The sequence below is a fragment of the Eschrichtius robustus genome, chromosome 17, assembly GCF_028021215.1.
Source record: "Eschrichtius robustus isolate mEscRob2 chromosome 17, mEscRob2.pri, whole genome shotgun sequence".
Classification (NCBI taxonomy): domain Eukaryota; kingdom Metazoa; phylum Chordata; class Mammalia; order Artiodactyla; family Eschrichtiidae; genus Eschrichtius; species Eschrichtius robustus.
Window position 1 is genome coordinate 60,143,436 of NC_090840.1, and position 72,089 is coordinate 60,215,524.

Here is a 72,089-nt window from a genome sequence, read left to right on the forward strand (position 1 = left end):
GTTAAGAAATATTTGGTTAATAAATATTTACTTAAAACTTAGTTGAAAAAAGACAGAGGCACTTGAATTTAGTACCTATTTTTAGTATTTACATACCTCTGTTTCTTAAAAATAAATAAGTCATTGGTAGGATCTCAGATTCCACACCTAGACATTTGCAACATCAGTCTCTTAATCTCCTCATAGCTTTTTTACTATATACTTTTCTTTCAATATCTGAATGCTACCATTTTTAATAAGACAAATATATTTGCTCTTCTCATATCATTTTAGGTTATACTTACTCTTTTATGGTTTTTTTGTTAATACTCTACTTGTGGTCCATCTTTCGTGATTCTTTCATACATATTTTTTTCATGATTACTAAGGATTGTTTTTTATTTTTATAAATAGAACTTGCAAAATCCTCAGTCATTTTAGATGATGTCTACTAATTTTATCAGTAATGATACGATTAGTTTAGTTTTTCCTATTCCTCTTCTTCTCCATTATGAAGTGCAGAGAAAATATGCAGAGACAAAAAGAAATGTGCAGAGTGTCTGTGGTGTGTGTAATAATATTTAATGGACAGTAGGTTTAATTAGACTCCCAGAGGGAGAAGCAAACCAGAACAGGGCATTAAACTACTTAATCAAAAAGTGACTAAACCCTTCTAAATATTATAAAAAATAGTAATTTAGAAATGTAGGAAGCTCAATGAACCCAAAACAGTATAAACACAAAGTGAATACTCAGGAGAATATCATGGTCAAATTGTTGATAAGCAAATATGAAGAAAAGTTCTCAAAAGCAGCTGATGCAGGGGGCATATTACATGTTGGGGTCTGAATAAAAATAACCATAGATTTCTCATCAAAAACGATGAAAGCCAAAATGAACACATTTAAGGTGGCAAAAGAAGACAAAGAAAACAACGAGAAGGAGCAAGAGGAGAAGGAGGAGGAAGTATATTATTCTGGAATACTTTACCGAAAAATATCCTTCAAAATGGAAAGAAAAATAAAGACATTTTCAGATATACAAACATTGAGAGAATTCATCAACAAAAGTTCTACAGTTCAAAAAACTTTAAAGGACATTCTTCAGGCTTAAATACAATGATGTAAGATTGAAACTCAAACTTCCAAAAAAATTTGAAAACATACGATATGTCAAATATGTGGATAAATATAATAAACAAGTTTTTTTAAATTTCTTAAATCCATTAAAATATAATTATTTTAAAGAAAAACATTTATAGAAATCAAAATTAAGAACACAATATTATTTATCACTCTAAAAAAATTAAATACTTAGTTATACACTGAACAAAATATGTATAAGACCTACATGCCGAAAGTTACAAAATGCCAATGACAGAAATAAAAAAGACAAATATGTGTAAAGAATCCCTTGTTTATGGATTGGAGAACTCAATATAGTAAAGTCAAATCTCTCCAAATTGATCTGTAAGTTTAATGCAATTTCTGTAAAAATTCCATTAAGTCTTTTTTGTTTTGTTTTTTCTTTTTTTCCAAAGATTAGTTTATTCTAAAATATTTATGGAAATGAAGAATATCAAATATAGCTAAACAATTTTGGAGAAAAAATATAATAAAGTAAGAGGAATCATCCTACCTGAATAATTGACAAGACTTAACAAGCTTACAAAGTAGCTACAGCAATCAAAATAGTATGGTGTTGATGGAAGGATAAACACATAGATCTATGGAATAGACTAGAGAACCCAGAAACAGACCACTTAACTGATTTGGGACAAAGATGCAAAAACAAGTAAATAGAGGAAGGATAATCTTTTCAACAAGTGTTTCTGGAACACTTAGGATAGGCACCAAAATAAAATAAATAAAAAGGAAAATTTAACAACCTGAACATCGTAAAAATTAAAAACTCCAAAAAAGATCCTGTGAAGAGGATGCAAAGACAAGTTGCATGCTGGGAGAAATTATTTGTAAACCACACATCTGACAGACTTGTATCTAGATCACAAAAAGAATTCTCACAACTTAACAGTAAATAACAAACTATCCAGTTAGAAAATGGGGGAAAAAATGCATGAACAGACATTTCACTGAAGAGGACATATAAATGGCAAATAAGCACATGAAAAGATATTTAATGTAATTAGTTATAAAGAAAATGAAATCATAATAAAATATCATCACACTTCTCAGTATGGCTTGAATGAATGAATGAATAAATGAATAAACAGTGATGGCACCAAAAGCTGGTGAGAATGCAGAGAAACTGGACCACTCATACATAATTGATGGGAAATTAAAATTGTGGTCACTCTAGAAAGAGCATGGAACTTAAACAAAAACAAAAAATTAACTAAATATGTGCTTACAATTGTACTCCTGGATATTTATCTCCTCAAAATGAAAGCTTATTTTTACACCAAAACCTGTACATGGATGCTGTTTTCATAATATACCAAATTTGGGAACAATCTAAATATCCTTCAGTGGGTAAAAAATTAAACAAATAATGGCCCAAACTATAATAGAATATAACTCAGAATTAAAAAGGGACTCAATCTTGATATTTGCAATAACTTGGGTGGTTCTTAAGGGTATTATGCTGAGAGGAAATGTCAATCTCAAAAGCTCACATACTGTACATGTCCGTTTATATAAAATTCATGAAATGACAAAAGTATAGAGATGAAAAACAGATTATTGGTTACCAGGTATTACACAGGTAGAGAGGGAAGGGGTAGCTGTGGTATTAAAGCAGTAGCATAAGGGATCTTTCTGATGTAATTACCCTGTATCTTGACTATGTTGGTAGTCACATGACTCTAACATGTGATAAAGTTGCATAGACCTAAATACAAACTCACAAGCACATATATACAAATAAGTATATGAAAAACGTGTGAAATATGACTGAGGTCAATGGATTTTATTAATATTGATTTCCTGGTTGTGATATAGTTATGCAAGTTGTTATCTTTGGGGAAAATGAGCTGACTTGTGTACATGATCTTTCTTTATTATTTCTTATAACCATATGGAAATTTACAGGTATCTCAAAATAAAGAGCTTAAAAGTATTCAAATGAACTAAATACTCTAAAGGCTAAACTGTCACAAAGATTTAAAAAAAAAAGCAAGACCTAACCAGGTACTGTCCACAGGAAACAAACTTTAAATAAAATAATGCTAAGAGAAAAAGATACACTTTACTAACAGAATATTAAAAAAAAAAGATATATCATGAAACAGTAATCATCAAACAGTAGCTTAAAAACAAAAGATAAAGGATTAATCTCCAAAATTTACAAGCAGCTCATGCAGCTCAATGTCAAAAAAACCAACAAACCAATCCAAAAATGGCAGAAGACCTAAATAGACATTTCTCCAAAGAAGATATACAGATAGCCAACAAACACATGAAAGAATGCTCAACATCACTAATCATTAGAGAAATGCAAATCAAAACTACAATGAGGTATCACTTCACACCAGTCAGAATGGCCATCATCAAAAAATCTACAAACAATAAATGCTGGAGAGGGTGTGGAGAAACCTCTTGCACTGTTGGTGGGAATGTAAATTGATACAGCCACTATGGAGAACAGTATGGAGGTTCCTTAAAAAACTAAAAATAGAACTACCATATGACTGAGCAATCCCACTACTGGGCGTATACCCTGAGAAAACCATAAATCAAAAAGAGTCATGTACCACAATGTTCATTGCAGCTCTATTTACAATAGCCAGGATATGGAAGCAACCTAAGTGTCCATCAACAGATGAATAGATAAAGAAGATGTGGCACATATATACAATGGACTATTACTCAGCCATAAAAAGAAACGAAATTGAGTTATTTGTAGTGAGGTGGATGGGCCTAGAGTCTGTCATACAGAGTGAAGTAAGTCAGAAAGAGAAAAACAAATACCATATGCTAACACATATATATGGAATCTAAAACAAACAAAAAAATGGTTCTGAAGAACCTAGGGGCAGGACAGGAATAAAGATGCAGATGTAGAGAATGGACTTGAGGACACAGGGAGGGGGAAGGGTAAGCTGGCACAAAGTGAGAGAGTGGCATGGACATATATACACTGCCAAACGCAAAATAGATAGCTAGTGGGAAGCAGCCACATAGCACAGGGAGATCAGCTCAGTGCTTTGTGACCACCTAGAGAGATGGGATAGGGAGGGTGGGAGGGAGACGCAAGAGGGAGGAGATATGGGGATATGTGTATATGTAAAGCTGATTCACTTTGTTATAAAGCAGAAACTAACACACCATTGTGAAGCAATTATACTCCAATGAAGATGTTAAAAAAAATAATAAATCGAATAAATCTAGCTTAATGGGAAAAAAAAGGTAAAGAGCAACATTACATAGTGATATAGGTGTCAATTCATGAATAAAACAGGAACCTAACTGTGAATGTACTTAATTAAAGATTTTCCAAAAAGATGAAATCAAAACTGACAGAAATAAAGGGGAAAATAAGACAAATCCTAATTATAGCTGGTAACTTTTAAAATCAACCTCATTGTTACACAATTTTTATATAATAAATGTACATATTTTGTGTATACAGTTAAATGAATTTCACAAATGAATGTTGTCATGCAACTACCACTCCAGTCAAAATATAATACATTTCTGTTACCCAATAAAATTCTGTTATGCCACTTTGTAGAAGATCCCTACACATCAGCTCAGAAAACAACTAATATTCTATATTTCTCTATAGATTGGTAATGACCGTTCTAAAATGTATTAGAATAGAATCATTTAGTACTTAGTCTTGTTTGACTTCTCTTGTCCAGCATATTACTTTTGAGATTCATTTTTTTATTGATGAGCGCAATTCCTCAGTATAAATATAATACAGTTTGTTTAATCTTTCACTTGTTAAGGGCAATTTGGATTGTTTGAAAAGGATTTAGAGTAGTAAAACAATATTGAAAAAGAACAAAGTTGCAAGGTTTACATTACATGTTTGAACACTTAGTAGAAAATTGCAGTCATCAAGAATGTTTATTGACATTGGGGTTTTAAAAGAAATAGATGGGTGTATAGTTCAGAAAAAGGTGCCAAAGAAATTCAATGGAGAAAAAAGTCTCCTCATAAAATATTGCTTGAAAAACAGATAGCCATAGCCATGGGAAAAATGATTTGAAATGGATTATTTTTTATACACAAATCTAAAAACATATAAAGCTTCTATAAGAAAACAAAGGAGAGTATCTTTGCAACCTTGACAAGGTTCCATAGCACAACTGAAACACTAAACATGAAAGAAAAATTAATAAATTAAACTCCATCAAAATTAGTAACTTCCACTCACTTAGAAACACTGTTGAGGAAAAGAATGTGCAGACAACAGACAGAGAAAATATTCATAATATACATGTTTGACAAAGAGCTTGTATGTGACAAAGAGTTTGTATCTGAATATACACAAAACTCTTACAACTCAATACAAAAAAATCTAACAATTCAATAGAAAATTAAGTATATAATTAAATAGACACTTTACTAAAGAAGATACATGAAAAACCAGTTAACACACAAAATAGTGCTCAAAGGACTTTCCTGGTAGTGCAGTCGTTAAGAATCCACCTGCCAATGCAGGGGATATGAGTTCGATCCCTGGTCTGGGAAGATCCCACATGCTGTGGAGCAACTAAGCCCATGCGCCACATCTACTGAGCCTGCACTGTAGAGCCTGTGTGCCACAGCTACTGAGCCCACATGCCACAACTACTGAAGCCTGCATGCCCAGAGCCAGAGCCCGTACTCCACAACAAAGAGAAGCCACCACAGTGAGAAGCCCGCACATCACAATGAAGAGTAGACCCCGCTCGCCACAACTAGAGAAAGCCTGCATGCAGCAACAAAGACCCAACGCAGCCAAAAAAATAAATAAAAATTTTTAAAAACATAGTGCTCAGTTACATTAGTTATCCAGAAAGTGCAAAGTAAAAGCATAATGACTCACCACCTCACACACACTAAAAGAGTTTTTATTAAAAATATCAAAATCATTCAATTTTGGCAAAGATGAAGAACAACATGGACTCTCCTATATTTTTGATGGAAATGTAAAACCATGTAACTGCTTTGAAGAACTGTTTGGTTTTTTCTTATAAAAGTAAGCATTCATCTCCTCTCTGGGCTAATAATTCCACTCTTAAGTACTTCCCAAGGGAAATAAAAATATAGGGCTTCCCTGGTGGCACAGTGGTTAAGAATCTGCCTACCAACGCAGGGGACACGGGTTCGAACCCTGGTCCGGGAAGATCCCACAGGCCATGGAGCAACTAAACCCGTGTGCCACAACCACTGAGTCTGCGCTCTAGAGTCCGTGTGCCACAACTACTGGAGCCCGTGCTCCACAACAAGAGAAGCCACTGTAATGAGAAGCCCGCGCACCGCAACGAGGAGCAGCCCCCGCTCACCACAACTAGAGAAAGCCCACATGCAGCAACGAAGACCAAACGCAGCCATAAATAAATACACAAAATAAAATGAATATATATATATCCACAAAAGCCTGTATAAGAATGTTCCATAACAGCTTTATTCCTATCAACAAAAAACTAGAAATAATCCAAATGACTATCTACATAGAACAGGTCTACATATTTTTATAATATAGAATACTATTGAACCATTAAAAAGGATCATTGATACATTAAAAAAGATGGATGAATCTCAAAATCATATTGAATTTTAAAAATACAAAAATAGCACATACTCTGTGATTTAATTCATGTGAAGTTATTAAATGGAAAAAACCTAGATTTACTGAGATAGTAATCAGAAGGCTTTTGAAGTAGAATGAGAAGATTTTCTATAGTGATAGAAATATCTGTATACTGATGGTGTTGGGTTGATTGGGTTACACGTGCTACGTGGATGTATGCATTTGTCAAAATTCATAAAACTTCACACTTAAGTTCTTTCTGTTTCACTGTCAGATTTAGTCAGATCTCAGTAAAAAAGAAAAAAACCAAAGTGGAATAGATGATAGAAAAGATGTGCCTACATGAGAGAGTGAGAGAGGCAAATTTCATGGAAATAGGAGGACAAAAGAATGTAAACTGGTAGGGTCTAAGAGGAAAATTAAATACAAAGTTAAAAGGGAAGACATATATATAATTGCAATATTAATTACTGAGAAAATATATGTAATTTTGGCTCTGTTTTTCTTTAGAATAGATATTAAATAGATTAGTTGGTGTGTTTGCAAGGTCAGTGTTTTGTGCATGATCACATGAGAATAAGTAAAAATTAATGCATGATTGGGAAATTGGGAATAGCACTATTAGAGTTCTGTAATCTCTCATAAGAAAACTTGTGCCTTGCAAACTGTATTGTACAATCCCAATCCACTTTAGTGCCTACAACATACTGAGATTTGGTGGAATTCGTTTTGAAACAAAATATACCATCCAATATAAAGCTGTTGATGATTGTTTTAAAGGAATACACTTTTTCTTATATTTTCACTGAAAAGCATATGCACATTTTATTTTTACTCTACCATTTTTGTTTAGTTTTGTTAATCACAACCATGGGGCTTCAGAAGTTTTCTTTCAGAGGCAAAACCAATTACTCATGAAACTGGAAAGAGAGAAGCCAAGGTAGATATTAATTCTGTGCCTGTTATTGCTCTTTAATTTTATGTTTCTTTTTAGATAAAGTCACCCTAACTAATGATGACTTTCTGCTTGTACACAGTGAGATACAATTTGCTTTTAATCTAGCAAATTTAAAATATATGAACGAAAATCTGATTGTTGCTAAATACAAAGTAAAATAAACATCCATAGACTGCAGGTGATATGATAATGTATAATGTGATTTTTATATGTTCATATTTCTTTGAATTAGTAAATACACACATGCAGGGAAAATAAGCAGTTAACAAGACTGTGTATAGTATAATATTAATTTAGTAACCATGTACTTGTAAAAGTAATTACTTAAAATACATGGATTGGTATCTTTAGATTGCCTTGAATACACCTTACTTTATTCAGGAAACATCTACAAACTTTCCACTTTGTTTTGCATTTATGGTTTGCAGTCATCTCTTGCCTTCATGGGGCAAGGAGGTTATACAGGGAGGAATGACAATCTAACAGAAAATATTAGGATTTAATCTATCAAGACTTTCACAGTTTAATACATGCTGTGCAGAACTCTTCTTCACTGATGTGAGGAAGGTCGCATTGTAAAAGAAACCCCACAATTTCAGGGAGGAAAAGACTGTGACTCCAAATAGTGCTCCCAGTAATGGAGAAGCTAAATGAGAGAGCCCATGGTACTTCTGCCAATGTTCTTCTCTCAGGAAAGGATAGAAAATGCCCCCTTAAACAGAATCCACAAGGAAGATAGAGGGAGCGTGAGATGAGGACCAGCCCACAACACTGGGTCCTAGAGCAGGGTACACAAACTCCATCAACTTGCACTGACTAGTGGTGGGAAGTTTTCATAATACTCTTGTTCATTTAGACTGTTTAGACACTTGTTTATTCTTGGATTGATGTTTGGTTCCGGACTGACCCTTTTTTTTTTTTTTTTAATTTATTTATTTAATTATTTATATATTTTTTAACATCTTTATTGGAGTATAATTGCTTTACAATGGTGTGTTAGTTTCTGCTTTATAACTAAGTGAATCAGCTATACATATACATATATCCGCATATCTCTTCCCTCTTGCATCTCCCTCCCTCCCACCCTCCCTATCCCACCCGTCTAGGTGGGCACAAAGCACCAGGCTGATCTCCCTGTGCTATGTGGCTGCTTCCCACTAGCTATCGGTTTTACATTTGGTAGTGTATATATGTACATGCCACTCTCTCACTTTGTCCCAGGTTATGCTTCCCCCTCCCTGTGTCCTCAAATCCATTCTCTAGTAGATCTGTGTCTTTATTCACGTCCTGCCCCTAGGTCCTTCATGACCATTTTTTTTTTTTTTTTTTTTTTTTTTAGATTCCATGTATATGTGTTAGCATACGGTATTTGTTTTTCTCTCTCTGACTGACTTCACTCTGTATGACAGACTCTAGGTCCATCGACCTCACTACAAGTAACTCAAATTTGTTTCTTTTTATGGCTAATATTCCATTGTATATATGTGCCACATCTTCTTTATCCATTCATCTGTCGATGGACACTTACGTTGCTTCCATGTCCTGGCTATTGTAAATAGAGCTGCAATGAACATTGTGGTACATGATTCTTTTTGCATTATGGTTTTCTCAGGGTATATGCCCAGGAGTGGGATTGCTGGGTGATATGGTAGTTCTATTTTTAGATTTTTAAGGGACCTCCATCCTGTTCTCCATAGTGGCTGTATCAATTTACATTCCCACCAACAGCGCAAGAGGGTTCCCTTTTCTCCACACCCTCTCCAGCATTTATTGTTTGTAGATTTTTCGATGATGGCCATGCTGACTGGTGTGAGGTGATATCTCATTGCAGTTTTGATTTGCATTTCTAAAATTATTAATGATGTTGAGCATTCTTTCATGTATTTGTTGGCAATCTGTTTTTCTTCTTTGGAGAAATGTCTATTTAGGTCTTGTGCCCATTTTTGGATCGGGTTGTTTGTTTTTATGATATTTAGCTGCATGAGCTCCTTGTAAATTTTGGAAATTAATCCTTTGTCAGTTGCTACATTTGCAAATATTTTCTCCCATTCTGAGGGTTGTCTTTTCGTCTTGTTTATGGTTTCCTTTGCTGTGCAAAAGCTTTTAAGTTTCATTAGGTCCCATTTGTTTATTTTTGCTTTTATTTCCATTTCTCTAGGAGGTGGGTCAAAAAGGATCCTGCTGTGATTTATGTCATAGAGTGTTCTGCCTATGTTTTCCTCTAAGAGTTTTATAGTGTCTGGCCTTACATTTAGGTCTTTAATCCATTTTGAGTTTATTTTTGTATATGGTGTTAGGGAGTGTTCTAATTTCATTCTTTCATATGTAGCTGTCCAGTTTTCCCAGCACCACTTATTGAAGAGGCTGTCTTTTCTCCACTGTATATTCTTGTCCCTTTAATCAAAAATCAGGTGACCATATGTGCGCTGGTCTATCTCTGGGCTTTCTATCCTGTTCCATTGATCTATATTTCTGTTTTTGTGCCAGTACCATACTTTCTTGATTTCTGTAGCTTTGTAGTATAGTCTGAAGTCAGGGAACCTGATTCCTCCAGTTCCGTTTTTCTTTCTCAAGATTGCTTCAGCTATTTGCGGTCTTCTGTGTTTCCATACAAATTGTGAATTTTTTTGTTCTAGTTCTGTGAAAAATGCCATTGGTAGTTTGCTAGGGATTGCAATGAATCTGTAGATCGCTTTGGGTGGTATAGTCATTTTCACAATGTTGATTCTTCCAATCCAAGAACATGGTATATCTCTCCATCTGTTTGTATCATCTTTAATTTCTTTCATCAGTGTCTTATAGTTTTCTGCATACAGGCCTTTTGTCTCCTTAGGGAGGTTTATTCCTAGGTATTTTATTCTTTTTGTTGCAATGGTAAATGGGAGTGTTTTCTTAATTTCACTTTCAGATTTTTCATCATTAGTGTATAGGAATGCAAGCGATTTCTGTGCCTTAATTTTGTATCCTGCTACTTTATCAAATTAATTGATTAGCTCTAGTAGTTTTCTGGTAGCATCTTTAGGATTCTCTCTGTGTAGTATCATGTCATCTGTAAACAGTGACAGCTTTACTTCTTCTTTTCCGATTTGGATTCCTTTTATTTCTTTTTCTTCTCTGATTGCTGTGGCTAGGACTTCCAAAACTATGTTGAATAATAGCAGTGAGAGTGGACATCCTTGTCTTGTTCCTGATCTTAGAGGAAATGCTTTCAGTTTTTCACCATTGAGAATGATGTTTGCTGTGGGTTTGTCGTATATGGCCTTTATTATGTTGAGGTAGGTTCCCTCTATGCCCACTTTCTGGCGAGTTTTTATAATAAATTAGTGTTGAATTTTGTCAAAAGCTTTTTCTGCATTTATTGAGATGATCATATGGTTTTTATTCCTCAATTTGTTAATATGGTATATCACATTGATTGATTTGCGTATATTGAAGAATCCTTGCATCCCTGGGATAAATCCCACTTGATCATGGTGTATGATCCTTTTAATGTGTTGTTGCATTCTGTTTGCTAGTATTTTGTTGGGGATTTTTGCATCTATATTCATGAGTGATATTGGTCTGTAATTTTCTATTTCTGTAGTATCTTTGTCTGGTTTTGGTATCAGGGTGATGGTGGCCTCATAGAATGAGTTTGGGAGTGTTCCTTCCTCTGCAATTTTTTGGAAGAGTTTGAGAAGGATGGGTGTTAGCTCTTCTCTAAATGTTTGATAGAATTCACCTGTGAAGCCATCTGGTCCTGGACTTTTGTTTGTTGGAAGATTTTTAATCACAGTTTCAATTTCATTACTTGTGATTGGTCATTTCATATTTGCTATTTCTTCCTGGTTTAGTCTTGGAAGGTTATACCTTTCTAAGAATTTGTCCATTTCTCCCAGGTTGTCCATTTTATTGGCATAGAGTTGCTTGTAGTAGTCTCTTAGGATGCTTTGTATTTCTGCTGTGTCTTTTGTAACTTCTCCTTTTTCAGTTCTAATTTTATTGATTTGGGTCCTTTCCCTCCTTTTCTTGATGAGTCTTGCTAATGGTTTATCAATTTTGTTTATCTTCTCAAAGAACCAGCTTATAGTTTTATTGATCTTTGCTATTGTTTTCTTTGTTTCTATTTCATTTATTTCTGCTCTGATCTTTATGATTTCTTTCCCTCTGCTAACTTTGGGTTTTGTTTGTTCTTCTTTCTCTAGTTCCTTTAGGTGTAAGGATAGGTTGTTTATTTGAGATTTTTCTTGTTTCTTGAGGTAGGCTTGTATAGCTATAAACTTCCCTCTTAGAACTGCTTTTGCTGCATCCCATAGGTTTTGGATCATCGTGTTTTCATTGTCATTTGTCTCTAGGTATTTTTTGATTTCCTCTTTGATTTCTTCAGTGATCTCTTGGTTATTTAGTAATGTACTGTTTAGCTTCCATGTATTTGTGTTTTTTTACGGGTTTTTTCCCTTAATTGATTTCTAATCTCATAGCTTTGTGGTCTGAAGAGATGCTTGATATGATTTTAATTTTCTTAAATTTACTGAGCTTGATTTGTGACCCAAGGTGTGATCTATCTTGGAGAATGTTCTGTGCGCACTTGAGAAGAAAGTGTAATCTGCTGTTTATGGATGGAATGTCCTATGAATATCAATTAAATCTATCTGGTCTATTGTGTCATTTACAGCTTGTGTTTCCTTATTTATTTTCATTTTGGATGATCTGTCCATTGGTGTAAGTGAGGTGTTAAGGTCCCGCACTATTATTTTGTTACTGTCAATTTCCTCTTTTATAGCTGTTAGCAGTTGCCTTATGTATTGAGGTGCTCCTATGCTGGGAACATATATGTTTATAATTGTTATATCTTCCTCTTGGATTTATCCTTCATCATTATGTTGTGTCCTTCCTTGTCTCTTGTAATATTCTTTATTTTAAAGTCTATTTTATCTGATATGAGTATTGCTACTCCAGCTTTCTTTTGATTTCCATTTGCATGGAATATCTTTTTCCGTCCCCTCACTTTCAGTCTGTATGTTTCCCTAGGTCTGAAGTGGGTCTCTTGTAGACAGCATATATATGGGTCTTGTTTTTGTATTCATTCACCAAGCCTGTGTCATTTGGTTGGAGCATTTAATCCATTCATGTTTAAGGTAATTATCAATAAGTATATTTCTGTTACCATTTTCTGAATTGATTTGGGTTTGTTTTTGTAGGTCTTTTTCTTCTCTTGTGTTTCCCACTTAGAGAAGTTCCTTTAGCATTTGTTGTAAAGCTGGTTTGGTGGTGCTGAATTCTCTTAGCTTTTGCTTGTCTGTAAAGGTTTTAATTTCTCCATCGAATCTAAATGAGATCCTTGCTGGGTAGAGTAATCTTGGTTGTAGTTTCTTCCCTTTCATCACTTTAAATGTCATGCCACTCCCTTCTGGCTTATAGAGTTTCTGCTGAGAAATCAGCTGTTAACCTTATGGGAGTTCCCTTGTATGTTATTTGTTGTTTGTCCCTTGCTGCTTTCAAGAATTTTTCTTTGTCTTATTTTTTGCCAGTTTGATTACTATGTGTCTCAGCATCTTTCTCCGTGGGTTTATCCTGTATGGGACTCTCTGCACTTCCTGGACTTGGGTGGCTATTTCCTTTCCCATGTTAGGGAAGTTTTCGACTATAATCTCTTCAAGTATTTTGTCGGGTCCTTTCTCTCTCTCTTCTCCTTCTGGGACCCCTATAATGCAAATGTTGTTGCATTTAATGTTGTCCCTGAGGTCTCTTAGGCTGTCTTCATTTCTTTTCATTCTTTTTTCTTTTTTCTATGCTGAAGCAGTGAATTCCACTATTCTGTCTTCCAGGTCACTTATCCGTTCTTCTGCCTCAGTTATTCTGCTATCGATTCCTTCTAGTGTAGTTTTCATTTCAGTTGTTGTATTGTTCATCTCTGTTTGTTTGTTCTTTAATTCTTCTTGGTCTTTGTTAAACATTTCTTGCATCTTCTCAATGTTTGCCTCCATTCTTTTTCCAAAGTTTTGGATCATCTTCACTCTCATTATTCTGAATTCTTTTTCTGGGAGGTTGCCTATCTCCACTTCATTTAGTTGTTTTCCTGGGGTTTTATCTTGTTCCTTCATCTGGTACATAGCCCTCTGCCTTTTCATCTTGTCTGTCTTTCTGTGAATGTGGATTTTTCCCCACAGGCTGCAGGATTGTAGTTCTTCTTGCTTCTGCTCTCTGCCCTCCAGTAGCTTCGGCTTTCACCACAGCCTTTCAATTCCTAAAGAAAAAGAAGTAAGGGGATGTTATCTCACAGGAGACCACTTTATTCTAGATCACACATTGTATCATGAAGGGCCCAAGTACCCATTATCCTCCTAGTGATGGTTGGAGTAAATCACCCTGCCTATCATCCTTTTTGTTCTCATTTTTTCCTCACACTTTGTATGCCTCTGGTTGTGTGTTCTCTCCAGAACTAATGTTGCTTGTAATTTCCCATATTTCCCCTGTCATGATGCTCTCCCACACCCCTCTGTCTTTCTAACTGTTATTATGTCATTTCTTCCATGAGTACATTGTTCACTTCCCAGCCTCAAATAAAACTCTCTCCTTAAGGATATCTCTTCCCATCCATTTGAAAGCCAGAGCTTGTTTTTTCACAAGCCACATTAAAAGATAGGCTTAATATCTTCCTTGATTGCCAAACACATTTCCAGAACATACATTTTCTCCCAGTGTCACAAGCTTTCCCAATACTCATTGTATTATTTGCCACCCTTCTTGATACTGTTCCTCATACACTTGCATTATATTGAGTTTAACTACATATGTTTTCTATTTGTTGGTATGTTGATAATCCAATCATGATACTCATCTTAAGTAGTTAATTTTTATAAATGTCTAGGGAAGTGGTGTTGGTAGACAGGGTGCAAATGGAAATGGCATAAAGAGATCAACAGTATTTTCAGATGGAGTATTTATTTTGAACGTATGGCTGTGATTTTTATGGCTTTGACCCCTTTCTGACCCTGATAGTATCTTTTCAGGCTACTGGATGCATTTGTTTGAAAAGAGTCATAGCTGATGACTGGGCATTAGGCTCGTCTGTGCCTCTGTGACACCACAGCATTCTCTTTACTCACCTACTTCTCATTGTTGAAAATTGTCTTTCTTGGTGGTTTTAAAGAGCATCTTTTTCCAAACCTCTTTTAAGTTTATTGAAGTCTATATATATTAGATAAGACTCCTGAAAGCACCTTAATTTATAAAATTGAACCTTACACTTATCTATGTAAAGGACAATTTTAACAGCATTTATACAATGCATTTATTTTAAAAAAAGGATTAAAATATGCTAGTTTAAATAAACTGGAAAACCAACATTATGATTGTGTTTACAAATCTGAGTACTATAATATGCTGTAAATATTTATAGAACTAAGAATTATATTAGAAACTTTACAAAGTAAAAGGCAAATAGGAGGTAGGTAGTGCAGGAAGTAATTAAATATTTCAATTGTTAACTTCCTTTAAAAATGGAAAACTAATGGATTCATATAAATGTAAAATTACTAAGTCCACTCAAATTATACCAACTGAACACTACTTTTTCACATACACTTCTAAATATTTTTTCAATATCCAAAATTTTTTCATCTTGAATAGGCTTCACAACTTAAAGAACCTGAAACAAACAGCTGAACAAAATCTGTGCATATAGTATGTGCTTAAAATATTTGTTGTTTTGTATATTAGAGTGTTTTCCATCCTGTGAGCAGTGACCCACTAAGTTTAGAAATCAATTTAGTGCATCATAATCAAAGGTTAAAAGTGAAATAGAAGAGAATAAAATGGGTAAAAGAATATATATCCAAGTGGTAATGGTGTTTAGTGAAACTTTTGTACAAAGATCCTGTATTAATATGTAAAGGACGGCTTTTAAGTTTTGCTCTTTTGGGGTCAACATGCATTAAAAGTATTATTTTTATATATATTTAAAAATTTTACCCACTGGAGTCTAGATACATAGAAGTAGAAATTACCACTTTAGATCTTGGTTAAGATATTTACAAGACCACTGGCAGTATACAAGTTTCTGTTTGTTGTTAAGAAACAGTATAAATGCCCGTAGTCTAGTAATTATATTTATTCATTTCTTAATTACTTTATATTAACTCATCATTTTGTAACCTATTGGTACTTATTGTGTAACCTTTTCTACATATGAAGACTTTCATAGTCTACACATAAAGTATATTCACTGACAAAAGTAAACCCCATATATACTTTATTGTGTATACCTATGCTAACTTTTCCTCTTGATTTAAATTATATACACCCAGCATAGTAAATAGAATACTTGTATAATATATATTTTTATATAAAATAATTCAACTTATTCTTCATCTTCTATGGGCGTACAATCATGAATAAGCTACAATCTTTGCTCTCAACAGGCTTACCATAGACTGACTCACTTGTGTTCTCAAGTCCCTAAAATACAAAATATGAAAAAATTAATCTTCTGATGAAAGTTCAGTCAGAATAATATGTGAATGTTGAAGAGGAATCAATTAATACTGAATATGGAAGATCCATGATCATTGTGCCATTTAGCTTGGTTCACTAGCAAACTGAATTAAACCATTTACAACCACCTAATGAACCTAAACAAATCAAAACCATTTCCTTGATTAAGGACTATTTAATAACTGTAGTGCTATTTGGAGACCTTCATTTAGCTAATACTAATAGGGCACCATTTTAATCATGATAATAGCACAAGCATGTAGTAAATAAATTCAAAGAATGGATTAGGATCCAAGCCATGCTAATACTTATCTCTCTGTCGTTGGGCAAATAAGCTTGACTTTATCCAGATTTCTTCATGAGTAAATAGGACTGTTATTAGTAAATTTTGCTTTGTTTTGTATTTATGCCTTCTAAGAAAAGTCTTTCACACTGTACAATTTTGAATTTTTAATTCTACATTGACTTTTATGATTTTTTTTTACTTAAATGTTTATTTGTAATGTCTTTTGTTCTAAGAATTAAATTTGAACTCCAGATTTGCTATTTACTAAATGGCTGCTTCATACTCCAAAACCTACAGAAAATCCACCAGTTTTTCAGGAAGTTCTTTGATGATATACTGAATGCTTTTGAATAAAATCCTGTTTTTCCATTTACATATTCTAACTTTGATCACTATAACTTAAAATAATTGATAAATTAGCAACCTTCCCTTGTCTTATATATATGTATGTATGTGTATATATATATTTTTCTGACTATTATTATATATTTATAATATATATGTCAATATTATTTGCCAAGTTTACTCTAAATAGGCTGCTGGCATTTATTATTATATCTTTAATTTTATAGAATATTCAAAGAATTAACATCTGAAAAATACTTTATCTCCTATCCATGAAAAACAAAAGAACATTATTTTATATCCTTCCCATTTTATACATTTCTTCATATTTTATACATTTGATTTTTCATTAGAATGTTATTGTTTATGTTTGTATCATAAATTGTATATTTTTTTCCTTTCTAGTTTCTAAATATTTTTGTTTTTGTATGGGGGGATGGGAATATAGTCTATTGATTGTTTTTTCTTAATATCAATAAAATAATTTCCTTTGTCTAAAGGCAGGTTGACCTAAAACAAATAGACTACCAGATATTCCTCCAGCAAACGTGGATTCATTTGGGATCAGCAGAGAATTGCAGTTCAGGGTCTGCAACCATGATGAATCATGTGCAAGTCTTCTGCACAGCAAGGGAAGGAGAACACTTTTATAGAGGGGAAAAGGAAGTTGGAAGGACTATAATAAACAGAGTCCATACCTTTTCATTGGCTGAGTCCTTATCAGGAAAAAGGAGGAGTCTTTCTTCGTCCTGTTGTTCTGCTATCTTTGCAGAGTGCCAGAGCTCCCCGTTCTTGTCTCCTGACTCTGTTTAGTCAAGGTTTCTGTTCATTAAGTTTTTTACAGGTGGCAACTAAAAAATAAAGAGTATAAATGTTTATATTATTTATGACTATAAATACTTTTGCACAGTCAGGCAGATTTTATGAGAAAAATAGTCCCACCTTCCAGGTTCCAGATGTGCCAAGAAGAAGTTAGTCCAAATGATCCTAAGTTCATGGAGGATAACTTGCTCTTTTCCTGCTGAGATTTTTTTCTCTTTAGACTTGACGTTCAGAATTTTAAATATACATTTGTCATATGTCTTTATTCATCAGTTCTTCATAGAAAGGAGTATTCCCTTCTCTTTTGAAGAATTAAGTAATTCTTCAACTCAGAAAACATTCCTTCTATTATTAGTTTATTTCTATCCTTTTGGCCTTATTTTCTCTTTCTGAAAATTTTAACATTTGCTTTTTAGATACCTTATCTTTAGCTTAGCATTTGATTTGTGTTTTAAGATATTTCTTCCTTTGGATCTTCGATAAAACAATTTAGATCACAGCAGTGACTATCATAATTTCATCTACACATATATTATTCTTTGAAAATATTGGATTTTGGTCCAGAAGAATCTTTATTGTGCTATCTTAATTATTCCTGAAGTTATTATTATTTTTGTTGATGTTTTTATTGTAATTATTATCATTTTTATCATTATTATTATTATAGTTGTAAAATAAATATTTGTACATCATAGTCATAATTCTGATTACATGTGGTATGAATGATTTCAATTACTATTTTCATGTTTTTTTCTTGTTCTCTTTGAATATTTATTTTTCCATGTAAAATTTGAATCAAAAAATTTAATTCCAGACTTAAAAACCATATTTTATAAGGATAGCATGAAATTAACAAGTAGAATTAATATTTTTTGAGGTTGATAATTTGTATCAATGTATAGAGGGTGTTTTAGTCTACTTTTGTACCTGTAAAGATTGATTCAAAGTTTTCTCCAATAGTTTTTTTTCACATTTCTTGTTAAGTTTATTTCTTAGGAGTTTATCTTTTGTTACTATTACAAATTTAATTTTATCATACATTAAATATTTTGATTCTGGTTTGCATTAATAACAGTAATTGATTTTGTATATGCTTTATAATCTGCTGTAGTATTCACTTATATTTATTATTGATCTCAAATTTTCTAGATAAACTATCATATGATATACAAATAGAAATAGTTTTACTTCTACTTTTCAAATATTATGCTTATAATAGTTTTCTCATAGAAGATTGCCTTTTTGTTTCCAATCCACATTCTAGGAGGCTACTAAGAGATCTGTCATGTAAGGTTTTTAATTGCTGTAAGTCTCTATTTGCCTAATGATAAGAATTTGAGTTACTGAAAGCTGTTCTTTCAATTCCAGAAAGATGTTTAGTTTTATGGAATTTTTGAGTCTGGGATGGGGCTTTAAAAATCACCTTTTATCTCAGTCTTTTTTCTATGCATTTTTCCGGAAATAATTTCAGAATCAATGTCACCAGTGAATTTTAACAAGATCGATTTTGCCTTTTATTCCTTCCTTTTGCTGCCCTCTTAATATCCTACCCCAAGTCCAGTGGTAATCTCTGATTCATCATAATCTTCTGAGTACCAGCCTTATCTCTTTGTATGATTTTTGAGTCATGGCCATTGTCTGAAAATGATTTGGCTCAAGTTTTGGGGGATGGTACAGTCGGTTGTGCAAATATGCATGCCATGTAAGTTCTAAAGTATCTCAAATAGTCTTCTTTCATTTAACTGCCATAAGTGACTATCATTCTACAACCATGAGCATTTAAAAAATAATGTTCATTTTTATTTATTCTAAAGTTAATACAGTGAAATATTTAACCTGAGTCTTTTCTAATTATTCAACTTTTTAATTCTACTCCATAGAATTTTCTCATACTTCCAAAATATTTCACAGTAAACATATAGAGAAAAAGATTAATATTTATATTTTATCTACATTCAAAGAATTATTTTTCTAGTTTCATGAATCATATGCATATGCATATTTTCCAATCATCAATTTAATGTGGGAGTGCAATCCAGTATTTTGTTTATGAAATTAGAGAAATAATCCTCCATTTGATGATACCTATTTGCAAAGTTTTATACAAATGTGTTAAAGAATTAAGTCCTAATAATATAGGATATTTATGTTCACAAACCAGTATCAGAGCCAGTACATTAAGCGCATGTTAATGGAGTTTAAACAACAAATGTTCAGCGTGCACTGCCACAGGGATCACACTATGAATGTGCTGTCTGCCTCATGTTGGGCTCTAAACTTCAATACCATGAATCTTTAAAAATGTAGTTTTGGGGTAGAGTTTAAAGAAAAGCATGTTTCATAATTCTTAAAAATTTATTTCATGACAATTCAATTTTCTAAAACTGCATTACAGTACTTTAAAGCCCCACTGTTGTTTTATTGAAGAAAAGTGATTAACTTGGAAATGGTTTCTCCACAGCTTCAGTCTCCTTATCTTCTTCACAGTGAATGCAGCACATAAGTGTCACAGAAACTCTGCAGGCAGGCAAATAGCCACAGCGGGAAATCTCCACCGTTAAAAACAACTGTTCCCTTATAAGAAAATTGCAAGGGCCTGTTGTTGATGTTTTTTTTCCTGAAATAATTCCACTTATTTCAAATGTAAGGATCTAATTGAAAACAATTCCTCGTGCCTGTCATTTCTCAACCTAGTTACCGCATACAGGGGAAAAAGCTACAGGTAAACATGCATTCATTGTTTAAAGACATCATTATTCAATATTTTGTTCATAGTTACTTGGAAGTATAAGAAATATGATTTTTCTCTAAGACATTAATCATGTTATTAAACATTGGTCCATAATCAATATCAGTTCCTTCTTTTCATTCAGGATAATGTTGAGTATCTATAGCTACTCGGGTAGCCCTGGCAATATAATATTGATCACTCCAGATAAGGCCACCTGCCTCATAATATCATGATAGACCAAGAAGTAAGCCATCAAACTAGTGAGTAGAAAAGTCATAAACATCATATTGTGATCTAGTACTACCATATTTAAAAACTTAAATGTATTAAAAATCTAAATTAAATTAAAAATATTTAGAATACTTTGTACAACAAAAGTTTAAGAAATATTATGCAATATAGAAATAGGGTAGGAAATAGCAGGTTTAATTTAATAACAATATGTTATTTCTTTTTTTCCAAAAAAAAAAAAAAAAAAGTGTAACAGTAGAAAAACAAATGTTAGGGTGGAAAATAAACATAACACCTATAACAGGGAAAGGGCTAATAACACTAACTGCTAATGACTAAATATAAATCATCTACAATCTGATAGGAAAAATTCAACCAAAAAAATTACATATATGCCACTACCCAGATAACTCCAGAGTGTTCCATGCCACTTCCTAATTAATGAACATACCCTCTCCAGAAATAACTATTCTTCTTAATTTTATCACCATAGATTACATGTCCACTACTGAAATTCATGTAAATGGAATCATAAGTTATGTACTCTTTTGTTTCTCACTTCTTTCATTCAGTATAATGCTCTAAAATCCATCCATGTTAGTATGTATGTCAGCAGTTCATTCTTTTTATTTATTGCTCTGAACTAATCCATTATATGAATATCACACAATTTGTTTATTGAGAGACATTCAGACTTTTTCCTGTCTTAGGCTATTATGAATAAAGCTGCCATGAACATTATTTTTTAAATCATTTTGTGGACATGTAATCAATTATCTTGAGTATACACATAGGAGTAGAATTTCTGGGTGATGTGATAGGTCTATGTTTGAAGCGTTTAGAAACTGCCTAAAGGTTTACAAAATGATTGTACTGCATTTTATATTGAGTTATTTTAATTGCATTTTAATTGAGTTACTTGCTCTATATAATTTAATTTGAACTTTGATATGTTTAGATTTTAATGTACCATCTTGCTATTTTTTCTTTTTTGCTCAAATTGGTTTATTTCCCTGTTCCACATTATTTTTATTATTTTTATTTTATAAATTGGCTTTTTCTTCCATTTTATAACCACAATTGGCTTTTTAGCTAAATTTCCTTTTAATTGCATTTTTTTGGGGGTTGAAATAGGTATTAAAGTGTTCATTCTTAGGAATTAGAATTACTTTGTTACTAGTTTACACTATTCTTCACAAGTCACACCACAAATGTAAGAGTATTACAAGAATGTAATTTCATTTTGTCTGCTATCATTTAACATTATTAACATATATTTTACTTGTCTATACTTATAAATCACATATTATAATTTTTACTTTAATCATATATTGATATTTGAGCAAATTAAGGGGAAATTCAGTCTTTTATATTTACCCACCTATTTGTAGCTTCTATAATTCTTTGTTATTTCCTTTAGAGTCAGTTTTTTATCAGAAAACATTTTCATTAGTGTTCAGCCTCAGGAATTTTTATTAGTGTTCACTTTCTATTTATCTGAAAATGGCTTTATTTTCATTCTCACTCTTGGAGGAAATTTTTCCTGGATATAGGATCCTGGGTTGGCCTTCCTTCCCTCCTTCCTTCCTTCCATCCTTCCTCTCTTTTTTCTTTTTCTTTTTTTGGATTGTCTGTTTTTGTTTCACTTTGTTGGGCCTATTTGAATTCACTGAGCTTCTGCTATCTGTATGTTGATTTTCTTCATAAGAGGGGAATTTTTCAGCAATTATGTCTTCATATATTTCTCTTCCCCTTTTTTCCATCCTCTTATTTTCAGGCAAGCACATCATATCACTCAATATATTCCTACATATCACTGAAACTGTGTTCATTAATTTTTAAAATTACATCAGAAAGATTTATTTAAATTTCTCTGACCTTTTTAAAATTCCAATCTGGATTATGTTAGGGATCTGGACTATGCTATCTTTCTTTTAATAACGTTGAATTTTTTCTTGCAAGCTTTTAATTTACAGACAGTTTTTCTTCTTTCCATGTCTTGATTTAGTTTTCTTTTTTTTTCTTTTTTTAAAAATAATATTCCTGTTCCTAAGGTGTGGTATTTCTTTTTTTTTTTTTTTTTTTTAAAGAAATTCACGTTCTTTTATTTATTTATTTATGACTGTGTTGAGTCTTCGTTTCTGTGCGAGGGCTTTCTCTAGTTGCGGCAAGTGGGGACCACTCTTCATCACGGTGCGCGGGCCTCTCACCATCGCGGCCTCTCTTGTTGCGGAGCACAGGCTCCAGACACGCAGGCTCAGTAATTGTGGCTCACGGGCCCAGTTGCTCCATGGCATGTGGGATCTTCCCAGACCAGGGCTCGAACCCGTGTCCCCTGCATTGGCAGGCAGAGTCTCAACCACTGTGCCACCAGGGAAGCCCAGGTGTGGTATTTCTGGTGTCTCTTCTGAGTGTCTTGGAAATGAATAAGTTTCTCCACTGTGGTTGGGCCAGAATTCCAGCACTATGTGATATTAAGTACGTATTTCCATGCCCATCATTTTAGAAGCCTAATGGAGTTTTACCCTGCTCATGGTGCAGTTCAAACCTCAACCAGGTAAATCATGGGAAACCTGCCCCCCAAACCGTACTCCTCTTCTGAGCTGCTCTCTCTTCTTTGGAATGCTACCCTGCAAGTTTCAGTTGCTTCAGCAAATCCATGATTGTTGCCTCCTTCACTCAGTGTTCAGATTGGGATCTACCTCCCTTTAACACTGTCAGGATATGTTTGTAGACAAAGGGTCAGTGTGAATTTAGCGTACATCTCTCTTTCATTTCTCTCAGTCACTGGGAATTTTCTTGGTTGAAGGCAACCACTTTGCCCAAGTCATGCCCCTCTAGAGACTTCCAATTATGTGTCCCTATGGGGGTACAAAGGCCCCACCCTCCCTCATCCAAAGGAGACAATTTTGAAATGCCATTACAACATTAGAGCTCTCCAGAGAAAATACTGAGCATCTCAGCTCAATCTGCCTTTACTTATTCCCACTTCCTTCCTGTCCTCCTACAGGTGTTTTTTCCCAAGAGAACTTCCTACATGCTGTTGTCCTGGGAAACACATCTGTGACAAGTAATTACCTCAAAGAATTGTAAAGAATAATGCATGTTAAGTACATATACTATCTTAGCTCATAAAACACTCTCAGTCATTACCTCTCCCAATTGTTATTGTATTTTTATTAACCAAAAAGTAACTCATAGCTTTTGTTTAAGGAATACGTTATTTTTGAGTGTAGAGAAACTGGCTGTATCTTTAGTCATTTATTATTTGATTTAGATGCCTTCCTGTTCTAAATTTAAATTTTCTGATTGAATTTTGGTATTTTCATAAGAAATGAAAGCAAGTGAATAATATGGTAGGGGTTATTCTCAAGAAAGAAAAGTAAGTAAATTGTGCTGTGAATGAAATATTGTCAACTCATTAGTAAATTAATAATTCTATCAGGAAAAAATTCTGTCTTGACATTAGAGTTTTATATTTTTATTCCAGTGAGGTAAAGAACTTTGCCAATTTTTGTATAAAATACTCACCTCTACTTTCTTAATGTTTTTATCATATTTATCCCATAGAAGGTGGTCAATAAATGTAAATTTCTTTCCCCCTAACCATCAGTCATGCTATATGACTTTGAGGCTGCTTTGAAAAATCCTCCTTGCCTCTTATTGCCAAATCTATTATTTATAGTCTTCAGGATTCCACATAAGTCTCATTTTTTCCCCAAGGGAAAATAAAATTAGACTAATCCCCATTTAGGTAGATCTTTATTTTATAATCACATCAGTGTTTTTCACTTCATTCCTTCTTTTACATACTTAATCTATTGGAGTCTCAGTTTCTTTCTCAATCAAATGAATAATCTGACTCCATGTAGTATCTTCCATCTATAAAAACTGAGAGCTCTAGTTCTCCAATAGTAAGAACTTATATTGTGAATACCTTTTGGCTGAAGTTGGTATCATCTTGTTGGCTGTGAGTTGTTTGGTGAGTGACAGTGCAGTGGTAATGAGGTTAGTTTAAAATGTGTTCAAGCTTTAGTCAAATGCTCTTTGCCATAGCCACAGACATCACCACCAACACCAGCTAAGACAATGACAGGATAAATGTTTTAGTTTATTTTTTAAAATGTGGGAGAGAGAGAGAGAACTTACCAAGCAAATCTATACTATGGAAAACAAATGCAAAGATACAGAGTGCAAATTCTTGGTGCATGAGTAAGATTGTTTATAGTTTCTTGTTTTTTTGATCAGTTTTGATTATCTTTCTTTTTTGATCACTAGCAATCTTTGTCTGTTTCTTTCTAATATAAAGCTGTTTGAAACAATAATCATATTTTTTCTTTTCTATTTAATGTGCATATATTTTATTCGGTTGAACAGTTCTATTTCAGTTAAAATCTTTGGGGGACTATAAGAATACAATGTCCTTTTCAGAGTTAAAGGAAAATTTATGTAGATTTATTCCTTCACTACTTTTAGAGAAGAATACAACAAAGTGAGCTGTTTGTATTCATAATTTGATATTTATAACATAATTCACTTGTCCCCTTTTGGGAGGATCTTGGGAAAAGCCCTTGGATGCTCCATTATCTGGAGGGGGAGAGGGTCAAAAAGATATCTTCTTGAGGAGTCAAACTGAAGAGTCCAGGGAATCAGTTCTGTATTGAAAATCTTCAACGACCTATGAGCAGGCTGAAGTTCAAGGATTCCAACAGGATTGTTTTAGTAAATGTGTATATTTATTTGTTAGTTTGAGTCAACCACGATTTTTTCCTTCATATCCTTGATAAGACCAGTATGACATTATAATGACATAACAACATTCTGCTCTCCAGGGTGTTTCCCCAAATGAGAATGTAAGTAATTATATTGCTTAAGGAAAAAAGAAAGAAATGTTACATAACCTTTCTTTTGGATAAACATTATTTTTATTGTGATAAGACTTAAAACAATAGATTTTACAAATCTTAAGTGCAAGTGGAAAATTGTTACATATGTATGTACATGTGCAACTACCACCCAGGTAAAGATATAGAGTCATTCCAGCACCAGAAGCCTACCAAACAGTAAATCCCACAAGGGTAATCATTTTCTGACTTCTACCACAGGTTACTTTAGTCTGTTTTTGAACTTAATATAATAGAAATTACATATTACAAAATCTTTTATGAATTTTTTCCTTAAAAGTTATGTCTATGAGATTTATCCAAGCAACATGTCAGGATTTCATTCTTTTCCATTGTTCTGTAATAGTCCCATGTACAAACATTTCACAATGTATTTATCTCTTCGTTTATTGATGGGTAGTTGTTTCTAAACTATGATTGTTACAAATAAAGCCATTATAAATATTCTTGAGTGTTTTTGGTGGACATAAGTACTCATTTCTGATTCAGATAAGGAAATGCTGAGTCACTGTATATACATATACTTAGTTTTAATAAGGTCAATCAATATTCCAAAGCAATTATATCATTTTAGACTTCCATCAGAAACATAAGAGAATTCCAATTGCTGTACATCATCACCAACACTTGGCTTTGAAATTCTTCTTAATTTTAGCCATTCTGGTGAGGGTTTAATTGTTTCTTATTAGATTTTAATTTGCATTTCTCTGAAGTTTTAAAAAAAATTTATTTTCCATTTGTTTATTGCTAGTATATGTAATGTACAATTGATTTTTGCATATTTACTTTTATTGCAATAAGCTTGATAAAGTCACTTATTATTTCTGATAATTTGTAAAACTTTGGTATTTTCCAGCTATATAGTCATTACATGCAAATAAGGAATATTTTATTTCTTCTCCTCCAAACTTATTCCACCTATTTCTCTTTATTATGCTATTCCTCTGTCTTGAATCAGCCAAGATGTTAAATAAATAAATGTTAAATACAGTGATAGTAGGTCTTATTTCTGTTTCTGATTTGCTGTCTTTGTGGGATTTCTTGTTGTCTCGGTGAGTAGGCAATCTTGGAGCTTTCCTATCTGTGTTTTTTTCCTCTCTGGGAGTTCACTCTCAAATTGAAGTCACTTTGTATCAAGCTCCAACCTCTGTTTTCATTACACAACCTTTTGGACCTGAATTTTTCAAATCTGAAAGATGGGATTAATAACAGTACCTACTTCACAGGTTTGTTGTTTGGATTAAATGTGTAACTATATACGAAGTACTTAGAATATAGCAAGGCATATAACAAATGCCATGCTATTAATAATAAATAACACCACCACCTCCCAAGTTGGAGAGGATTATAAAAATAATTTGGAAATGTTAGAAACATATTTTATCCCCTTCACTCAGTAGAAAATAACAGATAGGGCACTTTTTTTTTTTCAAGTTACATTAAAGTTCAAAGAGTATGAGTGTAAAAGAATTCCCATCCCTTCACACTTGATAGTTTTCAGCATAGGTCTGACTGTCTTCACTTCAACCACAGATAACAACTTGCTAAGGCATTTGTTTTAATAAATGAAGATGCCACATCTCCAGCAATATTTGCAGTCCTTTGGGGAACACCTTAATAGGGAAAAGATAGGTCTCTAATAGCGATACTTTAATAAACATTCCATGGATTGTTATGGAGTGACAAGAAGATGTGCCTAAATAACATTACCTGGAACAGAAGAAAGAAATGGTTATTGTCTGCCTTGTGCATGGAAACTCTGGGTTAGAACCATGACATATTCAATCCATTGCTTTACCAATTCATGAGATTGTTATACAACTTTATGGGAGTTGGCAGTGAGGATTTGAGTCAATAGTTACTGTTTTTTAATGAAACTGATTTATTAGAATTATTTTATATAGTCAAGTTTGAAGTTATGCATTTGGTGTATTAAAAAAGTCACAGTATAACACAGACAATCACATTTTCACTTCTCCCTCCAAAAGTGACACGTCAAAGATTCACTGTAAATTAAACATGAGGGAAGTAAACATAAATCACAGTGAAAAACTATTTGCCACAATTATGAAAGCAATAAGATTGAAACTGTCCCTATAAAAAGATAAGAAAAACAAAAGAGAAATGAGCAAAAACATAAGTGGATAATTTAAAATATATGAAAGAAGCACCATTAATAAATATATAAGAGTGGAATATATAAATATGTTCCACCTTACTAGGAATCAAAGAAAGGCAAATCAATATACTTCAATCATAGATTCTATTTTTAACCTATCAAGTTATTAGGCCATGTTAAGGTAATATTGAATTCTGGTAAATATGCTGAGTGTGGCACCTTCCTGGCTGACTGATGAGAACAAAAATTGTCATAATATTTCTTGGAATCAATTTGAAAATATGAATCAAAAGTCTAAATTTATTCATATTGTGTAAGCTATAAATTCAATTTCTAGGACTTCTTATTTAAGAAAAAAGATCAGAAATAGGGGAAATATTTATGTAATAAGATTTCATAGTGATGATATTCATAATGTTGAAAATAAGAGCAAAGTAAACAACAGAGAAATTATTGACAAAATTATGATACATCCCCAAATTCCAATTATACAAAGTGATGTACATCCACTGTTTTTATTTGATTAGTATCACTTCCCCAATTTTATTATTGTGAACATATTCTTATTCATCTCTGGGATTTCCCCTTGTCCAGGAGAAACTCTCATCTACTTAAATGTCTTTCTCTTTCTAAACACAGTACTGTGTAGAGCAATGGGAAGGGACTCAGTGCAGGCCTATAGAGTCCTCAATATATCTTGAACTGACACTAGTGGTAGGCAAAAGAGGAAGAGGAAACACTTTTCTTAGGAGTAGTTAAATTGTGTATCAAGAGTTCAAAGCTTACTGGACTATGGCCTCTACACAAGACCAGCTACATAATGTTGAGAGCCTAGGGCAAGATGAAAATGGAAGGCTCATTTTTCAAATTTTAAGACAGTAGCAGGAAGGTATTAAACTAAACAAGCGCCCTTCTGAGCAAAGAGCCCTGTGCACAGCTTTTATGCCCATGGAGCTGACCCTGTTTCTCCCATTTGGAGATAGACTCTGACAATGGGAAAGAATGTAACTAATCTACAAAGAGCAGTAGAGAGTCTTGGTGGTTCAGAGTCCCTGACTATGGATGACCTAATTATAGAACCCTTGGTTTCTCAAGTTATTTCAGGAAATACATTTATTTTTACCTAAGATAGTGTAAATTGGACTTCTGTTAATGGCCACCAAAATAATTTGAATATCACTTGCTGTCATTACACATTATGCCTGGGAAGAACTTACAGTAATCTGGGGAATTGCTCATGATTTAATCTTCAGTGAAAATAGTAAGTTAATATATTTCATTCAGTAAATATTATTGAGTACTTTTTATGTGTCCAGCTCTGTTCTAGGTGTTGATATAAAAATAAACAAAATTCCAGCCCTTCATGTTCTGCTAGGGGAAGTTAGATAATACACAAAATGAATAAGTGAGTATGTAGTATGTTAGATGGTAAGCTTTATGGAGAAATATAAATTAGAAATGAAATAGGAGAGGATGTTGAGAGTTTTAATTTTAAATAGAGTAAACCACAGTAACAACAAAAACCTCATTGAAGAACTTAATTTTTGAAAATGATTTAAGAGATATGGGCAAATGAACGACACAGATCAGGGGGAGAGTGTTTCAGGAAGATAGAGCTGCCTGTACACTCATTCTGAATTAAGATCATGTCTTGTACATGCAAGTAACAATAAGGAAGGCCAGTATAGGTATAGCAGGAACAGAATGAGAGAGAGAGAGAATATGATACTAGATGAGATGGGAAGTCATGAGAATGTTAGTGTTTTCAGTAAGGTAGTACATATTTATCAATTTTAACAGGATCATTCTTGCCATTGTTTGAAAAAAGACTGAAAGACAGTAAATATAGCATATGTGAGATTTGGTTAGAGACAACTACTTTAATCCAGATGAAAGATGATGACATCTTGGCTTAGACTAATGTGGTAGCAATGGAGATGGTGATTAGTGACCAGATTCTGGACATATTTTCAAATTAGAGACAGCAAGGAGGCAAAGATGACACCAAAATTTTGGCCTTAATTTGGTACAAGTTAAAATAGGAATACATAATAAGCAGTTAATATGTACTAGGCATGGTGTCAAGAATTTTATATAATTTTCTCATTTTTATTCTTTCAGTTCATTTAAGAAGTATTTAACAAGTTAAGTGACAAGATAATATATACAAACATAGAAACATAAAAAAACAAATGTATTAAAGTAATTACAAGTAGTTTAATATGACTCCATCATAGCTGCAATTTTGACATTGGACTTTTGAGGTGGATACTAGAAGGTGATTGATGGTATTTGCATTTTATAAAAAGGATTATGGATTTATTTATTTATTTATTTATTGGCTGCTTTGGGTCTTTGTTGCTGCGCACAGGCTTTTCTCTAGTTGTGGCGAGCGGGGGCTACTCTTCTTTGCAGTGCATGGGCTTCTCATTGCAGTGGCTTCTCTTTGTTGTGGAGCACGGGCTTTAGGTATGCAGGCTTCAGTAGTTGTGGCATGCAGGCTCAGTAGTTGTGGCTCACGGGCTCTAGAGCACAGGCTCAGTAGTTGTGGCGCATGGGCTTAGTTGCTCTGCGGCATGTGGGATCTTCCTGGACCAGGGCTCCAACCTGCGTCCCCTGCATTGACAGGCAGATTCTTAACCACTGTGCCACCAGGGAAGTCCCAGGAATAAGAATTTTACTTAAAGGAAATACAGAACGCAAAAGGGGAAAAGGCAGAAGCTAAAATACTGAAAACTGTGGAACATTAACAAGTTACTTAAAAGTATGAACAAAATGAAACTAAAAGTTCCATGGATACGCAAACTAGTTCTTAGCATTTAAAACTCCTTGAGTAAGATCCCAACTCTGCCACTTCTAAGTGACTTTCAGAATATATTTATGTCTAAGTATGATAAGTGGAATATATGTCCTATCTAAAATTCGAATATAAAGTTTACAGAGATGGAAGATGGAGAGGATGTATTTTATGGGCATGGCAACCTATCAGCTTTACTCGATTGATTCAGGCATGACTTTGTATCCTAGCTTCACTTTTTTTTCTAGTTAGTGTAACTTTAAACTTATCATGCAAGTTTTTAAGCCTCAATTTCCTCATCTGTGATGTGAAAACTAAAATAATACTTTCCACATAGAGTTGTTTCAAGGAAATTTTGACAAAATGTATATAAAAAATGTTTTGTTGTTACTGACACATAAATGCTCCATAAATATTATCAATTGTACCATTAATATTATCATCCTCAATCACTTACAGTCTCCCAGGCTCTGTGATCTCTTTTATAACTGTCACTACTAATTTTCAAAACGACTTTGTGAGACATGTAGCTTATCTTTATTTTACAAATGAGGAGACTAGAATAAAAAAGTAACTTGCAAGAGGTCTAGTAATTAGAAAGCAGTGGAACCAGATTTTGAATTGACTTACAAAACCACCCCCTTTTAAAATATTTTCTGCTGTACTAGAAATATATCTAGAGGTTAGCTGAGATGGTCCTAATTTCAAAATTTTTTTCAATAACCTCCCCAAGTTTGACTTAAACTCTTTATGTTTTGCTTAGCAAGTATTAGTTTAGAAATACATTTACCAAGCCCATAATTCACAGGAAAAATGGGTTAAATATTGTATATGTAGGATTACTAATTTCTATGTTAGAATAAATCTTGTATACATGCACTATAATACATGTATTTTTCTTTGGCTACCACAAATTGTTGGGTTTATTTTCTGTAAAATTTATAAATACAAATTATAATTATTTTCACATTCAAGCTATGCATACTAGATCACAATTAACCCATTTAACAAAGTTAGCTCTGTGACAGACTAATGCACTTTCTATTTATAATGTAGCAGCAGGAATAATAATTTTTGAAACCCCCATAAAATCAGTGCTTTCAGTATGTGTAAAAACTGATGTAAAATAAAAAGAGCTCATTAAAAAGTTCTATCTGAACAGCACAATACCATATTTTTCTCAGTAAAATATCCTTAAGAACTCAGTAATGCACTCCAAACCTGAATTTTGTTTTGTTTTGAGAATTATCATCTAATAAACTGCTAAATGGCAGCAATAATAACATACTTCACAAAACTGTCTTATGTCTCACCAAACCTTTCTGCAACTTTTATATTTAATAAAATAAATGTTTCCCAAGTTTTAAAAATCAAAGGCAAAACTTTAGTCAATTAAAAAATGATTTAGTCTCTTCTGAATATACATACAAATTTTTCATTATTGTTAAACAACTATATTCCAGATGACTGGAAATTGTAGCACATTGCAGCTTCACAGCTCTCATAATTTTATGTCCATACGAAATTTTTTTACCATGTACTATCAGTTCTTTACAATATTTTTCTAGTGATTTCTCTTTTCATTCCCAATGCAACCAATTCATTTATTTCATACGTAGGCTATCCTCAGCCTCCATCCTGCTATTGGTCTCTTCCCCCTTCAATCCATTCTGTATATCACTGCCAGTTTGAACTTTCTGAAATCGATGCTTTTGTCAGATGATTCCCAATTTAAAACTTACACACTATCTAAAAGATGAAGCTGGAATTGTTGAACCTAGCATTTAAGATCAAGATATTCTTTATCTTGACAATACTCTCCTTACTTTGGTTTATTTTAAAAAATCTAATATTAAGAAAAACTGTTTAGTGATGGCTTTCTTAAATATATTTTTAAATTATTCTCAATCCTGTTCTCTTTCACCATTTATAAAGGAGAAGAACAAAAATGGTTTGTTTACCACTCTCTACCCATCACCTAACATCATGTGAGGCACAATATAGGTCTTCAAAAATATCTCTAGAATGGAAGAAAGGGTAGGACTAACTATCTCATGAAGAAAGACTTCCTTCCAATAGCAAGAGTCAAGTTGAAATCTTACAACCCTGGATTTTCCTGGCAAGATTCTCCTATCCTCTTCCACACCAATAATCACAGGCTCCCCTGTACAAGATCTGCCTTGTGAGCCTCTGTTTGAATCTATGACATACATTTCTTTTTTTTTTATTCCATACATTTCTTTCAAATAAATCGTAAGAAAACTTCCAGAACTCCCAAGGCATCTCTCTTTATCCAACGCTAATACTTACACATTTTTTTTAACATTTACTTTTGTCAGCACTCCTTAAAGTTTCTCACTTTACCCTCCAGAACTAAGATTTCAGTCTTCAACAGATCCTTATTTTCTTAAATTCTTGTCTGAATGCTGAGTTCTCTTTCTTGCTCTAAATTAAATCCACTTTATCGTAATGAGACTAAGTCCTCCTTGGAGACTTTTAAGTAAGTCCTTTTTTTTTTTTTTTTTTTTTGTCCTGCCATAATATTCACACAAGCAGCATGGAGAAGGTCAAACATACTCTTTGTCTTCATTGCTGCTTCCATTCTATTTTCCATTTCTCCCAGCTTTTTATCCCATAAAATCAGACTATATCATGTAATACGCCTTTTTACAGTCATCCACATCTCCTTAAGACACACTCCCATCCCTTGAAACTTGAAGTTTTTAGCTGTTGAACTACTGCCACTCTTGTCCATATTACTCCTGCCATTATACTTTGTGGTTCAACACCCATGAGAATGATCCTTCCAGAACCTGGCCTCTCACTTCCATCACCTCCTCTTCTCCTGTGATTCTTTTATCTGACCTGAGGCCCCCTGCTTGTGGTCGACTACTCAGATTTGCCATTACCATAATGTCCAATGCCTCCGACAATCTGAATTTCAAACACTCCTCTCTGACCACCGTCAACTTTCTTTCCATCCTAACTTCAGTAAACATTGGACTTTAGTGGAAGTTCAGTATATTTACCTACCATATTTCACCTGATCCTCAACCCTGACATTTTCTTTTGAGGGAAATGAAGAAAGTACATGTGTACATGTTAGTGATTCATGTAATTAATGTTTTGCAGACCAGAGGAAAAAAAAAACACACAGCAAAATTCAGATCCCAGAATGCAGTCAGCATTGTATTAATTCTATCTCTCTCCTCCCATCTGTAAGCATGTATATAAAATATATAGTAATATACGAGTATATGTATTTCATATGCTCCACACCTCCTCCATGGAGAGTGCATGATTTTCCCCAATTCCCTACTCCCATTATTATTTTTGTTCTATATAGTAGATATAGAAAAGATGCCTCTTCTCAAAGTAACCTGCAATGGACCTGTATTGAGAGGAAGAAATAAAACTTTCCTTTTATTAGACACTACAATTTTTAATGTTGTTTTCATGGCAGTGTTACCTTGATTATCTTAACTGAGTTTATCCATCTCTCTCTTTAGCCTCATTATTTTGCCATTTATTGTTTAGTCTAATCTCTACTTATTTTTAAAAATCTTTTAAAACTTGTTTCCCATAGATTATGCTTTTCTATGTCTTACTGAGCATGCCATCATTTCTTGGAATTTTCTTTTGTGTCCCATTGCAGATATTAACAGGTATTTCCTTTCTCTGGATTTTACAAGTGTGATGTTCTTTTCCCAGACAACAAGTATTTTCATATAGATGTATAGAATTTTTCTCCATTCTAAATCAACATGAAAATTCATTAACAAATATGCCATGATAGTTGTCTTTGAAACAAAACAAACTAACCCAAACTCAAGCACTTAAAACAAGTATTTATTACATCAGGTAGCAATTGTAACAAACCATCCTATCCCAGAACGTAGTGACGTATAATCATATGTTATGTATATCTGGGTCAGTGATTTAGGCTGTTCTCTCTGGGTGGTTCTTCTGGTCTCATCTGGGCTTCCACAGGAGTCTGAGGTTGAATGCATACCAGATGCATGGATGTTGGACTTTCTTACGTCTCTAGGGCCTGTTCTGGAAAGAATCCACTAACTGTATTTAGGAGCACATGGTTTCTTTTTCTCTAGCAGGCTATCTTTTGCTTGTCACATAATGTGGCAGGATTCCAAGAGAATAAAAAGAAGTGGCCTAGGCAAACAACAGGTACAAGTTTCTACCACCACATACTGTTACTCAAAGCAAATGCTTAAGGAGTTTGGAGATACAGCTCTTCTTAATAAAAGGAGTTGCAAACACATCACAAAGAATTGCAGAACAGAGAATGGGATAATTTAATTATTCTAAATAATATTCCAAATTTGTCATCGTAGTTTATGCATTTATGAATTGGCTTGTTGTCAGCTGATGCAGGCTGGGCTTGGTGATTTTGGCTCTTCTTTCTCATGCATATGACGGTAAGCTAAGAGTTCTTCTGTACCTATTTCTCATCCTCCTTTTGAGACCAGTGACAGTTATCTCAGGTATATCCTCCCTCCCTCCCTCCCTCCCTCTCTCCCTCTCTCTCTCCCTCCCTCCCTCCCTCCCTTCCTTCCTTCCTTCCTTCCTTCCTTCCTTCCTTCCTTCCTTCCTTCCTTCCTTCCTTCCTTCCTTCCTTCCTCTCTTTCTCTCTTTCAATATTTTCATTAAAATCTTTTCAGAGCAGTTTAAGATTCACAGCAAATATGACGGGAAGGTACATAGATTTCCCATATACCCCTTGTCACCACACATGCATACGCTCCTCTATTATCAACATCCTCCACCAGAGTAGTACATTTGTTTCAGTGGATGAACCTACATTGACACATTGTGATCATCCAAAGTCCATGGTTTACATTGTGACTCACTCTTGGTATTGTACATTCTATGGGTTTGGACAAGTGCATCATAACCTGCATTTATCATTATGGTATCATACAGAGTATTTTCACTGCCCTACAAATCCTGTGTGCTGCCTGCTCATCCTTTCCTCTGTTCAGAAATATATCTTCAATATGGTGATGGCAAAAACACAAGTAAAATTATGCAAAGTGACTAGAGGGTCTTGGATGGTAGTGGAGAAATTAGGGCACAGTCTTTGACAGTGATCCCTGTGTACTAGCTGACTTCCATCTTTCTCATCTTGCCCTGGCCCTAGACTCATGAATCAATACATTGCTTGAGTTTTGTTGCCTCACTCTCCTCCACTTTAACACTGAAGCTATGCTAAAGATAGTGGGATATTTGGTAGCCAGCTCTCCATACTATCTCCATTTTCATTTCACATAGAATATGTGGAAAACAAGACTTAAAACACAAACAGGTAACTTGTAAATAAATAAACATGTCAGTCTCTTAATGACATTTAGCCCTGATTCCCAATTAGATTCCCAGAGGAAGTTTATGTGACCTGACTTCTTTTAATATAACATGAATAAATATTTTTGCCAAGCAGGAAAAATTGATTACTTTAGAAATGTAATTATTGGTAGTTTTATGAGAGAGGTCAGTTAGATTAGGGATTGATAATTGAGTTTATGACAAGTTTTATAAAACTGATCTTAGATTTTCCAGATGGAAATCATGTTTTTAATATTTTGCATTTGTCACATTTGACAGCATTGAACCTTCCCTTTACTCTGCTTTGTCAGAGATGAACAGAATGTTTTGAAAAATTTGAAAAATTTAATTTAAATTTTATTCCCAAGTAGTTTAGGTATGTAAAAATAATATTTTTGTTTGTTGATGTGGACCTCTGTATGGTTATCATGACCACAGAAAAGCAGCAATATTTTATTCACTGTGATCCACTTAGTCTTGTTTCAAGACAGAATGGAATTAATTCCATTCAATTTTGTTACTCTTTCTTAAGAGAGAGAATTATTTTTGAGTCCCCGACCTTCTCATTTAGCCTCCCCACTCCCACCCCCCGTCCCGCCGAGAAAGTGGTTATACAAACCAAGACAATTGCTACGGCAATATTTCTTTATCATGCTTTCTTTCTTTGGTTCCTTCCCTCCTTCTGTTGTGTGGTTTTAAAGATGAGTGGAATAAAAGAATATTAGAATCAGCAATAGAATATGTTGGGGTGAAGTAGCCACAGGCCTAAAGTATGGTTGAGGCCAGTAATTATAGGTATTTTATTCAGTTCTGAGTTACTTTGTCTCTCAATGTTACAAAAATGATAGAGTGGATAATATAGTAGCCAACAAAGCAAGAACCATAAGTTCTTCTAGGAACATAGGAATGGCATGGTATGTCAACTTACACAAACAAATTAACCTTTCTGATCCAAGTTTCTCCATCTGTGAAATGGAGACTAAAACATTTGTCACTAAGGTCACCAAAAAGTTTCACAGATTAGTGAGATAATATTCTTGGGATCTTTTGAGACTTGAGATTCTTAGGAAGAAAAAAAAAAAAAAGCCAAAGCAGCAGAAAACAACTAAGGGTATACTTTTCTAGCAAATTAAAAATTTTACATATCATTTAAGAAATTTGTTTAAAAAATTCTAAATATTTAAGTTATATATTTATATGCATATTTACTGCTTACAAGTGTTTATTCATTTATTTCAAACTAAGCAGAATAAATATGAAAAATTGGATAAAAACATTGAAAATAAACCAAGTTCTACCCAACACAATTTTTGAAAAGTTTTGACAGTTCATGACTAAGTTTAAGCATAGGTGTAAGATTCATTGAGATACTTCATGTTAAGTATCTTGCACACAATAAAAACCCAATAAATGTCAGTTAATACTACCATTATTTTTTTTCACATTTATAAAAATTCAGTCTCCCTGAATTTCACTAAGATTTCAGTGGAATTTTTAAAAATAATCCTTCTCTTTTTATATTATATACTCACCAGTTAGTACTTTAATATTGCTTTCAGCCATTTCATGAAATTTGCTAAACACCATCTGTTTAAATTCAAAAGTATCTTAAACTTTGTGTCAAGGGAACCAAACTCCATGGGATTAATAGAAATAAACAACATTTACGTAATAATGATTATTACAATGGCAGCTTTTGTGGATTGTCCAGTTAGTTATGTGATGAATAGAGACTTACCTAAGTGCCTATAAAGAAACATGTTTATTTTCAACATATACAAAATCATTTCCCAAAGTGTTGCATCAGAAGTAGGAATTTTTTAAATAGCCTGAAATGCATGAAAAGAGGTTATTAATTTTGACCCTTACATAAATGATTCATAATGATAGAACAAACATAGTATGATCATGAATTCTGATATCCGACTTCACAGTGAGTCAGGTGATCATCTTTTATTCTTAAATTAGACAAATTTCTTTTTTTTCCTCCCTGGGTTTATAGGTTTTTAAGGCATTTTCTCCTAAAATTAGACTAAAATCTATTATTTTTATATGATTCTCCAGTGTGAGAACACTACTTTATAGTAATTTAGACACCTTCCTCTCCAGTTAATATACAATTATAAAGAGAAGACTATTTTTAAAAATATTTCAAGCAATATTTGCTCTTTTTGAAGGTTAGATTGTTGATCAAATTAGCTTTCCTACAATCTGTTAATTCCTAGAAAGTTTCCATCAAGAACAATGTATCTCCTGAGAATCTTTTTTCTCCCGAAGTTGAGTGCACTTGTGCGTAACTCTTATTAACTTAATTCTTATTCAAATGCTATTCTTACTGAGTGAGGTATTTATGCATTGACAAGAGTACTGATTGTAATAGTCTCATAATTCCTTTTTTAAAAAATCTGTAAAGACATACAGACATTTGTTCACAACAATATCCATGCAATTACTAAATTAGATAGTCACCTATTTATATAATCCTGCCCTTAATTTATGGGCAAAAAGTTATTAGCACTGGGCTCTTCATTTTATCATCAGTTTCATCAGCCAAACAAGTAGTTGATTTCTTTTCAGGGTAATTTTATTTTTTGAAACAAACATTTTTATGACTTCCTAAAATTGCTGGAAGTGCAGCAGACTAACAAAGCCTCATTGCAGTGCAAATGTTGAATAGCTTGTTAGGCTCAATCACTACATGACAAACTTCCCAACTTCTAAGTATGTGAACTGGATTCTCTGCTTCAGCAAATGTAAAACTCTTTTGCTATGAAACTTTAATGGAATTATAGATTGGTTAAAATCTTTGATGTTAAATATGCTATGACTATGTTCTCTTGCATAGGAAAACTGAAGATGTAAATAATAAATATAGAAGTAAACTTAACTCCATGAGGCATATTCTAAATTTAAAGATAAGGAAACATATGAGAGATAACTATTTTATTCTTAAAGTTTGTAATACTTGGTTTTGAAATTTGATAGAGTCAAGAAGTCCTTTTTTGTTGACTTAAAACCATAATGCTGAATTTTTATCTTTTCATCACTGGAAACTTCTATCATAAAGAGTGCTTCAATACTCAAACATATACCCAAACATACCTATATAACATGTGAGACAACTCAACACTACCTCAACATGTCTGTATGATATGCAGGGTATCTCAACACATGTGTTTTACAGATATATTAATAAACATATCAAATAGAGCATGTTTATTTCTGTATTTTACATGTTCTTGATTCATGGATTCAATTAAAATTATTGACCCAGTATCATCAAATGAAGCCCAGAGAGAGGTAAAAATATTCAGTTGTTCATGATAGGGTTACTTTCATAATCATAAATACATGTAACATTTATTAAGACTATACTAAGAAATAAAACATTATTACAGTTCCAAAATTACCTTAAAAATAGGCAACTGTGTGTAAGTAGAAAAAAGAAAAAGTTTAAAATATCTGACTATAATTCAGAAGAATGAATTTGAGAGTAACCTTATTAACATTATGGAAGTGCTATAATATTTTAAATCTACTTGATATAACATTAATATTTGTCTTTATGTGTTATAAGCTCTTCTAATATGATTAAACATATTCATCATAGTTACAGGCAAACAGTAATACACTAATAATAGTAGCCTCTGACACTAATAGAATTACCAAGAAAAGTGGCAACCTAAGGAGAAATTACTAACGTGGTATGATTGGATTTCTTTCTTTTTCTCTTGTTCCTTTCAAATGTTCTTTTTCTCTTTACTCAAGGCAATGTAATAGATGCCACCAAGGATATCAGTTATAACTCAAAGCGTTAACACTTACTTTGTGATTGAATGTTCAGTCTGTTTAAGCAGATAATCTTTCATAGAAATAGCCATCCTTTAATTTTTTAATTTGTCAACAGAATCTATTTATTTCATGCTCATGAAAGATGCTTACAAATGATGAACTACTGATTTCCCACCTATTTATCATATTATCCTTCTTAGTTGATAAATGTTTTAACAGCTGTGGCATTATTTATTCAAAGGATTTGACACTGTTTATTATGTACATAAATTAGTTTATTCATGTAAAGGTTTCAATATAATGTTAAAATTCTGGAAAATTAAAGAACATTTAAGAGTAATTTTGAACACAATATAGAACAGAGGTACAGCAGAAAAATCATTTATGTTGAATGTAAAACGAACTAGGGATGACCTTGGTCTCTGGTTATGATAGGAAATGCACAAATGGATATCAATTAAAATTATATGAATAATATTTTTAATTTGTTTTGTGTATATGTCTAAGGGTTTTAAGAACATACTTTGTCAACATAATTACTTAGTGCCTAGGTCCTCATATAATAATGATAATTATATTTAGGAGTCAAACACAACTTAAGATCTAATAAGGTCCAGTCAAATAATTGTCTATCTTTACTTCTCTCGGTCATTTTCTTCCTTCTGCCTGCCTTTCAGAGAAGTCCCACCCACAAAGGCCAATCCTCCCTTGCTGTGTGCTACATTGTTGTGCTACATACTTCTTGAAGTCAGCACATCAAAAAAATAACAGAATTCACACACACTGCACACAAATGTATATCATTATTCACATTCATATCCTTGTCTTTCTTAACTCAACAATAAAGCAGAGCAACATAGCACAGTACATCTTCAAATTCAGACTACGTAAATAATTTTTCTTCATCTCAGATCTCCTATTCTTATCCACAGAAAGAGAGGTGCAAAATTACACTGGGTCTTATGTTATAGGTAAATTTTTTAAACTTCCAAGCTGTGAATTGTTTTATATAGTGTAGTTATACCATTTTTTTAAAGCTATTCTCAAAACAACATGCCTAAATTCACAATCTAAACTTAAATCTATAAAATTGATCACCCAGAATAATAGCACATTTAATTATTTCAGCCTCTTCCCAAAATATATCTCAACGCCACTGCCAACACAGCAATGACAAAATAAACCTAGAATATATATTGAGGTTGCTATTTAAGGTATAACTACTAGGACTTCCACTTTCCCTTGACATCATGATATGCTGAGCATTTGATGTCCTGGAAACTACATTATGCATTATATCCTTCTAACATACTGTTGAGATGGTTTGAGAACTTTATTCTCTTGGAATATCATTTTCCTCATCTGTTAAAAAAGGAATAAAATAATTTATATTCTATTTCTCCAGTATGGTACTTGAAATGTTCAGTTATGGAAGAATTTTTTTTAATTTCATTAAACAGATGTGAAAGAGTTATTTATTTTTGTGGGTTATTCCTTATTAGCCTAAAAAATCAAAATATATATTCTGCCTATTCATAAGTCTGATATTATAACAAATATTCATTTGAAATTTTGTTTTTCCGATCATAGAATCTGACTATACTCTATCTGCCATTCTCTTACTATTATTCATGACAAGATAACATGATTTGACCTAATGATCATATGGCTTTGTATCCTTAAATAGCTTAGAAATTTAGAATTGTATCTAGAAAAATATTCCCATACCTACAACTTCATAGTATGTTGTAAAATTACTGGATATGGTGGAAGGATATGTTTGTTCAATTCAACGGTGAATTCAGAGCTTCACCATTTTGACAAGGTTGTAATTGTTTAGCTTTGCTTAACTTCAGTTCCTATATATAAAATTGAGATGATATTGAGCTAATACTTTGCATATAATTGTCATAAGGCAAATATAGCAGCACATGGTACAGCATTGTACAGAAAGATTGATTATTTATAGCCTATTCTACATAATGAAGGGAAAAGTTATTTTAAAACTATTTAAGTATTATCAAATAACTTATTTTAACATATGGAATACCCACATATATTAAAATGTTCTAATACCCCAATCAATATTATATTTTGTTTTGATTTTTGAATTGTGTAATCTGCAATTAGATAAGCAAATTTACATAGCTTTTTAACAAATTTACACACTATTCTTGGGTAGAATACAGTATAGTCTTATAGATATTTTTCCTTACTAATTTTTTTCCATACCTAAATGCTTTCTACTACAATTTTATTATTACATACTTTTTTCTTCCAGTTTATTGACATATAATTGACATACAGCACTGTATAAGTTTAAGGTATACAACATTATGATTTGACTTACATATATTATGAAATGATTATCACAATGAGTTTCGTGACCATCCATTATCTCACATAGATACAAAATTAAAGAAATAGAAATTTTTTTTGTGTGATGAGAACTGGTAGGATTTATTCTCATAAAAACTTTCATCTGTAATATACAACAGTGTTAATTGTATTTATCATGTTGTACATTACATTCCTAGAACTTATTTATCTTATAACTGGAAGTTAGTACCATTTTACTGCCTTCGTCAAGTTCCCCCTCCCCCCACCCCCCGACTCTGGTAGCCACAAATCTGATCTCCTTTTCTATGAGTTTGTTTGTTTTTTGTTTTTGAAGTATATTTGACCTACAACACTACGTTAGTTCCTGTTACACAACACAGTGACTTGGTATTTCTATGCATTTCAAAATGATCACTATGATAAAAGTCTGTCATCTGTCACTGTACAAAGATATTACATAGTTATTAACAGATATTGACTATATTCCCCACACTGTACATTTCAAACCCTGACTCATTTATTTTGCAACTGGAAGTTTAAACCTCTTAATCTCCCTTACCTATTTCTTTCCTCCCCCCGCCCCCTCCCCTGTTTCTTCTCTGTGTCTGTAACTGTATCTGTTTTGTTATGTTTGTTCATTTGTTTTTTTTTTTTAAGATTCCACATATGAGTGAAATCATGCAGTATTTGTCTTTCTCTTTTCTGACTTATTTCAGTTAGCATAATACTCTCTAGGTCTATCCATGTTGTTGCAAAAAGCAAGATTTCATTCTTTTTTTATGACCAAGTGATATTCCATTGTATATATTAACCACATCTTCTTTATCCATTCATCTACTGATGGACACTTAGGTTGCTTCCATATCCGAGCTATTGTAAATAATGGTGCAATGAACATAGGGGTGCATATATCTTTTCTAGTTAGTGTTTTTGTTTTCTTTGGGTAAATTCCCAGGAGTAATATTGCTGGATCATATGGTAGTTCTATTTTTAAATTTTTGAGGAATCTCCATACTGTTTGCCATAGTGGTTATACCAACTTACATTCCAACCAAGTGTTCACTTTTCTCCATATCCTCGCCAAAACTTGTTATTTGTTGTTTTTCTGATAATAGCCATAGTGACAGGTGTCAAGTGATATCTCACTGTGGTTTTTATTTGAGTTTTCCTGATGATTAGTGTTGTTGAACGCTTATTCATGTACCTGGTGTCCATTTGTATGACTTTGGAAAAATGTCTATTCCATTCCTCTACCCATTTTTTAATTGGGTTGTTTGGTTTTTTTTGATGCTGAGTTGTATGAATTATTTGTGTATTTTGAATATTACCCCTTATCAGATATATGGTTTGCAAATATATTCTCTCATGCAGTAGTTGGCCTTTTTGTTTTATTGATAGTTGCCTTTACTTTGCAAAAGCTTTTTAGTTTGATGTAGTCACACTTGTTTATTCTTGCTTTTGTTTCCCTTGCTTGAGGAGACGTATAAAAAATAAAAATTACAAAGATCAATGTCAAAGAGCTTACTGCCTGTGTTTTCTTCAAGATGTTTTATGGTTTCAGGTCTTACATTTCAGTCTTGAATCCATTTTTAATTTACTTTTTATCCATGTTATGACAGAATAGTCAAGTCTGATTCTTTTGCATGTAACTATCCAGTTTTTCCAACACCATTTATTGAAAGGGCTGTCTTTTCCCTATTGTATATTCTTACCTCCCTTGCTGTAGATTAATTGACCATGTAGGTATGGGTTCATTTCTGGGCTCTCTATTTGTTCCATTGATCAGTGTGTCTGTTTTTTGTGCCAGTACCATACTGTTTTGATTACTGTAGCTTTGTCTTATAGTTTGAAATCAGAGAGTGTGATACCTCCAGCTTTGTTCTTTCTCAAGATTGTTTTGGCTATCCGGGTATTTTGAGTATCCATACCTATTTTAGAATTATTTGTTCTAGTTCTGTGAAAAATGCTATTGGTATTTTGATAGGGATTACACTGAATCTGTAGATTGCCTTGGGTATTATGATCATTCTAACAATATTAATTCTTCCAACCTTGAACATGGTATATCTTTCCATCTCTTTGTGTCATCTTCAATTTCTTTCATCAGTGTCTGGTAGTTTTCCGAGTATAGGACTTTTACCTCCTTAGGCAGGTTTATTCCTAGGGATTTTATTATTTTCGATGTGATTGTAAGTGTGAGTATTTTATTAATTTCTCTTTCTGATAGTTTGTTGTTAGTGTGCATAAATTCAACAGATTCATTGGTGAATTCTAGTAGTTTTTTGTGGCATCCTTAGGATTTTCTATGTATAGAATCATGTCATCTGCAAACAATGACAGTTTTACTTCTTCCTTTCAGTTTGGATTCCTTTTATTTCTTTTTCTCATCTCATTTTTGTAACTAGGAGTATGTAGAATAAAACTGTTGAGAGTGGGCATCCTTGTCTTGTTCCTGATCTTAGAGGATATGCTTTCAGCTTTTCACCATTGAGTATGATGTTAGCTATGGGCTTGTCATGTATGGGCTTAATTATGTTGACATATGTTCCCTCTATACCTACTTTATAGAGAGTTTTTAATCATAAATGCAGGTTGAATTTTGTCAAAAGTTTTCTGATCATTGAGATGATCATATGATTTTTGAAATTCAGTTAGTAAATGTGGTGTATCACCTTGATTAATTTGCAGTTATTGAACCATCTTTGCATTCCTGGGATAAGTGACAGTTGATTATGGTGTATGATCCTTTTAAAATGTTGTTGAATTCCATTTGCTAATATTTTGTTGATAATTTTTCAGTTTTATTCATCAGTGATATTGGCCTGTAATTTTCTTTTTTGTGATATCTTTGTCTGGTATTGGTATCAGGGTGATGCTGGCCTCCTAGGATGAGTCCAGAAGTGTTCCTCTTCTGTAATTCTTGGAATAATTTTAGAAAGATAGGTGTTAACTCTTCTTCAAGTGTTTGGTAAAATTTACTTGTGAAGTCATCTGGTCCTGGACTTTGGCTTGTTGGGAATTGTTTTATTATTTATTCAATTCCAGTACTGATAATTGGCTTGTTTATATTTTCAATTTCTTCCTGGTTCAGTCTTGGTAGATTGTCCATTTCTTCTAAATTGTCCATTTTATTGGTACATAATTGTTCATAGTAATCTCTTATGATCCTTAGTAATCTCTTATGATCCTTTGTGTCTTTTATGATCCTTTGTGGTGTCAGTTGTAAATACTCCTTTTACATTTCTGATTTTATTGATTTGTGCTCTCTCTTTTTTCTTCATGAGTCTGGCTAAAGGTTTATCAATTTTGTTTATCTTTTCAAAGAACCAGCTCTTAGTTTCATTGAACTTTTCTATTGTTTTTTTTCATCTCTATTTCATTTATTTCTGGTCTGATCTTTATGGTTTCTTTCTATTTACTAACTTTGGGTTTTGTTTGTTATTTTTCTAATTCCTTTAGGTTTAAGGTTGGTTGTTTATTTGAGACTTTTCTTGTTTCCTGTGGTAGGCTTGTATTGCTATAAACTACCCTCTTAGAACTGCTTTTGCTGCTTCCCATAGATTTTGGATCATTGTATTTTCATTTTTATTTGTCTCCAGGTATTTTTTGATTTCTTCTTTATTTCTTCAGTGATCCATTGGTTGTTCAGTAACATATTGTTAAGCCTCCACATGTTTATGTTTTTTATAGTTTCTTTCTTGTACTTGATTTCTATTTTCATAGCATTGTGGTTGGAAAAGATGCTTTAAATGATTTCGATATTTTTAAATGTCCTGGGACTTGTTTTGTGGCCTAGAATGTGATCTATCCTGGAGAATGTTCCATGCACACTTGAAAAGAATGGGCATTCTGCTGCTACTTTTGGATGGAGTGTTTTATATATATATATATATAAAAATATATAAAGTACCTCTGGTGTAATGTGTCATTTAAGAGCAGTGTTTCTTTTCTTTTTTTTAAACTATTTTTAAAAATTTTACAATTTTAAAAGGTTATATTCCATTTACAGTTGTTACAAAATTTTGGCTATATTCCCTCACATCCTTGTAGTCTATCTTACACTCAGTAGTTTATATCTCCCACTCCTCACCCCTTTATTGCCCCTCCCTCGCCACTGGTAATCACTACTTTGTTCTCTATATCTGTGAGTCTGCTTCTTTTTCATTATATTCACTAGTTTGTTGTAGTTTTTAGGTTCCACATATAAGTGATATTGGTCACTTATGATATTTGTACAGTATTTGTCTTTCTCTGTCTGACTTATTTCACTTAGCATAATATTAGGGACAGTGTTTCTTTATTGATTTTCTGTATGGCTGATTTGTCCATTGATGTAAGTGGGGTGATAATGTCCCCTGCTATTATGTCTTCAAATATCTTCTCTGCTCCATTCTTTCTCTTTTCTTCTGTGACCCATATACTGTGAGTATTGGTATGCTTGATGTTATCTCAGAGTTCCCTTTAACTGTCCTCATTTCTTTTTATTCTTTTTTCTTTTGCTGTTTATCTTCAGTGATTTCCACTACTCTTTCTTCTGGTTTGCTGACCCAGTCCTCTGTATCACTTAATCTAGTACTGATTCCTTCTAGTGTATTTTTCATTTTCAGTTACTGTACGCTTCATCTCTGTTTCATTCTTCTTTATATTTTCTAATTCTATTTAAAAAAAAATTCTAACTTCTTATTCTGCTTATCCAATCTCCTCTTGAGTCCTTTGAACATCTTTATAATCATTACCTTGAACTCTTTAAGGGTAGATTGCTTATTTCCACTCCAATTAGTTCTTCTGGGGTATTATCTTGATCCTTCTTTTGGAACATATTCCTTTTTTGCATCATTTTGCCCAATTTTCTGTTTTTATTTTTATGTATTTAAAAAGTTGGTTACATTTCCCAACCTTGAAGAAGAGGCCTTTTGTAGAAGATGTGATGTGTCCCAGTAGTACTCTGCTTTCTGGTCACCAGAGCTATGTACTTTAGGGCTGCCCCCTATTTGGGCAGTGTACTCCTTCTGTTGTGGCAGGCTGACTACTGTGGGATTTCTGGTAGGCATGGCTAACTCCCATTCTTGGTTGCCAAGCCCTGCTGGTGGGTGAGACCATGTTATGAGGTAGCTGTGTGCAGAACCCTGGGGAATTCTGGGAATAGTGCTGACTCATTGAGTTGTGGGCCCAGTTCTAGGTAGGGTGAGTGGTTGCGAGGCCAGGGGTCCCATATCTTTATCAGCCTGCTGTTGTATAGGGTCAGTTTCTGCACAGTTCTGCACAGTTTGATGTGTCCCAAAGCTGGTGTTGGCCCACTAGCCAGTGTGCTGGTTGAGGTGTCCAAGGTGTCTCAGAGCATGTGTCAGCCTGCTGGTGGATAGGGCCAGGGCCCAGGAGTTCTTCGCATTAGTGTTGGCCAACCAGTGGGTGAAGCCAGATCTGGTGTCTGGCTGCAGGACCTTGGGGTCCCAGAGCCAGGGTCAGCCTGTTGGTGGACAGGGCAGGTTCATGACATGGCTGGCTGTGGAGTCCAGGGTGTCCTATAGCTGGTGTCAGCCCACTGGTACATGGGACCAAATCCCAGGTCAGCTGGGTGAGGGGTTCAAAGTGTCCCAGAGCTGGTGTTGACCTGCTTATAGGTAGGGCTGGGGCCCATTTGGTCTTGGGGCTGGTGAAGTCCTGCTGGTGGTTGGGCTGTGTCCTGACATGGCAGGCTACAGGGCAGTTGTGGTCATCAGGCTGGTGTTCACCTGTTGGTGGGTGGGGCCAGGGCCCAGGGTGTCCTGGGGCTGGTTGCCTACCCACTGGTGTGTGAGGCAGGTCCCTCAGCTAGTGCCTGCCCACTGGTGAGTAAAGCTGGGTACTGGGGGCTCTGACTGCAGGACTTGTGGGTCCTGGAGTTGGTATCAGCCTGCTGGTTGGTAGGGCCTTGTCCTGATGCTTGCCTGTAGGACACAGAGGTCCTGGGGCTAGTGCTGGCACTCTGGTGGGCAGAGCCCAGTCCCAGGGTAGCTCTGGGATTAGGGGGTCTTAAGGTAGCTGGCCTGCTGGTCGGTGGGAATGTGTCCCAGCTCTGTAAGCTCCTTGGCCTGAGTTGTCCCAATACGGGTGCCCAGAGTGGTGGGCAGCACCGAGTCCTGGTACTAATATGCTAGAAGGAGGATTCCAAAATGGCGCTGCCAGCACCAGTGTCTTCATGGTAGAATGAGCTCCCCAAAATTGCTGCTGCCAGTGTCTATGTCCCAGGGTGAGCTCCATTTCCTCCTGCCTCTGTGCGAGGTTCTCCATGATCAGCGGGTATGTCTGCCCCAGGCTCCTTTCAAATTACCGCTTCTGCCCTGGGTCCCAAGCATGTGAGATTTTGTGTGCACCCTTTAAGAGTGGAGTCTCTGTTTCCCACAGCCCTCTGACTCTCCCCAAAATAAACCCCACTGGTCTTCAAAGGCAAAACATTCTGGGTGATCATCTTTCTGTGCAGGACCTCTGGGCTGGACACCCCATGTGAGGCTCTGACCTTTCACTCCTTGGGGAGAACCTCTGCAATTGTAATTATCCTTCCATTTGTGGGTCACCCACCCTGGGTGTGTGTCTTGACTATACCACATTTCTCCCCTTCTACATGTCTCATTGTGGTTCCTTCTTTATATCTTTAGCTGTAGAAGATCTTTTCTACTGGTCTTCTGGTTTTTCTCAACCATAGTCGCTCTGTAAATAGTCATAATTTTGGTGTGCCCATGGGAGGAGGGGAGCTCAGGGTATTTCTACTCTGCTATCTTGGCCACTCTCTGTTATTACATTCTTATATTTTCTAGCAAATATACACAATCATAAAAAAGTCTATTTTCTCTCTTGTTACTCTTCTGGCATAGTTTTCTCCATTAAAGGCATGATCCAATTCTATTATATAAGATTTAAGAAGTAATATTTTCCATGACCCATATTTCGCATTTTATTAAAATTAACATCTCAATGTACATTGTTTCATACTTGCTTTTTATTCTATTACCATAAAACTTATAAAGCTTCCTCTTTACTATTTTACTTCAATGCCACTCTTATCATACATAGTATCTGTTGCTTTAGGTTTATTTAAGTGTTTACTTCTATAATTCATGACTTCTTGGAAAATGACATTGAGCATGTTGAATAGGCCATAACAGGCATTTCAGATAAGGGGTCAGTTATTTTATAAGGATATTTATACTAAATAGTGTGAGTAATTACATGTGTAATATTAAATAGATATGTACATATATATGTTCACTCAGAGAGAGACAGAGAGAGGAGACTTTTAATGTTTAATCAGCCTACCCATGTTGCTATATTTCCCTCTATATCACTGTATTACTTACTGTTTCCCTCTGTATTTCTCATTCTCATTAAACCAGTACTTGAATTAAATGAACCTACTTTGCTTAACTCCAGACAATGACTATCAAAGCTTTTAATAAAACTATCTTTCTCTGTCTTTCTTAGTGTTAGATTTTCATCTTTATTTGTGTAGTTACTAACTCAGAGGGAGAGAAAAAAATGTGAATGTGCTTTATAAAAAGGAAAAAGTTGGAACATTATTAACATATTTAGTTCAGCTAAACTTTCAGCAATGACATCTGGACTCTCCCCCAAGTTGCAATGAAAATAAATATAATAAGATAAAATTAAATCAGTTAATACAAGTTATCAGAAATGAACGTGTATTGCAATCAAACTTTCAAGTAATTCAAATTGAAGTTATTATTAGTACATGTATGTAGTCCAATGTATCTCTTTCCAGAGTACCAGCTGGCTTTTGCTGCATGACAAACCACCCTAAATCTTGTTGATTAAACAATCAACAGTTATTTTGCTTTGCTATTCTACTGATTCCCTGGTTGATTCATTCAGTTGAGGCTGGATTAACTGCAGCTCTGTGGTCTAGGATAGACTAATTCACATGTCTCAAACCTCAACTCTGATAACAGTATGGTTTGTACTATTGAGACCTCTCTACACATGACCTCTGATTCTCACAAGATAAATCCAGACTTGTTCACGTGATGACACCAGAGATCCAAGAAGCAAGAGAGGACCAACCCAATGCACAAGCAGTATTAAACCTCTGCTCATATTACCTTTAGTTCCATTGGCTGAAGCTAGCCATATGGCCAAGCTCAGAGGCCTTGTGGGCATGGATATATGGAAGAATGAATCATTGGGGATCAGTTCTGCAAAAATCTAGGCCACATAAAAATAGAAAGGCAAAATTAAAACATAAACTGAAATCATTTACGTCTTTTTTAAAAAGTTTGGTCACATTAGTTGTAACATCATGATTCCTTTCCTTTACATTCATATATCTCTCTAGATCTCACTATCAGAAACTTTCTGGCTATACTTAGAAAAATGTCAGAATCTTTCCTAACAGTTACATAAAATAAGTGACTTTAAAGAATGTAATCACCTGCCATTTTTTTGTTAAATTCCATTGCAGTATGTTTGCAAGTGTCCAATTTATTTGCTTGGATTAAAGCATACATTTCCCATTTCAATTTTACATTTTATAATACCCTGCATCAACTTATAACTTGTCTTCATCTTTCAAATTATTAACTTAAGTAACATCCATCAAAATGAAGAGCACAAGTAAATTAATATTAAAATTTAGGCTTGCATTCAAATTGTAATCATATCAATATAATTTTATTGTTTTCTCTTAATGACAATGTATCAGGAAAACTGCACAAATAAATGAAGAGTTTGCAAGAGCAAGAGTAGCTGTTTCTTGAAAGTACAATAGTAGCTTTCAGTGTCTTCCTTCTATATATCCTTTGGTTGTGGAGTATTGTTTAAGAAATGGAAAATTAACTCAATAAAGGATCACATTTCTTAATTTATGAGAGCTCAGTCACCCCAACATACATGATTAAACTCCACTATGAAAATCCCATTTCATTGTGACATGAAGGTAAATATGTAAATTATTGCTGAACCGGTAGCATATGTTGCCAATTTTTATTTTGTCCACGTTTTAAGTTAATTCTATTGCTTCAATTCTAATAGAACACTTTAAAAACATAGAACCTTTATTACAGTTAAACTGGAACTACACTTATAATTAATTATTGTACTGTAAGTCAGAATATTGGTGTTTTGATGTATTATAGTAATACAATAGTAGTGTAACAGCAACCTTATAATGTATTGCCATAATATATCATCAAAGTGATTTTATCAGAGTATTAAGGAGAATGATGGTATTTATAAGACTTTTGGGTAAAAATATAATTTTATGAATGATCTGTAACAGAAAGAAAGAAATGAAAAAGGAAAAAGAAATGCACACAAATTATGCAAAGATCCAAAATGTATGACATAGTAAATCATAAGGGGAGAAAGATATTTAGGGAATAAATATGAAAGAAAAAAGAAAATACTTTTGCTCAATAGTTTTTCTCATATTATTACATTTTAGCAGAAATCTATGAGCAACATGAGAAAAAAAATGTGTGTGTGTGTATTTATTTTGAGATAAGATTTTATAGCTTGTGTGTATATATCTATCTTTCTATCTAATATAATGATCCATATCTTGACATCAATAAATTATGTTTACAAGAAATGTAAAATGGATGTTAATTCTCTTCATATATTTTTGTCCTATTATTTAGCAGTGCTACTTTAACTTAGAAATTGAAATGTATTTATTACCACATTTGTTCCATTATTATAATTAATGTTTATGCAGTTTTAGTTTTATGCCATTTTATTTTTTTTAAGTAAACTAATTTTTTGGGTACAATTAAAGTGAAATATTCATATTATAAAATAGGTGATCCAATAATTACTAATTACTTATTTTACAGCACAGTATTAAAATGAGAAAATATGAACTCCGATGTGAAATGTTTGTATTAATAAATTTTTCATAATCTTGAATGCATTTTGACAAAAACTTTATAGCTCCTGTATGACAGATCTTTAAATCAGTCTTGTTAACTCATCCTTGGAGGAAGGTCATTGAGATCACAATCCTTCAATCTAGGCAAATAATATAGGCAAAGTATTTATAATCTACTGACAGTAGCTTTAGAAGTAAAACAGGGGTAATGTTAAAAAGTTCAACTAAAAATTCATTGACTCTGATGTCCTCATTTTGTAGTGGAAATCTCAATTTACAAATCATTTACTTTTGTTTGATTAATGAAAATGTGCCTATTGCCTGAGTCTAGTAAGAGTCAGTGAAAATTTGTATAAATATTAATGACTAAATATAGACTAATCAATGGAAACAGTTCAACACCATCAACTGTCTCAACAGTATGAGCAGAATATAAAGTGTCACTGTGATTAATGTTCATAGGTATTCTTAAAATGAGAGGTCATATAAGCTAATTATTATTTAATATTTAATATAAATTATTTATAACTTATTTATATCTTTGATATGGAATACATCTTACTACTACTCCTTATGTTTATTTTAATAAACTAAATGGTATTTCATGATGTTCACTATCATTGACATTCAGGAAATTTAGTTGTGTGTATTGTTTTGACATAATTTATCTTATAAGGTGTCTGCTTTTCTCCCAAATATTCTCTTGATTTCTAGTAAGTCCTTTTAGAAAAAAATCTGAGAATGTGTATACAAATTTAAAATAGAACAGATAAGTATCAGGAACTAATTTCTAAATGAAAATAATGGAAAATTATATTTGAGCCTAAAGAAAAGGGAAAATATTTATAGAATGGGAAATTTCTTCTTGTAACCTGTAAGAGTAGAGTTCAACCACAGTGGCTGGTTCCTGAACAAAAAATTCTTGCAAGTCACTGTCATAACAATGTTTTCACAGCATAATGTGAAAAATATTATGAAGGTTTTAAATCACAGATTTCCTTTTTTCTTCTCTTATGTCATCAACATTTCTAATTATTGATTTCCTCTTATCAATATTACAAGCATGGCACTTCTTTCTTAAAACAAAACAAAATCTACAAACAAAACAAAACAAAGCAAACGAAACATTGAAGGAATTCCATATCATATGTCTTCCTTCACTGCTATCTCATCCCTCTCCTCTGTTTTAAAGTCATCTGTGCTTTTCTACACTTTCCCGTTTACTCCTCACTCTTCTGCATATTATATAATTGCTTTCACAAGTCTGCAATTACCTGCCTGTTGCTAAGCACTAGACACAGAATTTAATGCTTATCTCACATGACCTCTTAATAGTATTTGGCAAAGTTCTTCCATGGCAAAGTAATGTTCTTGTTTACTTCCTATACCTCTCGTTTGCCTCTCTTTCTCAGACTCCCTTTTAATGCCCTTAAAAAAATATTGATATTCATTAGAGCTCCATCCTAGGCTTTCTTCCCTTTCCTGTGCATGTATGCTCACTCTTGGACAATTCTCTCTCAAGACATTCCTGTTGGAACCCATCCATCATGCTGTAAGAAGCCCAAATGGAGGAAATCTGATCAACATTGACAGCTGAGCTCAAAGCCCTCAGCTAACATTAAATATAACCATGTGGATGAACTAGACATCTATTTCTGTACAATCTTAAGATGAATGCATCTTTAGCTGGCAGCAAGTTGCAACCTTGTGAAAAACCCCAAGCAACAAGCACATAGATGAGCCCAGTTAACTCACTGAAGTAAGTTTGGGGTTTGGTTTGTATGCAGTGATAACCAAAACTATCACTAAGAAAATGTTGACATGGCCCAATACTAATACAAACCATGGATTTTATTATGTATTGGAGAATTAGGAAGTTGTATTATTTATATAAACTAATTTTATTTTCAGTGGAAAAGTCCAAAATGACTGGTTAGTTCCTAAAAAAATAATTAATAATAAAAGTGTGAATGCTTCTTTCAAGCATTTACTATGTGCCCGATAGATACTTTAAAAATAATTTAATATATATTCAATATTTCAGTTATCAGCACTTCTGATCTTTCCTATCACTGTTACTACGTGGATGACTTTTCATGGTTTCTTTATTTCTCAGCTCTTTTAACAACAACCTTAGCAACGATTCAGCTACTTCCTAGATATATAATGCATAGAAAAGGGATTTTTGAGTAACAAAGATGAAAGTAACTGTAAAATGCCAGGAATTATATCTTATTTTAATTTTGAGCAAATAAATCTATCTTCTCAGTATACTTGAGAAATCATAAATCGGTAAAAAGCATAACATCTGACAAACATTCTCATATCTCTTTATAATCTTATTTATTGGAAATAATATTGACTAAGAGTTTTCACAGCTGCATTAGGAAACTCCAGCAGTTAGTTTTCTTTTATAATCCTTAAAGCTGTCTTTGTAAGGTTACAATACATTGTCTTTTTCTAGGAGGGTAAATTAAGCAATAAAACAAAAAACGAATATGTTTGACAGATTTATTCTTTTCTGTTTTCTTTATTTCATTTCCCCAATCACTTCATAAACCTGCATCTTGTCTCATGTAATGTGTGAATAACAATTATGGAAACCTGGTCATAAGGTACATTTTACATTGAATGGCAGCTCAGCTCTCCTCCCAGCTTTTAGTGTGTTATTCTAATGAAAGCTATTGCTGAAAACACCAGGTCTGAAAGATGTTTAAATTACATAAGCTCAGCTTCAGAGCAAAGTAGGCAATTTTATTTTATCACATTTTAAGTTGATGTCCTCAGTCAGAGAATCAAAGAGAAAGCAGTATGTAATTTGTGTTACAACTGTGTTTATTATTCAAGCATTTTTCTCCCAAGATAACTGGTTACATTTCTCATACTAGAGTTAAAGGCAGTGAATAATTTGCAGGATGCTTTCTTTAGATTATTTTAATGTGTGTGTGTGTACACAAATAAACTCTCTTAAGTAGTGTGGTGTTTCTTTTCAGCACATACTTGATACCAACAAAAAGTGAAATATGTAATAGGTGACTAAGAGTTAAAATGGCTTCTTTGGGCTTCCCTGGTGGCGCAGTGGTTGAGAGTCTGCCTGCCAATGCGGGGGACACGGGTCCGAGCCCTGGTCTGGGAGGATCCCGCATGCCGCGGAGCAGCTGGGCCCGTGAGCCACAATTGCTGAGCCTGCGCGTCTGGAGCCTGTGCTCTGTAGCAAGAGAGGCCACGATGGTGAGAGGCCCGCGCACCGCGATGAGGAGTGGCCCCCACTTGCCGCAACTGGTGAGGGCCCTCGCACAGAGACGAAGACCCAGCACAGCCATAAATGAATAAATAAATAAATAAAATAAATAATTAAAAAATAATAATAAAATGGCTTCTTTATACATTCCATTGTTATGAATCCTTCTTTAGCTACTATGTTTCAAAAATGAGTAGCTATTTTCCAAAAGGAATTCTTGTAGGGATGGAAATGTTCTGTATTTGATTGTGGTGGATACACAAATGTACACATGTGATAAAATTGTATAGAACTAAATATATGCAGTCACACGCAAATTATTACAAGTAAGACTAGAGAAATCTGCTTAAGGTCAGTGTATTGTATAAATGTCAAATCTGGTGTGATACTGTTCTATGGTTTTACAAGGAATTGTCATTGAGGGAAATTGGGTAAGGGGCATATAGACTCTCTTCATATTTTGTTTTACAATTACGTGTAAATCTACAATTATCGCTATAAAGATTTCAATTAAAAAGTAGTTATTTTCTATTCATAAATTTTCTTTATTTACATTGAAGAAAAAATGACTTGTAAAGAGAAACAATTCTTAATTTGCTACTACTCAGGTGCTGTCATACAAGCCTACTATTTTTATAGCATGATTTTAATTTTTAATGAAGTTACAATAAATCCTGATTAGACAATGTTTCTCATGAAATCATTTCTTTCCCCTGCCGTTTCACAAACGTTCGTAGATTGATTACTAAGTGCCAGGCAATATGGTAAACTAACCCAGTGCTGTGTATGTAGAAAAATAATACATAACCCATGTCATGAGGGGCTTACAATCTAGACTTAGAATGCTTAAAATATATGTGTATGTATTAAATTAGAGTGAAAGGAGAGAGCACAATTTTGCTTCAGATAATGGAGGAAGTCTTCACAAATAATATAAAACAAAGAGCAATGGATGAAAAATATTTAAATCGTTGTGGGGAAGACTTGTTTAACAGTATGCCTGTAATCTATTTTCTTCTGTTACCAGGGGCACCTAAAAAAGAAAGGAAAAAAGGAGGGTATTATCAGGCCAAATACCCTTGTAAACATGGTGACTTGAAAGGCTTACTGACAAAACCACTAATGACATTTATTAGGTGGAGAGCCCTGTGTAGAGAATGCATTTACAAAGGTGTGTTTAGTCTGATTGGGGGACTCATTATAAATAAATCTGCAATTTATATAGTTATGGAGCAGGGATCATTGAGAAACATGGAAACCATGTAATTAATGTGGTATACGAAGATATCCCATAACAAAAATAATCTCTTTATGTAAGTGAAGAATTCATGTATCTCTTAGCTTGTCACATGTTAACTCTGAACCACAGTGCTCTTAGAACCAGAGTCAAAACATACAACTGACAAGACTTTGTAAAGATAGAAATCAGATAAGAGTGTACATGGAAGATAAGGCTGAGTTTCTATTTTAAAATCTCTGGATTGTGCCCCTAAATGTACCCAAGAATACAATAGCAGAAATGATTTGGATAAGATAATGAGTTCAACTTTTAGATGTGCTAAGTTTGGGGCTCTGTGAGATGCAATCATTTTTATTTATTCAAACAACCTGGTTTTATGCTATTCTCTATGGATTGACTGTGTGTACCCACTTATTTACATGTTCAAACCATATGTACACTACTGGTCCAGTGCAAAATTCAAAATACCTTCTCAATTGTTCTGCCATACCACATGATCTGATTGTTTTTTTCTTTTATTACTTATAACATTCTTTTAGGAAATTGCTCTCTTCATAAACTGTCTTCTTTACTAGATGTTACACGTTTTTTAAGAGTGCAAAATCTGTGATTTTTTTTTTTTTTTGGTAAGACATAGTTGTATTTATATACTTTTTATGGTGGTAAAATAAACATAAAATTAAACTTTTTAACCATTTTAAAGTGTATAATTCTATGGCATTTAGCATATTCACAGTATTGTGTAATCACCACCACTTTATAATTCCAGAACATTTTCATTACCACAAAAGGAAACCCTGTACCCACTAACCTATTTTCCATTTCTATGGATTTTCCTATTGTGGAAATACCATATAAAAGTAATCATACAATATGTGCCCTTTTACGTCTGTTTTTTTTTTCTGTTTTTCAAAGTACATCAATGCTGGGCATGTGTGAGTACTTAATTCCTTTTTGGCTGAAAAATATTTAATTGTATGGGTATACCACATTTTATTTATCTATTCATCAGTTGATGGATGCTTGAGTTGGTTATAGCTTTTATGATTAGTGTTACTATGAGCATTTATGTGCACATTTTTGTTTAAACGCCTGTCTTCAAATATCTTATGTATATACCTACAAGTGTAATTGCTGAGACATATGGCAATTCTGGTTTTAATTTACTGTGAAGCTGCCAAACTGTTTTCACAGTGGCTGGACCATTTTACATTTCCTAGCAATGTACAAGGGCTTCTATTATTTTCACATCTTCACCAACACTCGTTACATTGGTTATAGCTATCCTAGTGGGTGTGAAGTGTATCTCATTATGATTTGATTTACAGTTCACAAATAACCAATTGTGTTGAGTATATTTTCAGGTGTCTTTTGACCATTTGTATATATTCTTTGGGGAAAAGCGTCCTTTGCTCATTTTTTGATTGGGTAGTTTGTCTTTGTGTTGTTGAACTGCATGAGTTCTATGTATATTCTAGATATTAGACCCTTATCACATACATGATTTACAAATATTTTGTCTCATTTGTAGGTTATTTTTTTACTCTACCGATTGTGTCATTTGATGCACATACATCTTTAATTTGTATAAAGTCCACTTTATGTATTTGTTGTTCTTGCTTGTGTTTTTGGTATCATATCTAAAAAAACACTTCCAAATCCAAGGTTATGTTTTCTTCTAATAGTTTTATACTTTTAACTATTACATTTAGGCCTTTGGTCAATTTTGGGTTAACTTTTGTAGATGGTGTAAGTTAAAGTGCAACTTCATTCTTTTGCAAATAGATATCCAGGTGTTCCAGCACCATTTGTTGAAGAGACTATTCTTTCCATCACAGAATGGTATTGGTTCCACTGTAGAAAGCCAATTGCTCATAGATCTATCGGTTTACTTCTAGACTCTCAATTATATTCCATTAATCTATTTATGTCTATCTTTATGACAGTACCACACTCTTTTGATTACTGCAGCTCTGTAGTAAGTTTTGAAATTGGGAAGCATGAGATTTCTGACTTTGTTCTTTTCTTCAAGGATATTTTTGCTATTTGGTGTCACTTGCAACTCTATATGAATATCAGAATCAGCTTTCCATTTCTACAAAAAAGGCCACTGGGATTTTGATAGGATTACAATGAATTTGTAGATTGCTCTGGGAATTACTGTTACCTTAACATCTTGGTACACAAATATCTCTCCATTTACTTAGGACTTTACTAAATACTTTAGGTACTTGCAGCGGTGTTTTGTAGTTTTCAGTGCACATCTTGCATCTCCTTGGTTATATTTATTGCTACATATCTTATTCTTTTTGTAGCTACTGTGGATGGAATTGTTTGCTTAATTTTCTTTTCAGATTATTTATTGCAAGGACATTGAAATACAGCTCACTGTATATTGATCTCATATCTTACAACCTTGCTGAGTTAGTTTTTTAACTGCAATACATTTGTGGATTTTTAAAGGATTTTCTATCTATCTATCTATCTACCTACCTACTTACCTACCTACCTACCTACCTATCTATCTACCTATCTATCTACATTTTCTTTATCATTCATCTATCAACAGACATTAGGTTGTTTGGTTGTTTCCATATCTCACCTATTGTGAATAATGCTGCAATGAACACAGGAGTACAGATATCTCTTTGAGATCCAGGCCTGCATAAAAAGAAAAATGAAAGATATGAGATGGATGAGAACAGGGGATGATTGTGTATGATAGCTGTGAGTTAGGGGGCCAGAAATATCATTTCTCTTATGAGGATTTGAAAAGCATTCTTTTCCCTTCCAAGAAGAAATAAGTTCCTGTTGTCTGTGAGAGCTGTGAGATGGAGCTTGGGCTAGAGCTCCCTGAGTTTTTATAATGGTGTATGCACCCTCATTTAAGGCCTCCCACAGTTTACTCTTCCTGGCACATTGTGAACACTTAATAGCAATTTGGAGACTGACTGAATGAATGAATAGATTAATGAGGATTAGTTTATTTTGCTATATAACTATGTAATTATGGGTGTGATATCCTTTTCCCTTTGCCATATTCTATTGGTCAGAAGCAAGTTGCAAGTGCCACTCATATGCTCAACAGAAGGTATTATATAGGGTATAGCACTAGGGTACAGAGATCAAAGGGCCATCAAATATACTTGCTTACTATTCCCTGTCTCATTTTCCATACAACCTCTTTTTATATTTCCTGGGAAGACTTCCCAGATAAACTTCTATATTTACATCCTTGTGTCAGAGTCTGCTTTTCAGGATTCAAACTAAGACAATATATTCAATTTTGAGTACAGTAGCTTTGCGCTATTCTCATTTATTATTTTTCCAGGAAAGTTTCTAACTATATATTAATTTCTTTGTTCAATCATTTCATTAATTTGACCAATATTTGTTGTCGACCTACTTTATGCTAGACTTGTTTTAGGCTCTGAGACTTCATCAGTGAACCAGACAAACTTCCTGCCACTAGATCTGCCATCTTATCCTTATATACACCTCAATCACTTCCATACAGCACCCAGTACATTTTATAGATCCTTCATACTTGACAAATAAAATGTTCATATATTACTCATCATCTTACAGGTTATATAATATTTGCAATTATTACTGTGCTTTCTGTAATTTTATAATATCTACTTTCTCCTGGTGCTTTTCCATCATACAGATAACCCTTTCTTTGATTTTTAATATTATTTTAGTATATTTTGATAGTAAAATCTATACATATTCTTGTAGAAATAAATTAAAGATAAAGTATGAAAAAGAAAATATTTTCACTACCTATACATTTATTAGGACCAAAATGTCCATATTGTTTTGCCTTTTTTCCTCTTAACAATATATCATGAATTTTTTGCTGCCAATAAAGCATTATATATTTACCATATTCTCTGCATATTACATTTCATGGATATACTATAATTTAGTTGCTCCATAGCATGTGGGATCTTCCCAGACAAGGGACTGAACCCATGTTCCCTGCATTGAATATACTATAATTTAAATGCTCTCAATACTAGTCATTTATGTTTCCAGAGTTTTATTTTATTGTAATAATGAAATGGTGCCATTGTATCTAAAGATTTATAAGCATCTTATTGCTATTCTAATATTTATTTAAATTATTGGTGAGAGCCAATTATTTTTCACATCTGTGGTATTCATTTATTTTTCTTAATACATATAAATTTCCTATTAGAATGTCAGTCTTTTTCTTATTTCTTTTATCGATTACTAAATTCTATTAATCATTATTGCATTTATTTTTAACCAGGCCCATACTTCATTTTAAATTTTGTTTATGATGATCTTGATCTCTAGAAGTTTTTTTAATGTATAAAAACATTTTATGACTTATTCTTTTGTTTGTAGGATTAAATAGGCTCCAAAAATAGAAAGTCACCTATACCACCATTATTATCTCTAGTTTTTTGTTTTTTAATTACATTTTTCTGTTAAGGTAGAATTCCAAATCATTTAAAAAATAACTTTTCCAAATAATCTTCTTATTGAAAAATTTATTCTTTTTCTAATATTTTGAACTATAAAATATATTTTAAAGTTATATTGTTTAGTGTAAATCAATCTGTTTCTAGACTTTCTACTATTCTCATAGGACTTGAAACTGACTTTGAATTAAAGAGGCAGGGATATGGCTTGAAGGAAGCTTGAAACAGTTTCTACACTGATTGTAGTATTTCTGCAGTCACCTATATGGTTATGACTTTCATTTGTATATCTCTAAACTAGACTACTCCTGACTCCAGCTCCATAAATTTCATTACCTAAACTGCATTCAAATCCCTGATGACACTAACAAAGGAGAAATTAAATATGTTCAAATATACCATCTTCTTTTCGCAAAATTGCTTTTCTGTATTTTCTATGATAGTGAAAGGCACTACCAAAAGATTCTTGCATATGGTACTGTATTCCTTATTTCCAAGATATGACTGATTCTTAACTCATTTTAATTTAGATTTTGAATATATTTTATATTCATCCCTTCCAATATATCCACACTCACAGCTGCTGTCTTACAATCACCTTCCTCAACTAAATGATGACCTTTTTATTCTCATGGCATCTAGTCCCAGCTCCTTTCCTCTGATTAACACATTGTTGCCAGAAGGATAGTTTTAGATATAGTCAGTGTCTGTAAATAGGGAATAAAATGTAAAGATCTGTATGTGGCTGTCTGCATATTCCTCATCACCTACAAAATAAAATTTATGTATCTCTGAATCATTTTCTAGAACCTTCGTGATTTAGACCCTTCGTTATACTTCAACAATAAGAAACTGCTAGTGGTCTTAAGAACATTATTCTTTTTTTGCCTTGTTGCTTTATGTTATTTAACCTATCAGATAATGTCTCCAGTTGATTGCTGACCTAGTAAGTTCATGTTTGTTGTTTAAGTCTCAGAAAAATGTTAACTCCTCTAAACAAACTCACTTACTCTTTCTCTTATGCTTCCACTGCAGTTTTTAGAAACATCTGTTAAACAATTCTTTTATTGTATTTGAATTTTTAATTTTATTTTCTTAGGAATGCAAACTTAGTGAGAATAAGAATAATGAATATTCATCTTTAAATCTCTAACTCCTACGATAGTACCTGGTCATAGGAGGTACTCCACATATACATTTTTAAATGAATAGCTGTGGATACTTAAATCAAATTATAATTTCCCCAATCAGTGAAGAGCTAAAATTTCATGCTTCTAAATTGTGTTCTCATATTTCACACTCAAATTCACTGACTCTAGAAGTCAAGTAATTCTGCTTAGTTACAACCCTGGTAAGTATAACTTTCCCAAAGATTGAAACATAATGGGATTTAATGACTACTTGATATATTATCAGCTAATTTGTTCCATCATGAGCTATTAAAAGAGACAAACATTCTGAAATGAAAATACGTGCCCACACAAGAATTTGTGCATAAATGCTTATAGCAGCATTATTCGTAACAGCCAAAAGTTGGAAAGATTTTTAGTTTTTGCAGCAATGTTTCTCACAACATGAAGCCTTAATTTTTATAAATTCCAATTTACCAATTGTTTAGAGTCTATGCTTTTTTGTGATTTTCTAAGAACTCTTTTAGTCAGCTTTGTGTGTGGTATGTGATTGAAGTTGATATTCTTTATTTTTTCCATCTGGAAATTCAGTTTTCAAAAAGACTTTCTTTTACCCCATTGAATTGTCTTGGATTAATTACATAATCTGATAATAGGGACAGTTTTAGATTTTAGTTTCTAATCTTAATTTTTTTTTTCCTTCCTTGTTGCAGTGGCCAAAACTTTGAGTATAATGTAGAACAACAGTTGGGAGAGTGGCCATCCTTATCAGGAAAGTTATGTCTTTCATCATTATGTGTGATTTAACTACATCAGATTGAGGATAGTCCATTATATCCCTACTTTGCTGGGGGGATAGGGGTGGGAAGAGGGATTAATAATCGACTAATGTTGCATTTTGTCAAATACTTTGACTGCCTCTATTGAAGTGATCTCTTTATTTTCCTTCTTGTGTAATAATGAATTTTACTAGCCTTTGCCCCCAATTTCTGCAAGGTAACTTCCAAATTCTTAGAATTTCCCAAAATGATTTGGAACCCGCCCAGAGCTCAGCGTGTGTATCTCTCCATTTGGCTGCTTTTAGTTTGTATTCTTTTGCTGTAATGAAACTAGTCATAATCTGGCACTTTCCTGAGTTCCGTAAGTAATTCTAGTGATTTATCAGACCTGAGGGTGTGGTGGGAAGTATCACATTTGTAGTTAGCTAGTCAGAAGTGGGGGTAGCCTGGGACCCCCAAACTTGTAGCTGCTATTTGGAGTGAAGTCTTGTGGGGAACGTTGTCCTTAACCTGTGAAGTTTTCCTAGCTCTGGATTCTCCTTTAATATGTTAATATGGTAAATTACCTTGATTGATTTTCAAATGCAAATTCACACTTTTGTTCTTTTATTTCTGAAATAAACCTACTTCTTCATGAGTTATTACCACTTTCAATACATTTTTGTACTAGATTTTTTGTTTTCTAAGATGTTCCTCAACTTCTGTTTACTTTCTTCATTTCCCCTTCTTTTCATTTGTTAATTTATACTAATAAATGTTCAAGTTTCCTGAATATTTGCTTTGTTATATTCAATCTGTGATTAAACCTTTCCACTGTTTTTTTTTTCCAGTTTGTTATATATCAGTTCTAAAATTTCAATTTGATTTATTTTTATATCTTCACGTTCTTTGGTGATATTTCCCATTTTCATTTATTTTAAATGCATTGTCATTTACATCGTGAAGTATAGTTTAATCACTGCTTTAAAGTTTTATAATTTCAACATCTAAGTTACTTTGGTGTTGGCATCTGTTGATGAACTTTTTTCAATGAAAACAGCTTATGTTTCTTAGTTCTTTGAAGGCTGAATAAAGTTGGGATGTTTCCTGGATGTTGGAATATTATATTGTATAGACTCTGTGTCCTGTTATATTTCTCAGAAAAATGTTAATATTTTCATTTTGAATAAGCAATTAATCTGGTTAGATTCAGACTATAAGCTCTCTCACACTGTGTATGTGCAGGCTGAAATATTAGTATAATTCCTTAGGAATTTACTGTGCTGCTTTAGATTTCTCCTATGAATTCATAGTTCATCAGTCTGCCAGAGATTTAAGTAAAGCTTATACACAGAATTAAGAACACCCCTACTCTCATCTCTGCCCTGTGTAATGCCTCCTTCACTCTCTGTAATTGGACTTGCACCGACTCCTTCCCTTGATTCCTCTAACCAGAGAGATGGCAAGTGTTCAGAGTTATAGCCCCTTGCAACTTGCTGACTTGAGGCTCTGAATGATCATTAGGGAAAAACTATGAAAAGATGAAAAATTCCAAGTTTTGACTCACTCCAACAATCTGCCTATATTTGTTTACTATTCTGAGTTCTCATATGACTGTTTTCTGCATTTTATTTTGAGCATATGGTTGTTATCAGTGGATGTGCTTGACTGTAGTGGACTTAAACTGACATACCAGAGGCAGAAACCCTGATTGATGAATTTATTTAGTAAATGAATAATGCAATAAGCAAAAACTTCTAAAAGCCAATGAATGTTTTAATTAATGAAATTTAAACCATATAAAATCAGTGTCTCTAGATGGTACACTTATGGATGTTATATCCAAATTATCTTGATTGCTACTAATACACTCAACTCACTTGAAAACCTGATGTCTAATAAATACATATTTGTTATTCCAGTGAAAATATCAAGCATATATTGTAATGAATTATGCTGATGGAATTTTGGACAGTAATTCCTTTATGGAACATTCTATTTTATTTAAGTAATCATGCTAGTAAACATATTTATAGACCAATATATAAAGCCAAAACTATTTTTGGTATTTAACAGCTAAGTTATATCGGAGGCTTATATATATGGTCTGTTTGTTGCTTTATCTATTAACTGCTGTAGTAAGTATGGGATGGATTCCAGAAACATAATTCAAGTGTCCTAGAGACATATTGGGACTTCTTGGAATGTACTCCCTTGAGAGTGAAAAATTATGAGAATCTCTGTGCTTCTTACAAGAATGGTGGCCCATTAAAGTGCTATACTCTTGTTTGTGTTTAATTTATACTCAGTAGAGTAAGAGAGAGTGACTATACATTGAAGCAGAATGTGTTACCCAAGATTCTACCCATGTGACTATCAAAAAATAAAAACAGTAAAGAAAGAATTCCCCAGTAAGTATAAATACTGGTAATATGACAGCATTTTTTCTTTTTCTAATAGTAAGTAATCTATTTTGGACATTGATTTATTGCTTTCAGAGCAATCTGTATATATCAGGCTTTATTCTACATGCTACAGATACAAAGCTCTAAGCTCATTTCACAGAAACATGTAAAGAATACATGCAAATTAAAGTTAAATTATTTCAAGATGTTATTGCTATTAAAATTGTCATTGCTTTAATATATGGCATTTTAATGATATATTTATAAAAATAGTCTCCTCTTTTCTTTTCTCTTCTCTGATAATCTATGATAATCAGTATGCAAGACAATTTCACATGTCAATTTTTCATAACTGAGCTATGCCTTTTAAATACATTCATTTTGCTTGTGTCCTCAAACTATTTACAAAACATTTATGTAAAGTGCTAAAATTATTCTTACTTTATCTTACGAGACAAAAGAAATTAGAAGATGAAAATTCAAAATTTAAGCTATCCTTTCTTTGATTTTGGAACAATTATGAAAAATTAACAGAATGAACATGCTGTTACTATTTTATATTAAATTTATGTTTTTAAAAAATACATGATGTTAGGTTACCTAATATGGTTTGGTGTATTAAGATATACTTGTTTGTAAATGACAGAAAAGTAATTAAAATCAGCTTAAACAATAAAGAATATTTGGCTCTCATAACCAAAATGTCCCTGAGCTCGGGGCACAGAAAGTTCTATGAGGTCAAATGAAAATATCAGAACATCTGAGTTTTCTCTCTTTCTCTTTCTCTCCACCTCCCCTTCTCCTCCTCTCCCCCATTTCTCTATAATTAGCTTTACTGCCAGTCTCTACAATTAGCTTCACCATAAGATGGTCTCTGGCAACCAAAAGCCTGCAGAATTTTGTGTCAATATCAACAAGAAAGAAATTCCCTTTCATTCCCAAAGTTCACATATCAGATTTCACAGGTGGACTCTGAATGGTCATGAATGATGCAATCACTGTGATTGAGGGAATATCCTAATATAATTGATGCAATGTGAGCCATCTTTTAGCCTTGTGGTGTATTTGGAGCATGCTGTAGGACACAATGACATGAAAAACTCAAGGAATGGGGAATTATTGGGCCTCCTGAGGAAAAAAAAATCACTAAAAATCAAGCAAATAACCAAATAAGAATTGCCAATTTGTGTGGATAATGGAAAATTGAGATGAATTGTTTGCTGAGATCTTAATTCATTCTTGGCTTCTTAAGAGTATTTGTTGATCAGAGCATTTCCTCTGTATTTATCAAGGTCAGTGCCACTGCAGTAGAGGAGGGCACATATAAATTCTAGAAATTATTTTTTATTTCAGTAACGTTGGCAAAAATAAGCAGGAGATAATTTCTCTTTTTTTTCTCAGCTTTCTCCTACTTCTACTTCTAACGTTGATCAAAATTTAAGGATTGGTATATGACTTATGTCCTAGTGCTGGCATGATAGAAACACTTTCTCAGGAGGACATTATGGGTAGTTACTCTATTATTTCCTTGATCAACTTTACTGAGAAATAATTTACATAACTACACTGTCTATTTAAAGTGTACAAATGAGTTTTGACAGTTGAATACATCTGTGAAACCAACAACACATTCAAGATATTCGCCATCCCCCGAAAATTCCTTGTATCTCCATCCATTGCTCCCTTTGCCCACTGATCTGCTTTATGTCAACATATTAGTCAGGGTTCCCCAGAGAAATACACCCAATAGAATATATGTAGATATGTGTGTATATGCATATGTGTGTGTATATATATATACATATGTGTGTATATATCCATAAATATGTATGTTTGTATATGCATATGACATATATATAATATAAATCATCTATGTATAATGAATTAATTATAAATAATTGGTTCATGCAATTATGGAAGCTGAGAAATCCCAAGATCTTAGTCAGTAAGCTGGAGAGTCAATGTTTTGTTCCAGTCCCTGTCCAAAGTTTACCCCAGAAATGTCCTGCAAACATGTTGCACAATTTTAAGTGCATTTATTGATACTTTTGATGTTATTGTAAATGGAATTTTAAAAATTTTATTTCACAATGATTGCTGGTATATAACCACGTAATTTATTTTTTCCACAATAAACTTGTATTCTTCAACCTGATTAAATTCACTGATTAGTTATACTTCACATTTTTTTAGATTCCTTTGGATTTTCGGTAAACAATGATGTCATCTGCAAACAGGGAAACTTTTAATTCTTCACTTCCATTCTTCCCTTTCCTCTCCTCTCCTCTCCTCTCTTTTCCCTTCCCCTTCCCCCTCCCCTCCCCTCCTCTTTCTTTTCCCTTTCTTTCTTCTCCCCCTCCTTCTCCTCATCTTATTGCAATCTCTGGGATCTCCAGTACAATAGTGAAATAATGGAGTTGAGAGCAGACATCCTTGCTTCATTCCTGACCTTAGATGAGACATGTTCAATATTTCAACATTAAATATGATTTTGAATGTGGGTAGTTGTTCTTTCCTTTTGAATTAGTTAGATCTCATCATCACCTGAAAAATGAAACTAATAGAGGAATACCTCAGAGATATTTTGTGTTTGGTTCCAGGCTACTGCAATAAAGGGAATATCACAATAAAGCAAGTCACACAATTTTTTTTTTTTGGTTTCCCAGTGCATATAAAAGTTATATTTACAGTATACTTTAGTCTGTTAAGTGTGCAATGGCATTATGACTAAAAAAGCAATGTATTATATATACTTTAATTTAAAAAATACTTTATTGCTAAAAAATGCTAACCATCATCTGACAATGCAGACTTGCCACAGACCTTCAATTTGTAAAAACACAGTAGCCGTGAAGCACAATAAAGTGTGATAAAATGAGGTATGCCTGTAAATGACCTAAATGTTTACTTTTCACAGGAGAGGACTAAAGAATGTCTTTCCTTCTTTCCTGTCTCTGCTCACTCAAGTAGCAGGGCTTAAGTTTACCTTGCCTGATTCTTTCTTCTCCCAAGTACTTTAAGTTAATGTCTGCATTTTTTTTTTCTTGGAGCTCAGTAAGTATGGCCTTGGGTCCGATTAATGGCCAAATTGAAGCATTTTAGGTGAACAGAGAGTATAATCTGATGCCTTACATTTTCCCTTGATGTTTAGGTCCATTTTGTGTAAGAGGATATATTTCTACTATAAGGCCCAATATAACTTAACAGAATTTTGCATTAGTGTTTGAAGTTAAATTTCCACCTTATGATGAAGTTTTACATGATTTTTCTTTGACTGCTTTCTGAAAATATACCTCTCTGGAATCTTATTTGTGGTGATGATTTGTTGAGGATTTAGGTAAATCTCAATTTCTGGTCAGTGAAGAAAAATGCAATATTGATATCAAATCTTAAGAGAACAAACTACATGCTGTCTTAATAATTACATTTTATTATGTGATTTAAAAACTTTTTGATTGTGCACAAACACACAGTAATTTACAAAATGGTCATTATTTTATATTTCAATTAAAAATGAGAATCTGGGTGAGGAAGAGTATATATTTTAAAAATTGCTAGACTAAGACTATTTAAAGAAATATTTCAACTAATTAGTGTAGAAAGTACATTCTTTTACAAGAATGTCTTGCATCATTTTATCAGTTCTAGATACAACCAGAAACAGCAAGATATCAACAGATGAGTTATGCCCTGACATCTAATGGTAGTAACTGATAAGACATCTGAAGAGTCAATCATGATAATTGTCTCACCATGAATGAATTGTAACATGGTCAGAAAATTCAAAGCAGTCACCCAAAGGAAACACTAAAGCTATACAGAGATCTGTGCATTTAGTGGCAGATTTATGCAAATCATTGGACTTTATATTGAAGACATTACATGGCACTTTTAGAGGTCATTCAATAGAAAATAAAACCAGGACAGTTGACCTACAAGATCCAGTAATTTGGAATCCATAGTAAATATGAACTGTGTGCATAGGAAAGGAATACAAGAGAGTGAGTAAATTTGTTGAAAATGTAGGTTATTAATTTATTTCCTAAAAAAAATTATGTACCTGTGGGTGACTTTTTCCTACCTCCATATTTATTCCTCCTTCCAGAGGCTTCACATTTCTTAGGATCATAGAACATTTTACTATTATGCTACTTGTTTTAAAGACAAATTCCACTTTCAAGTGTCTGCAATGCATTAAGATTATGGTATATTTACTCTTGGGGATGTGTACTAACTGAAAGAAAGTATCAAGTATCCTTTCACACAGGATAAAAATATCAAATGATTTGTTACTAAAATTTTTTATAACATCCTTATAACTCTACTTCAGATTTTTAGTTATCTGATGGCCTTTCTAAAATACAGTACTCATTTATGATTTTCATAACCTGTCTTATATCCTGCTACACTTAGTCAATAGATGTTGACAGCTATCTGTTTAAATTATCTGTGGGTGTCTTAAAATACATAATTACTGAACCCATTAGCAATTGGATCACTTTAATTTACTGTGCACTGCCCCTCAAGTATCTTTCAGTAGTGGATTCTGGAGGTTGTCTACACAGCACCCATTCTCCCCTTTCCCACAATAGAAACCGATTTTGTTCAGATATCTCACCTTCCACTCTTAAGCCTTGTGCCTCAGGGGAAGTTCTAACCCAGTTTCAGCAGTGTTTCATTTGTCCAATAATATTTTCATTTGCCATGACAGTAATTGGTTCAGAGATGGGCAGATAATCAAGTTCTGACCAATGAGATGGAAGAGAGTCTCAGAGAAAGAGACATTTTCTATCCTTCCTCTGGATAGTGTCAAGCATGTTATGAATTCTGAAACTGCAGTACCCATATTGATATAAAGCCAGAACTTAAGATAGCAAAATGGAGAGAAAGAATGAAACTGGATCCTGGATAACACTGTTGATCTGTTAAATCAGACAATCTGGGAGCCATCACTACATGTGCGATTATAAATATTAATATATGATGATAAAAAGACCTATTGGAGTTGAATTTTCTTTTATTTGTATCTACAAGTATCAAAATATATAACCATCTGTTATTTTTTTGTGCATTTGTAAAATTAGGGAAATGACATTGAAGCCAGTTTAGCCTTTATAATAATAAACTGTCCTGGATCCCATGGTCATTTAATTTCAAGTAGATAAGCTATTCATATGAGGGAATTTGCATGAAAATTGAATAATACATAGAAAGCAACTTTAAGTCTTATTTAAAAGGTTTACAAGGAAAAAAAGCCCTCTTTGATGAGATCTGGGTTTTCAATCATATGTTAATCATGTCAATCATAAAATTTACAGAATTATGCTTTCTGTAAGGAGATAAAATCTTTATCTGCAAGCTTAAAATTTTTACTTTTATACCTATAGTGTCTAACATATTACCGAATATATAAATAATAAATTGAACACACATAGAAACATATATGTATGCATGTACAATCTATGTATATATGAATGTATACATATATGTTATATATATTTTGTGCATATTTTACACATGCATATACTATAGCTTGAAATAAATTCATAAAATTATAATTGTTATTCCAGCCTCCCCTACTGCTAGACAGCTTCAGCTGAAAAGTAAATTTATGTCTTAAACAAACAAAAAAGATACTATTACCTGCATGGATTTTGTAAATTATGGAATTTTCTCCAGAGTCACTAATTTATGGCAGACATTTCCAAAATACATAGAGTACAATGTAATGGAATAAAATTATGTCTATCAGTCCCTTAGTAAGCACAGTTTGAAATAACTGTCTAACTGACCTAGTATGCAAAATATTTTCAATCTTCTAAAGAATCTTAAATTAACATTCAGATATTTTAATAACCAAAACCCCTTTATTAGTCAGGATAAAACTGAGCTCAGGACATCCTAAACAACCCCTTGCTTTCTCAGAAATATTTGCGTATTGGTTCAGGCAGTTTTTTAATGTATCGCTCTTGAAGAATTCAGTTCCTTAAACTTTCTTCTTTACAGTTTCTTAGTTATTATTTTGGGGAAATCATTGTTCTCTGACATGCAAATTTGTCCCTATGAATACCTTCTGTAATTTAAAAGGAATGTGTGCAGGGAAAAGTATAACATAATATAGTTATTTAACATGGACATTTTATAAGAAAAGTCAAGAAAAAAAATCATAAATAGGTATTCATATGTCCTAGTTAATCTTAAGATAATCATACTAATCTTTAACATAATACAGGAAGAAAATAAATATAGGTTAAATGATGCAGGATATCAATTAGAATTACTGCAAGATCTGAATTATAATCTATGCAAATCATTATTTAAATGCATTTCAATAAATTTAAACTAATTTTACTAAGCAAACAAGGACTAATTTTTTATAATTAAGATTAAAAACATTAACCCATGTTATAATATAATTCTCTATCAGTTGTATTTAAACTATTAATTTCTTTTTTTATTGGAATATAGTTGATTTACAATGTTGTGTTAGTTTCAGGTATATAGCAAAGTGAATCAGTTATACATATACATATATCCACTTTTTTTTAAGATTCTTTTCCCATATAGGTCATTACAGAGTATTGAGTAGAGTTCCCTGTGCTATACAGTAGGTCCTTATTAGTTATCTATTTTATATATAGTAGTATGTATATGTCAATCCCAATCTCCCAATTTATCCCTCCCCCCACCTTTCCCTCCTGGTAACCATAGGTTTGTTTTCTAAATCTGTGACTCTATTTCTGTTTTGTAAATAAGTTCATATGTACCATTTTTAAAGATTCCACATATAAGTGATATCATGTGATATTTGTATTTCTCTGTCTGACTTACTTCACTCATATGACAATCTGTAGGTTCATCCATAATGCAAATGGCATTATTTCATTCTTTTTTATGGCTGAGCAATATTCCATTGTATATATATGTACCACATCTTCTTTATCCACTCCTCTGTCAATGGACATTTAGGTTGCTTCCATGTCTTGGCTATTGTAAATAATGCTGCAATGAACACAGGGGTGCATGTATCTTTTCAAATTGTGGTTTTCTCTGTGTATATGCCCAGAGGTGGGATTGCTGGATCATATGGTATAATAGTTCTATATTTAATTTTTTTAAGGAACCTCCATACTGTTCTCCATTTCTTCATAGTGGCCGTACCAATTTACATTCCCACC